The sequence below is a fragment of the Telmatherina bonti genome (genome assembly GCF_933228915.1).
Source record: "Telmatherina bonti genome assembly, chromosome: 1".
NCBI classification, from domain to species: Eukaryota; Metazoa; Chordata; class Actinopteri; order Atheriniformes; family Telmatherinidae; genus Telmatherina; species Telmatherina bonti.
The window spans coordinates 24,606,337-24,678,425 of NC_136619.1; the positions used below are offsets into that span (position 1 = coordinate 24,606,337).

At 38.9% G+C, this 72,089-nt stretch overlaps 4 protein-coding genes across 5 annotated transcripts in view; 3 read left to right on the forward strand and 1 right to left on the reverse strand.

The window, feature by feature from the left end:
• The window catches only part of ap1g1 (adaptor related protein complex 1 subunit gamma 1), a 23,249-nt gene extending 14,659 nt beyond the window's left edge, over positions 1-8,590 (forward strand). The window contains exons 15-24 of the mRNA XM_079243489.1: positions 1-120; positions 272-361; positions 501-625; positions 1,182-1,286; positions 1,400-1,541; positions 2,843-2,969; positions 3,440-3,544; positions 3,693-3,853; positions 4,082-4,180; positions 4,345-8,590. The exon at positions 1-120 is cut by the window's left edge and continues 3 nt beyond it. Of these exons, the coding sequence (XP_079099615.1) occupies positions 1-120; positions 272-361; positions 501-625; positions 1,182-1,286; positions 1,400-1,541; positions 2,843-2,969; positions 3,440-3,544; positions 3,693-3,853; positions 4,082-4,180; positions 4,345-4,446 (1,176 nt within the window). The 3' untranslated portion in view covers positions 4,447-8,590. The remainder of the gene's footprint in view (positions 121-271; positions 362-500; positions 626-1,181; positions 1,287-1,399; positions 1,542-2,842; positions 2,970-3,439; positions 3,545-3,692; positions 3,854-4,081; positions 4,181-4,344) is intronic.
• A 3,244-nt stretch (positions 8,591-11,834) lies between these two features.
• Positions 11,835-50,399, forward strand: phlpp2 (PH domain and leucine rich repeat protein phosphatase 2; the record flags this gene model as incomplete). Its single annotated transcript, XM_079238197.1, has 19 exons — positions 11,835-12,047; positions 16,726-17,006; positions 20,668-20,801; positions 27,773-27,963; positions 30,227-30,352; positions 34,775-34,929; positions 35,654-35,800; positions 36,158-36,388; positions 37,240-37,442; positions 37,601-37,661; positions 39,171-39,266; positions 40,296-40,451; positions 41,574-41,774; positions 41,933-42,095; positions 47,300-47,430; positions 47,839-47,949; positions 48,468-48,662; positions 48,775-49,006; positions 49,119-50,399. The coding sequence occupies 19 exons, from the start codon at positions 11,835-11,837 to the stop codon at positions 50,397-50,399; spliced, it is 4,308 nt and encodes a 1,435-aa protein (XP_079094323.1).
• Positions 50,400-56,987: 6,588 nt separating this feature from the next.
• Positions 56,988-60,040, reverse strand: marveld3 (MARVEL domain containing 3; the record flags this gene model as incomplete). The annotated part of the gene is made up of 3 exons (XM_079263046.1): positions 56,988-57,598; positions 59,565-59,662; positions 59,817-60,040. 3 exons carry the CDS (start codon positions 60,038-60,040, stop codon positions 56,988-56,990), a joined length of 933 nt encoding a protein of 310 aa, XP_079119172.1.
• Positions 60,041-62,564: 2,524 nt separating this feature from the next.
• Positions 62,565-72,089, forward strand: part of usp10 (ubiquitin specific peptidase 10) — a 26,283-nt gene continuing 16,758 nt past the window's right edge. For both annotated transcript variants that reach the window (XM_079241396.1, XM_079241397.1), the window contains exon 1: positions 62,565-62,802. In XM_079241396.1, the coding sequence (XP_079097522.1) occupies positions 62,782-62,802 (21 nt within the window). In that variant the 5' untranslated portion in view covers positions 62,565-62,781. The remainder of the gene's footprint in view (positions 62,803-72,089) is intronic.

Consider the following 72,089-nt stretch of genomic DNA (forward strand, 5'->3'; position numbering starts at 1 on the left):
GGGAGTTACGTGCGAGACGACTCTGTTCCCAACCTCATCCAGCTCATCACCAACAGTGTGGAGATGCATGCCTACACAGTGCAGAGACTCTACAAAGCTTTGCTGGATGATATCTCACAGGTCAGAGCACTTATGGCTTAGCTTCTGATTAAATTGAACACATCTCCCTTTTTGAAGATTAGTCAGACATGATTATCTAATGCATATTTTCCCATTTCAAAGTACTTTTTAAGTACACGAGTGACTGAATCAAATTTTTTTTGTTCTGTAGCAACCTCTTGTGCAGGTAGCATCATGGTGCATAGGAGAGTATGGGGATCTGCTAGTGTCAGGCCAGTGTGAGGAGGAGGAGCCCATTCAGGTATAACTGGAGGTGTAACTGGAAATCATTACACTCACAAATACACATACGCAGAGGACTGAGCACCATGCTTTAAAAGAACGGACTGTGATTAGATTGGGGTTTTTTTTCTTTTTCCTCTCCTTCCTTTTGGCTTAAGGTGACTGAGGATGAAGTTCTAGATGTATTGGAAGGACTACTGGTGTCCAATCTGTCCACACCTGTGACCCGCGGCTATGCCCTTACTGCCATCATGAAGCTGTCTACTCGCTTCAGCAGTGTGAAGTTAGTAATGCCTTTTTACACTCGTCCTCACACATTTCAGTTCACCATTTGTCTGGCATGACCCTTTAAGCATGACAGTTGTCTCAATACATTGTTTAAATGGTGCCAAGACAATTTTTTCAGATGAAATTCCAATTTTGCATTTAACCACATCGCTGTAAAGACAACATACCCAGATTTTTTGCTAACTAATATGGGTATGTAGGTGTATTGGAAGGATTATGTTAGTTTATGTGAGGCAGTCTGTACTGATTTTGAAGAAAAAAGGTGTGACATCCTGTAAATGCTGATTTCACAAAAGGTAAAATATATTCATTCTGTTATTGCTATTGGCAAAGGTCAGAAATTGTCCACCGCATTATGCTTTAAAATAATAGATCATGCAAGTCACTTGTGACTAATTGGATTTGATATTTAAAAAGAAGAAACATTTGCTTAGCAACTGATTGATGGCCAGCATGATAGATACTATACCCCAAAGAAAATGTTGTCGTTTATCTTTGCTAACCCGGATCAATAATCTCATTTTGCTTTAAATGTGTTTCATTTATTTTAGCCGAATCAAAAAGGTGGTTTCGATATACGGCAGCAGCATTGACGTGGAGCTTCAGCAAAGAGCCGTGGAGTACAATGCGCTTTTCAAGAAATATGATCACATGAGGTGAAACTCTTCCTTTTGGCCTGAAAATGATCACACCTCAGTCATTTTGAAGGAGGTGGGGAAAAAAATCTTGGAAAATCATTTAATTTTTCCCTCGTTTGTCTTTACTGTAGGCCAGCGCTTCTTGAGCGAATGCCCATCATGGAGAAAACTGCTACGAATGGCCCAACAGAGATCGTACAGACAAATGGGGAGACAGAACCCTCGGTCGTGGAAGCAAAACATCCACCACCTGTCACTCAACCAGCCAATCAGGTAAAGCCATATTTACCCATGACATATATATTTTTTTAAATGATATGTAGATTTTTATTTTTATTTTTTTCTCTACTGGGGTAACCCATGAACCACATCCATTCTTCAACAGGTAAAATTGTTCTGTTTTGCTTTGAAGGTTTTGTACATGTAACTTAGATGGAGGCATAATAAACAGAGTGTAAATCTCAACCTTAGTATCAGCTGTGCTGAATCGTGTATTCATTAACTCTGCAGCTGTAATAGGGAACCTGTTTGTTACAGATTTACAGTAGGAATACTGTAATTCAAACACATGACAAAATAGCCCATTTTAAACACCATCTTACGGCTAGATTTAACTGTGAAATTGCACCACACTTCCAAATGTATTTCCAAATTGCCATACATAAATAAAAGGTGGTGATTTAAAAGAAAAAACGAATTGGTACAGAAAATAGTTCAGATATTGGATAACACACTAATATTAATAAAACCTACAACGAATATGGGAACCATCTGAGGCCAGACACACATCCAGTGTACGTACTGGTTCAGATGTGTGTGTTCCTGTGATGGACGTGATGTTCTTGGTGTAACACCAGAGAAGAAGAAATACTCTACATGTTTGTCACTGAAGCGCGCCTGTTTCCGTCTTCACCCCCTGCAAGTGTTGGCAAAAACCCCCTGCAAGAAAACGGCAAAAATTTAGTCTGATTTTCAGCTGGCAGTTGTGTTCTCATACACACAAAGTCTGGCAGTGGAAGTATGATCACCCATATGTTTGTGTATGTGTCCACATGTGTGGCATTAAGGCAAAACACTGCAGAGGACAAAGAGAGCAGCTAAAACATGCTGTTATGTAAATCAAATAACATCAAACTCTTCAGTCTTTCAACCAAAACAAAAATATAAACCTGTTTCTAAAGGAAAATAAACCTTTTCATTACTTCATTTGGTTCTTGATGCTGTCTAAAAACAAACAAAACTAAAACAAAATAAATTAACTTGACCTTTTAGGACGGGTGGTGGGGCTCTTTGGTCAGCAATCCCCCCCAGTAAAATGGTACAGGAAACAGTGTATTGATTTTTGTTTGTGCTGCTCCCCCACATCTCAGATTACCTTTTAAAATGTACCATCATACCATTGGGAACTAAACAAGCTTACCAGCAGTTTTGGATTTATTGCATAGAAGCATTTTTTACAACAAATAAATGATTTGGTTGTGAAAATACTTGGCTATATTATAGTTATTTATTTAATAGTATTTGATGCTTAATGTAAATGTTTACAATTTAATTGTGTTTTCCTTTCCCCTTAGGCTAATGATTTGTTAGACTTGCTGGGTGGTAATGATGTGGTACCAATAATCCAGACCACCATTCCCACCAAGCCTGCCTCAGCTGGAGGAGAGCTACTTGATTTGCTGGGGGATCTCTCATTAAGCGGTAGGGTGCACAGATTTTTTCTTCTTCAGAGAATAGAGAAGATCCAGTATTAAGTTGAGACCAGTGCGATTGTGACTTCTTTTTCCCTATATTGAATGTTAGTTTTTGGTGTACGAAAAATAGTTTGGGTTTTTTTTTTTTTCTCTCACTAAGAAATTGCTTTTTGTTTAACACATATATACTTAAACAGTAGGTTCACGAACTGTCTGTTAAGTATTAACACTAAAGTAGCCACTTTTTTTGTTAGGTTAAAGTTAATAATTCTCCACTGTGTGGTTCAAGAGTTTGACTTGTGTAAATGTTGTCTGTACTTGCTGTGAAAATATGGTGATAGTGCTTTATGAAATAATACTTCGTTTATATGACACTGTTTCTGTTTATGACCAGGAATACATTGAAAAGAAGCATGTCTGGCCTTGTTGTGTCAACATCCTCCTAAACCCTTGTGTTTTGCTTTCCCCCTCTCCCAGGAGGTCCAGCCCCAGCTCCTGCTCCCTCAGCGCCCACTTCCCAACCCTCTTTTCTCTTGGATGGCCTCTCCTCACAACCCCTGTTTAATGACATCGCAGCCGCAGGTGAGAGTCTGTTGCTCCTGGTTGCTATGTCCCTAATATAAAGTATTTTATATAATGAATCAATGGGACCTGTTTTTTTTTATTTTTATGGACATGGTCTGTTCATTAATGTGTTCAAGAATTGTGTCTGTCTCTCCCTTCTGAATAGGTATTCCTCCCATGACAGCATACAACAAAAACGGCCTGAAAATAGACTTTACATTTGAGAGAGCCAACCCCAACCCCAACATCGCAGTCATAACCATCCATGCATCCAACTCAACAGATGCAGACATGACCGACTTCGTTTTTCAGGCTGCAGTACCAAAGGTATGCATGTTAAACAAAATTGCCATTTTTTGCATGTATCATCAGTTTCATAGCATTGTTTATTTAATGCAATATTACTAAAAATTAAACTGGATCATATAAATTGAGTATCCACAATTGTGCCAAGTGCCTGATCAATAAGAACATCATAATTTTATACTGCTGAATTGACCCAGTTGGTCAATTAACTTCATTTTCATTAAACACTCTCCTTTATATATTTATTAGACATTCCAGCTGCAGCTTCTCTCCCCAAGCAGTAACGTTGTCCCAGCACTCAACCAGGGAACTGTCACGCAGGTCATAAGAGTTCTCAACCCACAAAAAGTGAGTTTTATGTTTCATGATAATAATAATATTTTTTTTAATTTTATTATTGTTACTGTTGTTATTGTAATTATTAAAATCTCTTTTATGTCCTTTTTTGAAGCATACTTTGTACAAATTTCCTCCTTTTATTTAATAAACACAATCATGCTTATTTATTTCAGCAACAACTACGAATGAGGATCAAGCTGACATACACTCACAAAGGCTCTCCTGTGCAAGACCTGGCTGAGGTTAACAACTTCCCCCCACAGTCATGGCAGTGATGATCGGTTCTTGTTGCTCTGAAAAGCCCCACCAAGGGAACTATGAAAACGATTTTTCCTTTCACCTCCTACCTTTCTTCCAATGGATCCCCCTGTGACATCACTGCAGACTGCTGCCCTTGTGTTGCATGGGAAGCAGCAGAGCTTTGAACACAGGAGAAAAACACAGATGTAATGAAGACCCTGCTGATATTATAAGAATAATTGGGAAAACATATCAATCAATGAACTTTCTCTTTTTTCGATTGGTTTTCATAATTTCTTTACCTATTAAGTTGTACTGTTCAAATATACACCCTCTGGCCCAGCACCATTACCACACAGAAGCACACATGCACGCCATTCACTGTGGTACACTTTACCTCTCAAGTCACTGTGGGGAAAGTGTTGCCCACTACGAGACACTTTGCTCCCTTGATATCTACGATTGGCTTAGAATTCTGTTTGGTTTTTTTTTTTTTTTTTTTTTTAAAACATCAATCATCTGTCCTATGATGGCAGCAGGAAAAGCTTTTAATGGTCATTTTAGTGCAGTTGTGAACTTGTTTGTTGGCTAACTTCTGTTTTGCACCCTCCACATCGCGAGTGATATAACTTCTCAGAGTTGTATTCATTTTGAATTACATTAATTTGCTATGACCACCTCAAGCTAATTTTGCAGAACATTGTCGGATGTCCTCCCATCTCTTTCATCTCATCTGTAGGGAATAAATAGCTTGTAGAAATGTATGATAAATCCACCTGTTAACAGTTTGAAGGATGGATGTAGTCCAGTTCTAAAACTTACCTCCAGACAAGTTAATTGCATTTGTGTTTGAGATCTGGATTTTAAACTTTTCCTGCATCTGTCATCAGTCTAGTTTGCAATATATTTACATTTCATATTTTTTTTAACCTGGTTGAACTTGGTCACAGTGCACATACATGTAAACTTAACTTGTAATGAATGTAGTTACATGCATTGAATGCTCCCCCTCGTCGTTTTGTCTTCTTTGAAGGGGACAGTCATCTTATTGGCACTGTTTTTGTGAAAGTTTGTTTTATTTCTGCAGTAATTTGACTTCATGCCTGATATCAAAGTGATGTGCCTTTCTGAGCTAGATACAACCCCTGATCTGTTGCGTTCTGGATGAGCTTTGTTTGTTAGTCTGCTTGTGTGGTGGTGATGATGATGATGATGATGACAGTGTCTGCACTCTGAGGGAAATGGTTCTGATGGATTTGAACTGGTAGATCACTTAAGTTTATTTTTATCTTCTATGACTTAATATCCCAGTAATACAGATCCACATGGATGTCCACAGAACTGTCTACTTTGTCTTTAATTTGGTAAGAAATTTGAAATTCAGGTACATGCTTGTGGTTATTTCTTTTACAGAGTGGTATTTTACCAGGAAAAAAACAACAACACAAGTTTGATTTATATTTATAACAAGTCCTTAAAACAAAGCAAATTTCAAAAATAATGGCAGCTAATAGATGTAAACTTTCAAAAGCTGACATAAAGTTTTCAAGGGTTTTTCTAAATTATAAATGTTTGAATATCACTCTGCCCCCCCTCCCAATCCATCCATTAACACATTGAATGGTTTTACTCTGGATCACTTGAAGGGGTACTGTAACAGATTGTTCTGTGATGACTGTTTTGATTATTTGAACTTGTTTGATCTCTTTGCCCTCATCTTCTCCTAATCCTAGTTGTGACTGTCGGGGACAGTAACCTTAATACCTCACAATGTTCTTTATTTCTGTTGTTTAGAGGCAGTGGAATGACAGCTTTGGTTAGTCATGAATTGCAATCAAGGGGAGCATCTGCATGAGACAAACTAACAGTAGATGTGCATCTCATTACTTAACCTTATACAGCCTTGTCATGCTGTCGAGATCCTTGGATGTTCAATCAGGCTGTACAGTTCTTTTCACTATGCTTCACTATCTTCTAACTTCTGTGACCAAATCAGAGAGACTATTAGCTTTGGAAATATTTTTGAGCTATGATATGTGTATATGGAGAAAATTATTTCGTTTGAACTTTTTTTTTTTCCTTTTGTTGACAAATGCTATATTGGCTTTTTCTGTACATATTGAGGGCTTTTACAATTTTGTCACTTGTACTATCTTTCATCCTTTTTTTAGATACCATTTTCTAAAAATTCCAATTATTCACAATGTATATTGTCTAAATAGATTTAGTCAGCATCGGTCTATTACAATTTACCTGTATCATCACTCATTCATTGTAAAAGATATATGATCTGCTGCCTGTACATTGTATATAGTTGTAAAACAAACGCTGATCAGATTAAATAAAACCCACAAAAGATTAGCTAGAACATATAATTGTATGCATATATGTACAAAAAGAATCTTAAAAAGGATGCAATTGCGCTGCGTTTGAGTTACTATTTGTAAAATTTCATTATTAGATGCATCACTTGTTTTACAAAGTGGGTGAGTTGGCAGTGTGATGAATTCATTTTGGCTGTTTGAATAAGGGTTAAATCTGTCTTTAACAGATGCTTGAATGACACACTGTACTGCGGAGGAACATAAGCACAGTGCTGCACAGCGGCAGAAGTGGCACCTTGCTTCATTTGCTTCCTTCCCCCTCAAACCGCCTCATGTTGTGTATCTTTGCCCTCTTGAAGAGGAGCAGCTCTCTTGCCAAGATGCATCTCTTCCATCTGGCCTTATGTGCACTCTTGAAATTCTCTTCAACCTACAGATTGTTGTGTGAAGTGATGCCTATTTGGTTTTGGTGTGTGCTCTCTTGGTTGCCTGGTTACTGTTTTGTTTGTCACATTGCACCTTTTGAGTAAGCAAGGACATTGCTAGTGCTGCACTAGGAGGTTTAAACCTCAATTTTTTCCTTTTCCCCATCCAGGTGTGAAGTTTTTTCTTTTTTTCTGTATGCTGTTTTTGGATAAATCTGTCCTTGAGTCTAAACAATAGAGTGCTTTTTTTTTTTTGCTTTTTTTTTTTTTTTTTTTGTTTCCCCCACCGTTTAGTTACTGGTCACTCATGTTGTGTCTACCTGGCACAATTTCCATTTATTGTTTTTTATGATTCATAATGAAAGGAGATGCTGTTAAACCATGTGACATTATGTGACCACCCAAATTTTGAAATACAATTGCACATGGCCATAAATCATAAAAGGATACAGTAGAGAGAGACCGATTTTTCTCTTCTTTTAGGGCCTTTTTTTAAGTTTAGTTTTATCCGCTCCTGCTTTACCAAAACAAATGTAGAAAGCATGTGCTACAAGCTAATGATCACAAGGGGGAGCTCTGCAAAATGGAAGGCTGACTGGATGAAAAAGGAAATTTAACACACCTATTCCTGAATGTTTGTGTGGTTTGTATTGTCTTATTCAACCTGTATGTACCCATGTTAATCGCATCAAGATCATTTATTTCAGTTATATAGTTTAAAATGTACAAATGGAAGTGAGCCCAACATAAATACTTTGGACACTATATGAAGGAAGAAGAGATGTGTATGGGTGTGTGCATCAGAAGATAATCGCACTCGAGTGTGATGTGCAAATTGTCTTATCTACATAGGACATGATTTTTTGCTGCGGTTTCAACTCGGCTTCTGAGCTGCATGTGAAAAATTGTAAATAATGTCATTTCTACACTTTGTTTTTTTTCCTCCTTTTTCAAATTGAAATATTAAAATCTCACGCCTTTCATGGGTCAGTACTAACATGAATGATTAGAAGTTGATCTGAAAGTACTCACAACACTGTTTAAGTTCATAAGAGGGCGATTAAAGTGCACATCTCTCATTAAATGACTTGGACATTTGATTTTTGTTTGTTGGGATGAAGTCATTGTGAAGGGCTTGAAAGAGTGTCTGAACAACCACCAAGTTCAGTTTTCCTGTTCAGTCAAAATAAAAATGCATCTGCTGTATTTTGGAAGCATAATCTGTATCCCCCACCCCATCTCTCTTTTTAAGACCTCTTCTGACTAAAAATAAGAAACAGGGTGATTATTTTGGCGGAAGGGCAAAGGCATGAGGTCCGCTTTTTCCAGTCAGCTTTGACACGTTAAACTGTTTTCCCAGTTCCATGGCTTCAAGGAGTGCGAATGTCAGACTGAAAATGTGAAATGACTAAAGATGAGATGTTGTAAACTATTAAATGGGATATTTTCAATTTATGCTGTGTATTCTTGTCTTTGGGTTGGAGAAAATGATCAAGCAAATTAAAAAGTCAAATAAAAATCAAGTTGAACTATGAAAGTTTGATCTCTTGGTTTGGGATGTTGTGTGTGTCTGAGCTTTCTAAACATGAAAGCTGAGCTTATCATGGCTCCACTTGAACAATAAAAATCTGCTTTATCAGTTTTATTTGACAAAAATCTAAACATGCTTCTATTAAAATAAACAGGAGAATTAAGGAAATGCTTTTGGCAATATCTTACTGCTGGGAAGTCTGTTTATTTCCTTTTTAACTTGTGCCAAATTTGTCAGAGAAATGTACTTTGTGTCACTGGCAAGAATACTGTGCCCACCTAATCCCACAAGTCTTCAATGGGGGTGACATCAGGATTGCAGTAAGGCCATTCCTTCCTATCTAGTGGATGAAAAACCCAGCTGTGTGGGATGGGTGTTGTCATCTTGGAGGACAGAGTTCAATCCCATACTGTGGAGGTGTGGGATTTCCTGATGTAGCAGGATTCCATCTAAATATCTGCACTGAGATTGCCTCCAATGATGCCACGTCTTGTTTTTTCAGTGAGGAAGATGCTGCCCCGCACCATCGCACTGTCTCTGCTAAAAGCTGTTACTTTTTCATAGCAGCATAGTGTTGGCAGAGAAGATTGGACCGCTTGGGCGTGGCGTGAATGGACTGAGTCATGGCAAATGCTGGTGACAGAATGGGATACCATCATGAGGAGGAGGAGGTGCCAGGCTCTTGTGGCTGTGTATGGTTCTTCCACATGCCACTGAGGCCCCTGTTTTGTTAAATGAATAAACTGTGTCATTACTTTTCTGTGTCTTGTTTCTCCAGATGCCAGTGACCCAATCCACAAAACAAAGCAACAAGTACATTATGCTGTTTGGCAGAAATTTGGAAAGTTTTTCACAGGCACAACCCACATACTCTTCTTTGCCGCTTATCCTACAAAAGCTATAAAAAAAAAAAAAAAAGTTGCACCATTTAAAAAGGAATAAACAGGCAAACAGGCTCAGTATAAGATGTATTGCTGGGAAGCATTGTTAAAACAGAGAAATGGTTGATCTGACACTTCTGTCATGATGTGTTTCGTGTTGTCCTTCCTGGTTTCTTGCTTTATTGAGTAGTTTTTCCTGTTTAGTTCCCTCATGTCTGGTTTTTGTTTTGCTTTCCTGTTCGTTAGATTCACCTGGTCTCCTTTAGTTCATTCACTTCACCTGTGTCTTGTTTTATTCATGTTTATTTATACACCTTGGTTTCTGTTCCAAGTGCTGGTCCATTGCTCGTGCTTTTGTTGGCTTCATGAGTTTGTGTTTGAATATTTTGGACATTAAAATTCAGCTTCATTCTGCATTCCTGGCTCCCGTCCTGCATTTGAGTCCACACCACCACCTCAGCATGATACTTACTTCCCTACTTCTCTTTTTTTTTTTTTTTTTTAAATTTTATATACCAGGAATCTCCCTATCAGTTCTCAAGGGCTGGTAATCTGAAGGTATTGAATGTGTCCCCACAGTAACACACCTACTTCAAACAAATTGATCATTACCAGACTTGTGCAGAACTTGACAACAAGCTGTGGAGATCAATTTGACTAGAATCAGTGGTGTTGGAGTAGGGAAACATCCAAAACCTGCAGGACACTGGCCCTCAAGGACTGAATTTGAAGATCCCTGCCATAGACTGTATATGTAAAGATGGACGGAACCTCTGTGTCTTGACCTGTAGGTTTCTGAAGAGCTAAAGTCAAGCTCCATAGGAAGTTCCCACCATCGCCATCTTGACTGTGCCACGCGTGCTGTTGCGCCCAGAAGAAAAGAAAAAAAAATGGGCAAAGAGGTGGATCTTGAGAAGGGAGCTGTGAGGGTGGGGATGGATGATTGACATCTGTCAAACTCTGAGTTGCCTTTGAACTAACCAAGCTAACGGGAGCTAACTGGGAGATAGGCGGGCTAAAGCTAAGTAACCTCTGCCTTTTTGTCATCTATTAATCTAAAATGTTTTTCGTACAGACTGTCAACATATTTCTGCTTTAACAAGCCTTCTGTTTTAACATGGATTGACTCTTTTTTTTTTTTTCATATACACAGTCTATGAATGACTCCATTTTTGGAACCGGCCCCTAGTGGATGAAGGGTGAAATGCAATTTTTGGTGCTGCGCTTTAGCTTGACTTTTAAAAGGCTGGAGGTTGTTGCTTGAGTGGCACCTATCAAACAAACTGGTATTACGTTTTAAAGCACAAAGAGTTATCGCTTGTTTGTCCATTCAGAGATGTCATAGTAAAAATGTTGGGTACTCTTGACTTATGTGGGTGTGGACCCAGGACAAGTAGAAATGAATGGCGAGAATATGAGAATAAAATATGAGAATAAAAACGCAACAGTCGTTTTAGTAAAATGATTTGCCATAAAAACATAATTTTAAAGAAATACTAACATTCCCAGTCAGGGCCGGATTAAAAGTGCACAGGCCCCTGGGCCCAGAGTGTTCCAGGAGCCCCCTTCTCCACATTGAGAAAATTGGGAATGATACACTGTGAAACATCGTCTAACATCTCTCAGCCAATGGTACCAATGGCAATACACTAGACACTGTGGTGTAACTATCTGGCTTTTATATACATTTTGCTTCATGTCCAAACTGCTGGTGTTTGCCCTAGGTGGGCCCCATATGGCCCCCACATGGGCCCCAAGTATGCGTGGGCCCCTGGGCCTGTGCCCATAATGCCCATTGGATAATCCTGCCTCGTTCCCGGTCACTATCACTTTTGATTTTGTTATAATCAATGGTCACTGAACCTTTAAACTTAAATCTGTTCACCTCATCAAGCACGTTAACCGGAGTCATCAGTGTGTAGAAAATGTCTGAAAATGGAAGATCTGCAAATGCAGTTCAAGCTCAAATGTGATCGCTTGTCATGTCGTGAACCACATGAAGAAGCCCAACTTGCCTCATAATTATTTATGTGAAGCCTCTCCCCTCAGACTGAACCAGTGGCTGCTGAAGAATACTCTGAACCCGCCCATTTAGTGTTTATTGATCAGTCCTCCGGCAGGCCTGTGTGACAGCAAGCAGATTAGAGTCGGGATATGGCGTCGCTGCACCGACACAGGATGAATTTTTACCTCTCCGTGGGAATTTGCAAGTCGCGTACCGGGACGACACTTGGCTTTCGCGTCTGTTAACAGGGATCATAGATGGCGATGGAGGACGAGGATAATAACGCAGCAGTTGTTGCGACTAACACCCAAGCGGACATCAAGAAAGGAGGTGATGTCGGAGATAACGGGGCTTGCATAGACAGGCAGCCGGACATGGTGGTCCACCAGGCGGGGCTGAAGCAGACTGCAGGTCGCGGCAGCCGCAGTGGTCCTGGAGCTCATTCTGCAACCGGGATCCGCGTGTTAAAGGCAGGTCATGGCGAGGGTTTATGTTCATACGATGCAGTGATTCAAACAGTAGCTACTAAGTGCTTGTCATACAGAAAGATTTCCCTATTTACAGTAACTGAAACAGGGCAAAGTGCATGAATACAAACGCATACTTGCAGTAGGCTATTATGTAACGCCTGTCATATTAAGTGCCATTTAGCGATGAGTGTACCAGAGCCAATTAACATCAACACACACACTTTATAGGCCTACTGATTAAACACTTTGCGAATTTAATACACTTTATGAGTAATGGACAGTTTTACTGTAGGTGTCGGCATTACTTAGTTGTATTATCTCAAGGTGTAGGCGCTTAAAGATATGCAAAAGATCCAGTTGAGTAATACCAAGAGTGAAACACATTTTTAACCCTTAAATTTTATTACATGTTATTAAAGCCATCAATATTGTTGCTGACAGATATTGTGAGACTACTCTGGAAGCTCAAAGATGAATTCTTTACCAGTTTCCTGGGTTTTGATATAAACATAAAAAATGAAACAGATTTAGAGAATTGATGTCAGCAAGCAGTGTGGGAGTTTATTAAATGATGAGTGTGCTCAGATGGCAGCTGATGAATTTGTCTGTTTTTTTTCCTAAATGGACTTAGACAAATATAGTGTAGGGTATTTATGTACTTCCTTCTCAGTCATAACAGTGAATTCAGTGATTTCTTGTGTCACAATCATAGTGACACATGTCTACACCTGGGAGGTGCTCCTGTACATCTGCAGTGATCCTGAATCAGCAAACAGCAGCAGTAGACTCATTTCTCTCCTTGAGAGTTTTTTTTTCCCCAACAGGTGTAAGGATTAAACTCAGCTTTCTCTATGATCACATTTTCTCCACTGTCACCTCTGAGCCACTGCTGCTTTCATAAAGACTGGGTGGATAGATTAATATTCAGTGTTACCTTATAAATAGAAGCATAATAAAATATTGTTGAAAGTACCTGATAAGACTTGAATAATAAAACTGTTATCAAGTAATTATTCAATTGATGAACTCATATTGTCCCCCAGAGGTAATTTACATATCAAATTTCACAGTATGTGAAAATAAGACAAATACAACTATTGCTGATATTTATCTGTATTTATTTATTTGTTACAGTTGATTGGGCTACTAAAAGTTGTGAAAATTTGTCAATGTGATGATTATTTGCAACCCGTTATAACTTTTTGAGGCAGGTGTAACAACATGAGAAGACCATGTCAATGACTAACCCCAGTTAATGGATGTGTGGTTAAGACGAATCTTTGATAAAGAGAAGAGATGTGTTTTAGTGTGTTTTAGAGCCTACATAATGAATGTCCAGGATTAGTTGAGGTCTTAATGTTTATGTGCTCCAACACATCTAATTAAAATAAAATGGATCTTAAAAGCTTGTTGTCAAGTTCCACCCAAGCCTCTTAATGACCCATTATTATTTGTCATGTGTATTGACGCAGGAAACATAAAAAACCGAGGACCAGACATGAATATCCCTGGCCTGTAAGAAGCATCTGAGTATTCTTACTTCTTGGAAAAATGATGCAATTTGTATTTCATGATCAGCTGGGGTTGCTGATATGTCATGAATTTAACATATTACTTTTAAGTAACCCATCCATCCATCTTCTGCCGCTTATCCGGGGTCGGGTCGCGGGGGCAGCAGCCTAAGCAGGGAAGCCCAGACTTCCCTCTCCCCAACCACATTTGCCAACTCTGCGGGGGGGATCCCGAGGCGTTCCCAGGCCAGCCGAGAGATGTAATCCCTCCAGCGTGTCCTGGGTCTTCCCCGGGGTCTCCTCCCCGGTTTTAAGTAACCCATTTTTGCATAATTTTCCAGATTATATTAGGTTTCTGCAAGTGTCAATCTGTAAGGAGGTATTGTGTGTTTCTGTTTGTAATGCAGTCTCTGTGTTAGCATACACTAAGATTTAAACATGTTTTATGCAGGAAATGCAGTTTAGTGGAGAAAATTGTACAAATGAAGGTAACTGAAGAGTAGGACTGCTTCACAGTAGGGCTTTCCCCAACTTCAGGTGAACCAGTTGTAAGGTATGGTCGTGGCACAGTTATAAGTTCAAACTTTACTGCTTCAGAAACTGAAGGGAACAGATGATCATTACCATGTAACTCAAAGTCAGTCACACTTCTAGGATATCAGTTGTAAGAAAGTAACACTGATTGTCAATCAGTATCACCTGCTGTTATACAAACAGAACAGACAACAGGTGAGAAGCAATTACCAAGGCAACCCATATAAAGAAATGGTCCACTCATCATTTCCCCATCTTTAACGTTTCTGTCTGATGTTTAGTCATGTTTAAATTTTGCCAGTGACCTCACCATGACATGAGGCGGTGTCTGCAACCCATCCAGGATGGCACATTAATGTGCACTGAGGCAAGGTTTGTTGGGTCTCCCAGCACAATGTTGAGAGCATGGAGGAAAAACAAAGAGACAGGCCAATATGTCAGGAGATATGGAGGAGTATAGGAAGACAACAACCCAGCAGCAGGAAGACTGTCTGCTCCTTTATGCAGGGTGGAACACGAGAGACAGGAGGGACTTCAGTATGCCACTAATGTGCATGTTTCTGCTCAAACTGTCAGAAACAGACTTCATGCAACTAGTATGAGGGCCTGATGTCCAAAAGTGGGGCCTGTGCTTATATCCCAATACCATGCAGCCTGATTGGCATTTGCCAGCGAACAGTAGGACCGACAGATTTGGCATTGGTGCCCTGTCCTCTTCTAGGACGAAAGCAGGTTCACATTCGCACATGTTACAGACACAAAAGCGTCTGGAAATGCTGTGGAGCATGTTTTGTTGCATGCAACATTCTCCAGTATAACCGGTCTGGCAGTGGGTCACTGATTGGGTGGGAAGGTACATCTTTGGAGGGCAGCACAGACCTCCATGTGCTAGCCAGAGATCCCTGGCTTCGTTTAGGTACCAAGATGAGATCATATGCTGCTGGAGTAGGACCTGGGTTCCTTCTGATACACAACAATGATTAGCCTCCTAAGGCAGAAGTGAGTCAGCAGTTTTTGCATGATGAAGGCCTTTATGCTATGGACTTGTCTGCTCAATCGATCACCTTTATGACTAGATGTGTTGTTCCATCCATCGCCGCCATGTTGCACCACAGGCTGTCCAGGGGTTGACTGGTGCACTGATCCATGTCTGGGTAGGGATCCTGAAGGAGAAACTCTGTCTTCTCATCAGGAGCATATCCTGACAGTGTAGGGAGTGTATACAGGCATGTAGAACCTCACACTGAACCTCATTTTGAAGTGTCTTGACGATTTCCACTGAAGTTGTGTCAGCCTGTAATCGGATCCATCCACTTTTTATTTTGAGTGACTCTGAATCCAGACCTCCATTGGTTCATGATTTTAATTCCCGTTGATCATTCTTATGTTATTATGTTCCCAACAAATTCCACTATGAAGGCAAAGCAAGTTTATTTGTATAGCACATTTCATGTACAAGACAATTAAAGTGCTTTACATAAAAACATTTAGGTATTACAGAATCATATAACCTTAGAAAATAAGAAGCATAATTTAAAATTAAAACAAGAAAGCAAGGAAAATGAAATAACATGAAATAAAGACTATTAAAATCATGATCAATTAGAGCTTTAAAGAAGCATGCAGATTTGGATTTAATGACTAAATATTTCTAAGTGGAAAATTTCATGAATCAAGATCCAGGATATGCTGTTTAAATGTCCCGTTGATGGTTTTGAGCAGTGTATATAAGTGTATATAACTAAAATGCAAATGGTTTACCATAGGATCAAAGCATTAAAAACCATCAAAAAATAAATAAAATTGTAAACAATGTTGCAATCTCAGCTGGACAAAGAATTTTCCTTAATGGCAGCCTTTAAAACTCCAAACTAAACGAACCCATAAACCCCAGTCAACCCAATGAACTGTTGGGTTGTAACATTCTGTACAACACAGTGTCACATTGATTTTATGATTTAAATCTATCCTCATGCTCAAGTTAATAATTGTCTCCAAACACATGCACCTTTGGAAATCCCTGATCACAAGCAGTCAGCTCTAAATACAGGTGTCCAGAGGCAGAGTTAGCTGCATGGCCGTTTGCTAGCAGATATTTCTACTTTTGCTATAAATAGAAAGAATCAGATATTTCTTTGGCCCAACTGAATGATTTCCTTCTCACCTGCCATACCTCAAACTTTCTCTTATGATTTAAAAATTTTTTTTTTTTATTTTCCACCTCTTCCTGTATGTTTGGAACAAAGAAGGATTCTGGATAAACATGTTGGATAATGTTTCAACAGAAAACTCTGTGTATCTTGTGTTTTAATTGTAAGATAACAAGATATCATAGCAGGGACCTGGACTATGAGAGAGGATGGATGAAGTGCTGCAGATTCACATACCTAATGAACAAATTTACGAACACACACATTATATTTAAACATTCAATTCAGCCCTATGACACTGCTAACCAGATTAAAAAAAGGTTTTTATAACCACATTTACAGTGAATAAGTCAACAGTTGGGATTATCCAGTTGGTTTGTAGTAGTAGATTATATACTTTGAACCACCTTAAAACTCAACACACACCCCCGTGCTGTTGTCTGATGACAGTCTGTGTTAAAGAGAGATCTTCTGTGTCTGCAGCGCAACATGAAGCGGAATGGGAGTCGAAGCTGCATGACAAGAAAGACCAGGTTTGGGTCCAGAGAGCGAGACTGGCTGAAGGGAGACACCCAACGTGGCTGTGTGTGTCTTTATGGTGGCATGGTGGACCCACAGCCACCAGCTACTGGCCCACAGACTTCCTCCATCCCTCAGACAGACCTTCAGCTGGTGCTCTGCTCCACCAGTACCACAGTGGAGGAGCTATGTGCTCAGAGGGACGGACCTGGACTCTATATTCAGCTACATGGAGACCTTGTCAGGTGGGTGAACCATAAAAGATTAAAAAGAGTTGGGAATAAATATCACCTGTAGTTTTAGATGGTGGTGCCTTGCCTCAGAGCTCAAAGTGCTTTTCCACCTTTCAGAGCAAAAGAGGGATGAAGGTAAAACTTCCATCAGTTTACTTTGACATACAACAGCATCCAACAACAGTTGCAGTAAACCTGTTCAGCAGAGGAATATGTTGCACTCTGAAACATTTCACAGTCTGCAGCTTGATGTAAAATCATACATGAGAAAACTAAAAGATCAAATTAGTTGGAGCATAAAAAGATGCTTTGGATTTCAGCTGCTTAGCTATACTGCAAGTGAAACATGAGCTGCTACTCAGCTGTTTTCGACTTCTGCCATAATCCCAGTGGAAGTGCATTACTTCCATCAGAAACACAGCTGAGGAGAGAAAAGGATGCACATTATTATAGACAGAAGCAGTACAAGAGAATTTCGCTTTTAAAAGCAAATTTGTCATCATTTAACTCATTTAAAACATGATCACAGATTGAACAATTCAACACAAAGAACACGGTTCTGAAGGAGCTACCGGATCATCCCACATTCCTTCAGCACTCACTCAGGCTCCCTTTGATGAACATGCACACACTCCTCAGCAAAAGACCCTTTGATTGTTTGGGTCACTGATCTGTGACCATGAAAGAATCTTTGTTTTGCTCTGTAAACAAATGTGGAGATAAATAAAATTAAATCCCAATGACTTATTCAGCTCAACAACTACAGTCTGTTCTGTTGACTTTAAATCATGTGAGCTATTATAAGTAAAATATCAACATTTTATAAGTCACAAGGTACCAGTCATTGAACCATTAGATGGATTTATTGCATAGACTTATTGTGAAACATGGTGAATATTTGCATTTGTAATTAATCATTTTTATAAACTAATACCTCAGACATGCTGCAGGTGTTCTGCTGGAAACATGGCGGCAGACTGGTAATCGCTTTATAGGCTGGTAGCCAGCAACAGCACACGGAACAGCTTCGTATGTATTTGCAGACTACAGACTGAAAGCAATGCAGTGGTAATAAATGAAAGGCTTCTGGTAAGCCGATGGACAGGCTGTGTTGGTCGGGTTTATATTCCAGCTGTATTCTGTTCTGAAAGTCGCGTCTGCCTTGTGAGCACAACCAGGTGGATTTAAATTTAATATTCAAGTCTTCGACATCTGGAAGCAGGCCAATACCATCTTAAGAGAACTGTGATTTCATTTAATGCAGAGGAAAGCAGCGTGTACCGTAGAGACAAGCCAAGGTTGCATTTAAATGCATTTGATTAAAAAAGAGTGGATTTTTTACTTTAGACATACGAGCCCTATTCGGACCTACATTGCCTCTTTTTTTTTTAGACTCCTCTTAGATCATTTCACACTTTGTATTCAATCTTATTACTGTGAGCATCAAAATGAAAAAAAAGAAAAAGCTGCTGACAGCAGCGAGCTGTAGAGAGATGAGGGATTTAGAAGTATAGACATGATGGAAGGGGTAGGAGCTTGTTTTTCTTTTTATAGCCTGTAGTAATACACCGCTTTCAAAAAACCAGTCTTGGTTCCTTTCTGCTTATATTTTGATTAGGACAAACCCCAATTTTAGGGTAAATTCAGCAATACGGTTGAGATGAAGGAGCATATCCATTCTTCCCATTCATCCAATTTTGAACCACTTATCCTGGTGCTGGTTGGTATCCAATGCCAACAGGGTAAGCAAAGCAGTCCAGCACTCTTTTTTTTCCCAGCATCAGGCTCTTCCTCAGGGATCCATTAAGTGCTCTGAGGACAGATGGGACATTTAATTCCTCCTACTTGTTCTGGGCATGCCCGGAGTTTCCACCCAGATTGTCATTCCTTAGGCACTTCCAAAGGGAGGCTCATAGACATGTCAAATAGCTTCTCTCAGGAGGAGTAAGCAACTTTGTAGCTCAGTCAGGTACAGCCTAAATAAGTGGTGCAGGTCATTATGGTGTGAGCTGGCCACTTAGACAGTGATTATAATTACATAATTATTGTAAATGTAATAATTCTTTGGTGTTGGTAAAGTAAAAACAGCTGTGTGAATGTGATGCTGTTGTCTCAGTGGTTCATAAACTGAAGAAGTTCGTGAAGTATGTGGACACGAAGCCAGATCTCATGTTCATAGTTTGCCACATAAGTGGCTGCAGCTTAAAGTGGATCCAGCTTCTTGGTGATTTGGTCATGGTTGGAAAATTTGTGAATCAAAGAGGCATATCTGCCTCAAGCGTAAATGGTCAACCGGGACTTCTGCTTCTCCACTTGCAAGCTGACAGAGGGAGAGTGATATATACCTACAGTACACTTTCACATTTTTTGTAAATATTCCTCTTAAAGTTTAGAATGTTAACACTGTCATCATGTTGACGGATATTGTTAGTGTTTGTAAATAGCCAGTATCAGCTGGCAGATTCATCCACCCAGTTTTTACTACCATCTGCGCTTTGTCTTCACGGCTCATTAGGTACAACTGAAAACTGAAAATGCTTTTCAAGTCAGAAAAACGCATGACTCGGACAGTCACTGCTAACAGATTTTATGAGTTTTGGTTTGATATTGAGTCTGATTTAGCATGTTCACTTTAGCGTTCAAGGCTTTCTTTATACAATAAAAGCTTCAGGTCATTTTTATGTGCAGTTTTTTTTTCCTTTTTAGCTGAAGCTGATTTATGAAAGACGTCGCCTGGTTGTGCTACAGTTTTAAGGCAGTTGTGTTTTCAGCTTGCCCTGCTTGCACTTGTAGTGTTAATGAGTTGGAAAAGACCTCAAAGATCTCTTGTTTCTTGCTGCATTTTGTTGAATCTGGTGGTCAGATTCTCTATGATTGATTAGACCAGCGGTTCCCAAACTGGGGGCCCATTGGGAGCCCAGAGTTATGACAGGGGAGGCACAGCAAGGTAAAAAAAAAAAAAAAAATTTATAGTTTTTGCACTGAACAAAGTTGTGAAAGTACCAATGTGAAACTGATAAATCAAAAAATAAGACTTCAAGTAATATAAAAAGAGAAGAAAATATGATGGTGCATATCTGCCGCCGAGTTTGACCAGGGAATAGTCAAGTACTCGTAATCATCAGTGGTGGGTAGTGAAGAGAGACCACAGTGTGTTGTATGTATCAAAATATTATCATCTGATGTTATAAAGTATGAAGCCAAACAAGTTACAACGCCACTTGGGGACTTTACATCCTGAACACAAAGAAAAGCCTGTTGGTTATTTTAGAAATAAACTACCCAACTATCACATATAGCAGAGTTGTTTTACTAAAGCAGCATCTGTCTCATTGAAAACTGATTAAAAAAAAATTTAAAAAAAAAAACTTGGCTCACCTGAAGTAGTTTGCAGAGATTTCTGGTTTAAAACGTTTAAGATCACAGCAGAAGTATGGATAATAATACTGACAAGAACTATATTTAAGTCCACTGCAGTCGATAACCTAATGATGCGTTTCTTAGTATATGTCTTAGGTTGATGTGATGGGGATGGGGGGGGGGTCCTTGATATTATTGTCATCGATGTAAAGGGGGCCCAGTGGTTTGGGAACCACTGGATTAGACAACAGACTGGTGACGAACATTGTCAAGCACACATGCACACCACTTCTCTTTGTGCTTGGTCCTGCAGGAGGTTGGACCCCTCTGAGCGTCCACTCCAGATGGTGTATGACTACCTGACATCTATGGGCTATGCAGACCCAGTGCGAGTCCAGCACGAAGCTGCCAACTCAGACCTTAGCTGTTTGATCCGTTTCTACAGCGGTGAGTACTCAACTACCTGACTGAATTTTCTCCACTATCCACTGTGGGATCTGGTGAATGTTTTGATCTGAAAACACACCTGAGGGTCCAAAAACATACAAAATGTTTTCACCACATCCTCTGGCAAGGATGTAGCTCAGAATGAAGTGGAGGCTGCTGTTGTTTTAGACTGTGAGTGTGACGTACTTCTGACAACAGCACTCCGTCCAACTCGGGATGCTGTAAACACACACCGATCATAACCTCATAATGGGTGACTGATCATCAGTCATCTAGTGCTGTTGCTTGCCTCACTGACCCCAGGACAGGAGTGACTAATGACTCAGAGTTGGGGTGATCAATGCAGCAGCAAAATGGTTGTGACTGGTTGTGTACTTGACTACGTGTCATTCAAGTTCACATAAACTTGCAGATATTCGTTACCTGTGTTGGTCCAGTTTGCATTCTGTTTTTCATTTAATAAACCATCTGAGGTTCCCGCTGAGTCTGTGCAACTCCTTATGTCTGGGATTAGGACAAAAGAGCACAAGATCTTCATGTGTCATTCTCCTGATAAGCATAAAAATATTCATCTTTATGTTTGTTTTTTTGGCTTGTTTTTTTTTTGCGAAAATCCATTGACATGCTATTGTATTTATAATATGTGAACATAATGGAATCTATATAATTACCTGCACAAGCAGCCTTTAAAATCTACTGCCCGCCTAAAATCTTCCTGTCTCATTTAGTCATTTCATTGAAAAGGAGGACCAGGACTGACTGCTAAACAGACTCTGTGAGCCTAGATAAGGCTAAGGCTGGTAAAGCAATGGGTGACCTGTAATAGGCTTCAAAGGTTATTGTGATTATTTTTTTGTTAAATCATGTAATTGTCACACTCATATTGGGAAGTCATGTATTCTCTTCAATGACTTTGCGTCGGTTGCACGTCTCTCTTCTGATGAAGTTCAGTGTCAGTATGAACACAATATTTTTAGTCATACACTGGATGTTAAATGAAACAGTTATCAGGAGCTCTCTAGTCATACAGAACAGTCATGTTTTGAGACATTTCTCCCTCATGTAGTATCATGTAGTAAACTACATGATACAGTTGACAGCTCTTGATAATTTAGGCTTTAAAAGAGCATCGAAAGTTGACAGTACAACATGATGTCTTGTTGCATTGTGTCTATAATTTAGTCAGTCTTTAGAAGAAAAACTCTGATAGTTTTAACAGCTTTTTGTTACCAAGTAAGATTTTTTCTGTCTTGCAAAAGCTGCTCATTCTGTTTTTGCAAATGTGGCTTGTCTGTAGTTTTTCTGATGAACTAAGCTTATTTAGATGTTTATTTTCAAATCTCTTATGCTGAATTTTTATGGTGAGGACAAAGGAGAGTTTTTTTTTTTTAACTGACTCTCCTGTGAAGGTCGTATTTATGCAGATGTGGCTGCTCAGTAGGACAGTGCACCAATTGTTTTTGATTTGCCTTTCCGGCACTCTTCCTAAACAAAGGGATCCCTCTGCAGGTTTTCTTGCTCTTCCAGACCTCGGCGTGTTCCTTTTTAAGTGCCATTTTAGAAGACAAAAGTCTGCATAAAGATATTAAGATCTCCTTTTGAAACCCCATGCTGCACTTTTGTTTTGTCCCAAAGTGCAGGCAGCAACTGTACTTCAGTTTTTTGTGATCTGAAACACAGTGTACAGCATGTCCAGTGTACCTGCACAGATTTTTACCCTTTGTACACTTTCGCATGTGAGTCTCATTTCCAACCACATTGTTTTACAACCTTATTTTCTTTCAGGACTGTGTTTCAAAGTTCAGCGCAGCAGATGATTTAGTGTACGTCACTATCATCGTGTATTTATACAGGAAGATTATCTGACACACAGACAACCACACACGCCCTTCTCTTGTGGTGCACAGAAGAAAATGAAAACAAACACAAACATGGGCGTAAACAGCTCCAACTAATGACTTAATAAAGATGCTCTGAAAGAAAACAACCTCAGAGCTCTGAGTTGTTCTGTGTGTCATAGCCCATGCAGCTGTGCCTGCACGTCCTAGCGCTGGCCCTGTGGGCTGTGTCCCACCCCTGCCTGGGTCATCTCTTACATCTTTGAGCCCGGTGACCTGAAGCTGCTATTTGTGGTTCATGTAAGGTCCACTGTCAGGGTCGGAGCGGAGGGAAATGAATCATCTCAAAGCAGTGTGAACTCACCTAATAAGTTATTGATCTCAGTGGTGCTGACTTATGAAAGGAATATAAGCCCAAATTAAGTTTGTTGACATCCTAAGCTGTGAAGATATGAACGGTGAGCTCATGTCTGAGATGCTGTGTTCCATTGGTTCATCTCTGACTCCAGATAATCATGTCTTCCTCATGATGTATTTGTTTACATTTGTTTGAAGTTTCAGAAAAGAAAGCTGCATTTCACCTGTAAAAACAGAAGCAGCGGTCTCACCAGAACTTATGGGAAAAAATGTAATTATATTCACATCTGAGCTTGCACAGAAATTGCCCCAAGCCGTTGAGCTCTGCAGAGAGCGAGCTGTACACGGTTGCCTGCCAGCTCCTCATAATGCACTGTTTCTGATGGAGCTCTGTTTCCCTAAAGGATTTCCTTTTCCCCGTTTTAACCTGCAGAGAGTTTCCATCCTAAACACACAGGCGCTTTTCAAATGAATAGATCTACTGCTGCTGAAACATAGCTACCTTTGAAATAGTCCTTTTGCAAGTCATCTGCATTCAAAAGCAGTTAGCCGCTGTGTGATTTCCATTATTGTTCTGCACAATGCAGGGTTGCCACATTTGATGCCCAAAACTCAAGTTCTTGCGAAAGCTTAAAAAAGATGTTTGTTTTTTTTCAAAGCCTATTGGTGACGACAGACAACTAAAAGGAGGTATTTGGGTGGTGGGTTGAATCTGAATTTGCTGCCAAAAAGAGCTTGCTGTTCTAAGTCAAATCAGACCGTGTTTCCGCCCCCACTGACCCCCTACTGCATGCTAATACAATCTATGCAATCTCGTGAGACAAAAAAAACCCCTGAAATACAGAAACTATTGTATTTGTCTGAGTGCTCGACAGAAGCTTCAATGTAATCCATTATATGGATAAAAACAGATTTTGGAGAATATAAAAACACCCTCCTTGCTTAGAACAGAAAATACAGACTGAAACTACAACATAAAGAGCTGTCACTGTACTTGTTTGATATTCATGTATTTCAGTTTACTGTGATTAATCATCATAAATGAGGCCGTTGTTCAGTTGTAATTAAATGTCAATTATCTTTGCTTTAAAGTATCTAAAATTTGATATGCATTGTCCCAAAAGTTTCCAACATTAAAACCAGAAAGTCTGTGATTTCATTCTGTGTGAACATATATGTTATATTTTCTTGTTGTTGATGGCATCATGCCCTGCGATGGACTGGTGAGCTGTCCAGGGTGTACCCTGCCTGTCACCCAAAGCCAGCTGGGATAGGCTCCAGCTTCCCCGCGACCCTGAATTGGAATAAGCGGTTCAGAAAATGAATGAATGAATGAATGAATGAATGAATGAATGATGGCATCATCGGTCTTATTGCTCCAATAGTTACAGAATTATACTTTCATTTTGTGGCATTTAGAACATAGTAATGCTTCAGAATATTAGTTTGGTGATGTGATATTGCAATACTAGTTGTTATTCCAACAAATCTTATGCAAATGGTACCATTTTAATATTGTAACACAAAAAATGCACATTACCTACTCTTCTTCAATACTTGCTGGGCACACAGACATGAACAATGCTGTTGAACTGTTAAATTGTGCTGACAGATACTCTTTAGTGGTTTTGTTAACGGCACCAAAGGAAAAGAAATAGCACCCATTATTTTATGTACTTTCATATTTGAAATGGATCCATCAAATATCTGAATTTGAGCATTGAGTTTATTTACAAATTTAGCGTGTGTTTCCTTTAAAAAGCTCAAGAAAGTTTTAAACTGAACCAAAATCTTAATTAAATATTCATGAGAGGTAAATACATACTAGTATTGCCGCTTAGATAAAATATCAGCTCATACTAGAGCTGGACAGTTAGTGAATCAAAACAGACCTTCAGAGCCAATAATTAATGAAATTACTCATGTCAATTATTGAATTTGTTTGAAAATTTTTATTTCTCAAACTAAATTAAAAATTAATTAAATGACCATATATACTTAAACTGTGTGTTTCCTTTCACATATGATCAATATCTGCTCTTTTATTATGAAAATATTTGTGAGAAAAAAAAATTCAGTTAGCTATGAGGACTAAAAATACAATTATACTCAAATAACTGCCAATTAATGGTAATCAAGGTAACCAGTTTAGTTAATCGTGAGAATGATTCCAGGTCATATCTCCTGATTCTAGCTCATACATGTACTTGAGACATGTGAATACACGCAGTTACTCCATTATTATTATTGTTGGGGCTATATCGTTAGTTTTCACAAATTTCTCCAAACATATGACCTTATGATGGTTTCCCACAAAGTCAATGAAAACATCTAAAAAAAAAAACATTTCTGACTATTCAGATCAAATCCTGACCAGCTCTCCACACTTTTCTGGTTCCACAGTTACACCTTTCATATCCCTCTCACTTCTTTGTGTCTACCTTTCTCTCTCTCTCTCTCTGTGCACATTTTTTCTTTGTCCATTTTCATTATTCATTGATAAGGTAGTAGAATTTGACCTCCAGCTGCCCTGTCCTTCATCTAACCTGCCATACGAAGTGAGACGTCAACAAGTTTGCTGGTCGAAGGCCACAGTTTCCCTTGACATGACCAGGTGACAGATAAGACGTTGCATGTTAAACTCTCAGATCTGCCAGTTGTCTCTCAGTGATGTTTGACACCGGTTGAGTAGACAAAGCACAGGCAGTCTGTGGCACTGCTCCTTTAGACAGCAGTGTTGCACAATGTCACAGCTACATCACCAAATCCCTCTGGAACCACTAGGAGTGGTCAACATTATTTGACTTAGGTGGGATGGAATTGTTTTGGCTGGCTTTCAGAAGAGCAATGAGGGATTATTGGAGACAGGATGGAGATTAACTTACTCAGGTTGGACTATGATTTTGTGAACATGTTGCCCTAGCAACTAGTAGCTTTGCAAACCGTTGGGATAGCATGCATGTTTGCTTTACAAGTTGGCTGCTAAAGCCTGGAACTTTTGAAGTTGCATAAACAGGTCAGTGTTTTTCAGATGGGTGATTGTAATGATATGGAAAGAAAAAAATGCACATGTGCATTTTTCTTTGCATCTGATATGCTTATATTTCCATAACAGATTAGGTGCTCTGGCGTTTAAGTTAGCCAATGTAAGATAATTGGTGCCAGTTACTGCAATGTGATTTTTTTTCTTTAAAAAGAAGAAAATATATCATGCTTTTAGAATGTTTCTCTTACTGTGTGTATCGTGAAGCTTTTTGTGCATATAAAGGATCAGTCCCAAAGTTCACATCACAGCTGAATTTGATCCTGAACTGTCTGAAACACGTCAGTTGCAGTCCGGGCTTGTTTTCCTTTAATCATCGACATCACTGTGAAATGCATTTGCATTATGCGTGCCAAGTGACTGGTGTGGTACACCTCAAACAAAGAATGAGCAACAATCTCACTCTATGCCAGTTTTTGTTTAGTCAGTGCAGACTTTGCCTTTGAAAGAAGGGGACCTTAAAGAGACAGGAGCTAAATTAAATGTTTCTGAATGATGGTGCCAAAAGGTGAGTGTTGTTGTGCAGAGTTTCAATTTTCCTTTTTTTGTTATACATTAAAGGATGCTAATCCACATTAGTTTGTTTTAGTGGACAGCTGTAATTATGATCCTTTAAAGCAGAATATGGGCTCTTCAGAGAGGGACATAGACCTATTAAAATGCATCACCTCAATGATATAAAGATATAGAGAGAAGTCACAGAGATCATCCTGTCCAGGTTTGTCAGTTCATAGTGCTTCGCTTAATTGCTGGTTTTAATGGAACGCCATGCAGTAAATAAATGCTTCATCACAGTCTCATGCAACAGAAGCTTCTTTTATGTTTGCACCAAAAAACACAATGAACTGCAGTGCAGTCGTTTCTCCCTCTGGTTATTTCAGTTCTACCTTGCACTGACACAGTGAGGTGCCTCTAATTTTCTCTCTCAGCGAGGCGATACTCAAAGATCAGGAGCTGCTATTGATCCATCAGTCAGCTCGTTTGTCGCCAGAAACCCTTGGCTTGGTCATCATCAGGAGTTGCTGTGGTGAAGAAAAACACGAGGAAGCTTTCATTTCATTTCAATGTCCTTGTGAAGAGAGAAGGGAGGTGGAGAGAAAGAATGAGTAAGAAAGAGGGAGCAGATTGCCAGTAAGAGCTTCCGAGTGGGAGGAAGCAGGAGTCGGTTCGAGGGAAATTAAAAACAGAGGACAGGAGGCTGAGGCAGCGTCTCCTCTGAGCTTATTTGACCTGCCATTTACCTGAGTGTACTTGAAGCCTGGCAGACAGAACAGCACTGCTGTCTGATGTGTCCTTCAGCAGTGTCCAGCTAAGGCTTGCCGTGCAAGTTGTAATTAAATTGAGCAGAGTGAAGTTAAATGTGGCAAAATCTGAGTCATCCATCAATATGTCTGATGCTTCGGGGTTATTACAGAAGAAATGGGCTTTCTCTTTCTTTTCAGTAATGGCATTTAAAAGATCATTTCTTTCCTTTTTCATGCAGTATCATATTTACTATCTACAGATATGGATGTACAGTATATGTGAGATAACAGTGCGGTGCCTATCCTAAAGACTGATGCATCACTTTCTGTGTGACTTCATTTTCTGGAAACTTTCCTCTCATCTCTGTTGTTGCAGAACATTTGCTATATATTAGTAGTGTTTTCTTATCAGAGCATGGGTGGGGCTGTTTGTGGAATAGGGTGCCTGTAGATTTGTACTAATGTCTGTGTATGGCCTTTTTCTTGCAGAGCGTCCAGTGAATGCCGACCAGCAAGAGCGGACCTTATTGAAGGGTGTGTTCAGTGTCAGGAAGGGGAAGACACAGCTGCATAAGTGGGCAGAGCGGCAGGTTATTCTCTGCGGCACCTGCTTAATAGTGGCCTCTGTGAAAGATAGCCTGACTGGGAAGATGCACATCCTGCCCCTAGTGGGTGGAAAGGTGAGAGTTCATCAAGCTTGGACAGTCTGAAACGGGGTTCACGTGTCACTCCCCAGGGTGGGGCACATGTAGATACACTACAACAACATGGTAGGAGTAAAAAGCTGGAGGAAGTTGTGGAGAATGTCAACCACTTTATACGTGTCATCAAATGTAATGTGTCTCAGTCATGTGATCTGAAGGCGAAATAGTTGACACAGTGTCACTTTTTAGCTTGAGGCAGCGGATTCATGAGATTACAATGACAAAAGACCAAATGAATGAGTAGTTCACACCATTCAGCGCTGAGACTAAATTAGATTTCCAGAGTAGATCTTTAGTTAAAGTAATAAAGTACTTTTCTCTGATTTTTCTTTGATATTACTGTAATTTTTACTGAGAATATGACTTGCTATTTAGCTTAAGTAACAGTGCTTCATCGATATAATTAAATTTCCTTTGTGGTAGGTGCTGATAGACAAATGGCTCAACTAATCAGAAAGCTTGCCCACTTCAACACTTTCCATCGACAAGGTCCCATATGACTGTGTGGCGCAACATGTAGAACATGTAGAAGTTATCAGAACACAGTTGGATCTCAGAACTTTAAGTTCAAAAGAATTGTATTGTAAAATATTTCCTCACTTCATGTCACTTGAGTCAGTGCTGGATTAGTCTGAGCAAGTAAAACTTGGGGAGTGAGGATGGATGATATGAGTGCAGGAAGGGAAACTGGGCTCAGATTCAGTGACAAAAAAGAAATCAGTGTTGATAATGGACACAATTTTGACTTTAGTATCTTTGCTGGCAGTGTGACCCCAAGCTATTTCTTGTCTCATCACATTTATAAATAAGTAATTTCTTGCATTTTCAGCTTGCAGCATATTCCAAAACAGTTGAGACAGAGGAAGTTTAGTGATAAAGTCTGAAAAACAAACAAAAGCAAAGGAAGTATTGATTTTTATTCTAATAAAAAATTGTCATCATGATTTGGTGCAAGATCAGTAAAAGCCGGAGTCTCTGAGGATTAAAGATGAGCAGAGTATCTCCCAGTTTTTGACAAATGTGTGGGAAAATAATTGAAATATTTTTAAAAAAAATTTTTTCAAGAGTGACTGTCAGGGATTTGGATATTTCTCTTCAGTGGATGATGTCATCAAGCAATTTGAGCGGCTGGAAGAAATTCAGGGTGTGAGAGGGAAGGCCAATCTAAGCAGGACACCTGGAATCTGATTCCTCAGAGGTCATTGCATTAAAAACCATTCTCCATCAACAACTGATATTATCAATTAAATGATTACTGCGGGAAAATTTTTGTTAAGCAAAGATTAGTTTCATTCACAAATATCAGTTAAAATGGCAACAAAGAAGGCTTTTGTTAACTTTGTCCTTTTCTGGCCTCAGAAGAACTTCAACTAGACCAGCACAAAGCAGAAACTTGGATTAACTGGAAGAGATTTTTTTGTTTTGTTTGGGGGGGGGTCTTTATGTGCATCAATGCACCGATAATTAAAAGCACAGCCAGGCTCTGTGATGGTGGAAGGTTGCATTAGAGCTCAAAGCTCATTTCCAGCTCTTATCTGATGGCAGCATTAATGTAGAAATGTTTATTGACATTTTAGAGCAATAATTTCTGCCTTCAGTACATCTTTTCCTGGGACATCCATTTATTTATTAAAAAAAACAAACAAACAAAAAAAACCCCTGCAAAACCACATTCTGCACACATTCCAAAGTGTGCAAATATCAGGCTGACCTGCCTACTGTCCTGACCTGTTTCCACTGGAGAATGTGTGGAAAATGTTTTTAATGAAAAAAAGGATTTAGGGTTGAAAAAAATTATGACAAGCCTAATTTGATGCATGCTCCGTGGCCCTGCTTGAGGAATCAGCTGTTAATACACCCTAATCTGTGGTGAAATTCTTTGTTGACTGAGTTGCACCGTGAAAAATGAAAACAATATGTGTTTTTTATACAAGATAGAAGTTTGTGGAATAAAGAGAAACCTTTTCTTTTAGCACCACGGCATCCAGTCTAATCTACTTATTCAGTAGGTCATCATGAGTACCATCAGATGTGGATGGTGGTGAGGGAGAGGAAGCGATCAGCGAGGGAGACAGGCACAATAACAGCTGATACTGCAAATAGACTTAATAAAACAACAGTATCTGATATATACCACCATCAGCATGGTTTATTGTTTTACTAACATGATGAAAATTATTGACAATGTGTTGTTTTCTCCTAATATTCATCCCTGATGTGTCTCTGTAACTGCATTGAGGTTGAGGAGGTGAAACGGAGGCAACACTGCCTGATGTTCAGCTCAGCCGGCTCACAGGCTCAGACTTACTTTGTCAACTTCGACACACTCGCAGACTACCAGCGATGGCATCGGCAAGCATCAAAAGTAAGCAAAGAGTGTGTATCATGGTCCCCCGTGTCTTCTTTCAGCAGCAGCTTGAGTCCTGCTGGGTATGTACGTGCATCTGTAGCTGTTGAGTCGTGCAGTCAGACACTACCTACCTAAGTGTATCTGATTGGCCCAACAGTACTCTTAGTGTGTGTATTATTTTTCTCTTCTTTTTTTGACATGACTGCTCTCAGCGCTAGAGCTTTGTGTCATATAAGCCGCTGTGGATTAGAAAATGCTATTTCAGTATCAGTGTATTTTTATATGTGTTTTGTACATTGTCTGTATTTCCCTCCTGTTTCTCACAGCCATTTGTTTTCTATCTTAAATTGTTATTTCTGCCTTGCTCTGTTTGCTTTGAGTCTAATATCATCATTAATGATGTGTCACAACTCCTTCCTAAACAGCTGAAGTGAGAGCCTTCACTGAGGCAGAGCCAGCAGACAATTAACCATGGAAGACGAAAGCTAACAGAAAAAAAAGAAAGAAAAAAAAATCCAATTAGTTTCAGATTCATGCTAAGTCCAGGATCTTTCTCTTCCCCGGTGGTATGGATTACTGGGTTAGAGTAGCCTGTTAGCGTGCTGTATTTAGGCTGAGATGTAGACTAAAGGTTTCTATTGAGACAGCGGATCATGACTGATGAAGGTTTTTTGTGCCAGTGTTTATGCTACACTGCATAAATCGTAAGTCTGTGTGTATGTGCATGAGGGAGTCAGCGAGTACATTTGTGCCAGTAAAATGAGCATGCAGGATGAGGCGGAATACTGAAAAGTAAAGGAGTGCATACAGAGCAGGAAATAAGGTTTACCAAACACTGAACAGATAGGAAATTAAACACATAAGTACTAAAGTACTGATCCACTTTGGTGGTTCATTCCCTGAAGCAGCTGGACTTTTACTCCCCATTCATCATTTCTACGTTTTATGTCACTCTCAGAAATATGTGTCACTCTCGGAAATGGGATAAATGGCCTGTATCACACTTTGAAAACATCATAATGCCTCAGCGTTTTTTCAGTTGAGGAAGATTGATGCAGTTTATTTAAAATAAAAATAAATGCCCATTAGTTAAAGAAAAGTAACGTTTGCAAGCCCACAGTCACCGTAAAAGTAAAGATGTAGTTTATGTCTCATGTAGTTATGCATAACGACAGCTTTTCTTGGAATATAGTATTAATCCACAACAGCCTCATGTTCTCTTTTGAGATATAGTTTACAGAAATATATTTCATGTCAATTATCTTCTGCCAGTAAGATTTGATTGATTTATTCTGATTTAATATTTTATAGCACAAATGGCTTTTTTTTTTTTTTTTTTTTTAGCAGAGTAGCTCTGTCTGCATGAGATCTAATTCAGTCAATGAATTTCATCATGTAACCCTCACTCTAGACCAGAGCTTCTCAAACTTTTTGAATGACAACCTGGGAAATGTTTGTGTTCACCCCCACATGACAACTGAGTGATTAATGGTGTGATATATGTAGCCATCCTCTAAATGTGAAGCTGGAAAACTATTAGAGGCTTTGTGAATAAGGAGGATAAGTTTCTGGTGGATTCGGTTCATCGCTGTGACAAGGCATGCACATGCCCAAAATCTGCTTGTTGAGCAAAATCAGACACTTGTCTTCAGTGCTGTAGTAAATATCAGGAAGCAGAGGATTACAGGATAATAATTTTGACATCACATGGTTATAAATTATAAAAAAGAAAAAAAAGCGTTAACTTTTTGTTACATTTTGTTAGATAGCCAAATAAAGACCAAATATTCAAGAAATTGGACGTTTTTATTGGTAAATGTAGGCCATATATTTTTTTTACTATTATTTGACTAAATTATTTTGCGACCCCCATGGGGGTCCTGACCCAGAGTTTGAGAACCACTGCTCTGGAGTAAGGACACCATTTCTCATTCGGCTGTTTGGAAGCCAATAAAATACAAAAGCCCATGTCTTATTTGCACAGACAGGCTGCAGCTGGCCTACCTCCTGTTCAAATCGATGTCTAAACTACCTTTCCCAGACCGGGCTTGTGACATTCTTTTATCCCATGCGCGGTGGGCTTTGTTTGTAGAGTGGCAGTGCTGTTGTTTTTTAATGTTTTTTTTTTGTCTTGATTTGTTGTAGATTTTGTTTGTTTATTTCCAGCCATATTCTGGTCTTTGTTCAGTACATCTCATGAAAATGAAAATAAACCGATAAATTCAGGATTAATTTACATTTTTACATCTGCCTCATGATGCCAAGCTGCTCACAGGCTTTAGAGACAGACTACAGAATCCTGAGATTTTACGTGAAGCAGTAAAATGGGAGTGAGGATTTCAGTGGAGGAATGCCTGACAGATCTACACATTTGTGAAGGAATGGTATAAGTGGTCATATTAGTTTTCTGCCTCTGGTTTTAAAGTCCTTTTAGGAGTTCTTTATCAAATAGTAAATTGTGTACAATTTACAACAGTCTTACCCGGTCAGGCTTAGTAAGTATAAAAAACACCAAGACCTCAGCTGCTACATCCTCATAATTTTTCAGTCACAATGCTTAATTACAATGTAAAAAATGTGAAAATATGTCATATTTCTCTGTTACCCTTTATACACAGAAACTATTTTTTTAAATGGATTGCAGATGAGTTGATTTGTTAGAGATGAGCAATTTTGTCTTTCTGTTAGACCAGTGACGTGATGTCATGCTCTGCTGAGCAGTCGTCCCATTTTCTGCGTTGCTGCACAGTGTGCAGTCTTTTCCTTAATGGTGGAGACTTTCCTCAGACAAGACTGGATGAGCACTGCTAGGTAGCTTGTACTCATGGCTGGACTGCAAACATTGGTGGGGAGACAGAGCAACAATGGTCTTACATTCTTGGCAAGAATTGAATGAGAAACAATTCCCCAGTTCCAACGGAGACTTTAACCACGTTAAAAGTAAAACCAAAGCGTAATCGAAGTAATTCTTACTCATTATGCATTTCCTACTTACAGTGTATTGATAAAGTGCAATGCTGCATTCATGTCTTGAAAGCTTTAACTTGAGACAATGTTAAATATAAAAAATGTTCACTTTGTATCAAAATATCTTTAAATAAAAAGTTGAATATATTAAACTTTAACTAAGACTTATTGCAGAGTTTATAGCAGCTCAAAATAACGTAGCTGCTTTCACCTCATTGTGCTCATTACTTTAAGGCAGCCTGCAGGTATTAGTGTTTCCATTTGTACAACTCACAACATTCAAATGAAAAAGTTCCCCAACATCTTGTGACATTTTCTGCACCTGTCTGTCAATGAGCGCTCGACTGGGGACAGGTGTGTCACATCAGGGAAACACTAAAACCTGCAGGATGGTAGCTCATGAGGACCAGAGTTGGAGACTCCTGCTTTAAGGAAAAGACTGTAATAATAGTGGAGCTTGCATGCAAGTGTGTTTTGAATTGGTCACAAGAAATGACTTTGGTAGAATATGGTAAATTCGCTTCCAGTAATATTTTCCAAGCTGCGCTCTGCAAGGAAGTTGCCACTCCTGTTCAGACGTTATAACCAGACTGTAACTTTAAAGTCTGAGTCAGTAGTTAAAGGAAACTGTGGATGAAGGGGTTTAACTCAAACTGTCTAAAGTCTGTGGGTATTGTATAGATAATGTGGAGCAATGCCTCTTACCTTGTAAACTTGGGTTATGATTACCATTTATAAGAAAGGAGGCTGGAGGTTACTGACCTACAGCAGTCCTTTGCCTTCAGTATAAATGCAGTCCCAAATTAAAAGGAGGTTAAAAATTATGTTCAAGTTATCATCCATGACGTATCACAGTGGGTGAAATTACCAGTGGAAGTTAACTGAGCGTTTGGGAGTTTGGGTTTGAAGAGGGGTTGGAAGCAGCTTTACTGAGAAACTCTGTTGTCGTTGCGTTAAAGTCGTCGATAGGTCCATCCATGCATATTTATATTCATAACTCTGTGTACTTGATATTAACTCAGTTTGGACTACAGACTGTGTCAGTGCTTGTTCTTCCCTTCAGTCTTGTTTTGATTATCAGACAGAATTTGAAGGCATAGCCATGGTCGCTACAAACAAGCACAAATAGATAGATGGATAAATCTTACTTTGGGATAATTTGCCATGCAGATTGATTTAAAGAATGGGCTGCTATGTCTTTGATGGCACATCTTCAGAAATGGTTTAGATCGGAACTGACACTCCCGCTACCAGCTTTTGTATCTTTTTATTGCCATTTGCCATTTTGTGCATTGAAGCAACGTACAGCTTAGTAATGTGGCTCTGACAGAAAAAAGTCTGTTTCTGGTGTGCTGTGAGCTTCAGGTTGTCATTTGGAAAATATGAGATTGGTTAATTGGGCACAGTATTATTTATCAGTCTTATCACTTAAAGTGTCTTTTCTCTCTCATTGTGTCTGTGTGACAATAGGTGGTGTCTCAGACAGTAAGCCTGGTGGACCTGTCCTGCTATAGTCTGGAAACAGTGCCTGAGTATCTATTTTATTGTCAGGATATCACCCATCTCAACCTGCGACACAACTTCATGAGCCTGCAGGGACCTGGAGGTTTGCTCAACCTCCCCAGGTAACCTTCCTGAATTTTATACATTTTCTGAGGACAGGATGCTGGGGTGGGGGTGGGGTGCAATTGCTCTTAACTTGGAAAAACACAGGATTGTGTCCTTATACTTCCAAATAACCAAGATGCCTAATTTTAGTTTAATTTAGCACGTGAAACAAACCTTATGCTTTCTGTGCTTTGTCCGATGACATACTTTATCCTCTCACAGAATTTTACTAAACTAAAATGTATTTTAGACACTCGGGTTTGTATGACAAAGTATTATTGTCATCAAGCAAATTACTGGCAGTCATTTTTGGTTAGGTTTGTAAAAACTCTTATTGTTCAAGTCAAAATAAGTAAAAAAAAACAAAAAAACGTCATCTCTTTAGATGTCTTTTATCTCTGGAATCATTAGTTTTGTATTTTCTGCTATTAAGTTCTTTCTCTGCATCATGTTGTAGTTGTAGCTTAAACAAGTCTTCCATGATCATTCAGTACCCAGCTTTCTACACGGTTAGCTGCTTTTCACATGCTCCAAGCTGTTTATTTATTTTTTTACATATAGCTGTGCAACATCATTGTCAAGCATTGAATAGACACATAAGATGGACACATACGTTGATATGCATTTCTTTGATTTGCTTTAAAAAAAAAAAAAAAAGAGTTCTGTAAATGACCATTCAACTTGGATATGCTTAGCAAAGCAACAAAACAGATGGTTTAAAGATGTTTATTCTCTCTTTAGGTTTTCCCAACTGAAAAGCCTGAACTTATCTCACAACCGTCTGGGTGTTTTTCCGGAGTGTGTGTGTGAGATCCTCTCCCTAACTGAACTCAACCTCTCCTGCAACAGTCTGCACACCATCCCAATGCAGATCGGCAGCCTTCAGAGGTGTGACATGCATACAAAAACGCAATGCTTGCAGAACGAATATACACAGCATATTATATGCACCAATAGTATTACGGACAAAATTCTACATGGTGTTACAACTGTAGAGAAATCTCTGAGACTCTGTCACACTACAAGGTGATCCTGCACAAACAGCCAGAAAACAACAATGTACTCTTAGTTCACCACAGAAACATGGTCAAATAGTTAAACTTACATATATCTCTTTGACATCTTATTGATGCAAAATTTTGCAAACCAAACAATGCATATGACTACAGATGGATGCAAGCCGATATTTTGGTCAGTTTTTTAAGAAAGCAAATCATGCGTGGTTTATGTTTTGTCTCCCTGTAGCCTGCAGACGCTGTCTTTGGATGGGAACCACCTCAACTCCCTGCCTGAGGAGTTGGGTGGCCTGTTTCAGCTCAACAGCCTCGGGCTCTCCTTCAATAACTTCTCTCATATCCCTGCTGTACTGGAGAGGTTAAGTGCAATGGACAAGCTTGCTATGGCCGGGAACAGAGTTGAGGTTTTGGAGCTGTGCACCTTGGTCAGAATGAACCACTTGAGGAATGTTGACCTTCGGTATGTAGATTCCTTGCTGTCTCACTTGTCTAGCTGTTCCTTCTTTCTTATGCTCTTCTCTTATTCAGCCAAGCTCTTTGTGTGATTCAATCACAGCCAGTTGTACAGAAACCAGCTGACAGGTGAAGAACTATTCTGCACTGCCCTCTGCAGTGTTTCTCCTTTTTATTTCTTTTCCCCGACTAACAGAAAGATGAATGCACACACACAATCTCTAGTTCAGTAGCGCAGCTATTCATGGATTTCTCCCTACTCCTCTAAGCTGTCTGTTATTTAACACTTATTTATAGATGCCAGATGTGCTAAGAACAAATGCCTTTTTCAGCATTGTCCTATTTCACACCTACATTTACACCTGGGAGCTGCCCAGCTACAGTCATGTATATTGTATTTTCTGCTATTAGCTGCTCCACGGGAGCAGCTGAGTACTGAATACCTGGCTCAGGGGCACCTCTGCGGCAGATAATAAGGGAATGGAAAGCTCTTCTCTCTGATGTTTTCCTACCGCAACTATTACTTCAACCACAGCCAGATAACAACTCAACCTTGGGAATTGAGTTGTGCTTTGGCAATAGTCGTCTGTATTTGAGGACAAGGGGCATCTGTGATAGTTTAGAGAGTCTGCACTTCCCATAAAACATAAGTTGTTGTTTATTAACATTGCTTATGGCATCACTGTATATCTTTTGTCTTTGCTTAGAAATATGAGTACAAAATGAATGCATTTTATTCAGTTTCCATGCTTTGTGATATTATAAAAATTAACTAAATTTAGCTGCTATTTGATTTTTTTTCTAATGGTTTAGTGTCTTTTTTTTTTTTTAATCCTCTGATCTTTCTCTTAAATGAAGACTGAACGGGCTTCGCTTGGTTAAAAGTGAGAGCCTAGAGGCTGTGAGCCAGGTGACCCAGCTGGACTTACGGGATAACTGCTTGGACTCACTAGACCTAAGCCCTGTCTGCAACCTGGAGACTCTGCACTGCCAACGGAACCAGCTGGGGACACTCACACTCAGTGGTTTCACACTGCGCATGCTTCATGCCAGCAGCAACCGTGAGTCAAATAGAGCGTCAACTAGCTGCTATAATTGGCTCACTGGCCATTTGTCTGCATGTTCAGGCCTTTCTCTGCTACAATAAATTAATCTTTAAAGCACATGTGGAAACAGCCCAGATGTCTTGCTGACAGGTTTTGTCTTTATCTTCCCACAGGCCTTACGACAGTCAACATCTATCCAGTCCCAAATCAACTTACGCACATGGACCTCTCACAGTGAGTTCTTGCTGCGAGTAAGAAGTGCTTCTGGCCTCTGTGGGGTCATAGATGTGTTAAATGGAGGCTCTGATGTCTTGATCTAGTGGTGCACAATGTTAAATGAGTTAAAATTTTGTTTTATGTTAAAACTATCAAATGATCTTAAAGCAAATAGTTTGCAGACTTCATCCATCCAGTGCTGAAGTTGGAAAAGACCTTTTGGTACTTTAGCATAATTCTCAAGGATGAACTACCATGTGCAGCAGTATTTTGCTGTGGATATCTACTTTAGTTATGTTTTCTAAATAGTTTTGTTAGGAAGAAAATGTAAGCATCATCTTTAACTTTAAAAAAAATATAGGCAATCTTTTTCCTTAGGTTAATATAAAAATCTGGTTCTGGAAGGATAATCTGCAGCATGTGACGCCTTGTCCAGGTTTCTGAACGTTCCAGATTAGCCAAAAATTAGCCAGCTTATTCATCGAATAGACTTAGGTTCATAAATAGTCACATAAGACATGTGGTTCAAACCGAGTGTCTTAGATGATGAGAAATTTGAAACAACTGAAATCACGCATGATCAAAAATTGAAATACAATAATTACAAACTGCTAAATTTTTTCGTGCTCCACAGAAATATCATAGTTTTATGATCAAAACCAAGATCAGACTCAAAGTAGTTTATTACCAATCAGCCAACCTGCAACCCAGTTTTATTAGACGGATATAATCATCATTCAGCAAAAACACAGTGATTCCACAAAGGAAAGGAATTGTACTGTAAGCAGTAAACTGCTATGTGTGGTGGACCCAACTTTACTTTAGAAAACTTAGAAAAATGAATCTTTGACTTACACTGTGGGTTTTGTTTCACATGTTAAAGTAAGTTGAAACCTGCACTCAAGTCAAGAAATCAACATGTAAAAATGTGAAGTTTCTGTAAAAAAAAAAAAAAAGTTAATTAAATTAAACTAGTAAAATATTAGTATCCTCCAGCTATTGTCTTTGGGACTGCCACACAGCTGCCTAGACCTGCTTCAGATAAATGGACCATTACCAAACCAGTGAAGAACTTGATGACAAGCAGCCTAAAATATCACTGAATCAGGTGTGTTATAGCAGAAAAACATTGTTCCCAAAGGACCACAGTTAAAGAACACAATTCTGCACTTGACTACATTAAAGCAAAACATCCTAAATGAAGACAACGGCAACGTTTCCTTTTTTTTAAAACAGACATTTTAGTGTCGCTTTACTTCACAGTCTGTAGAGCAGTAGTTAACATGACAGTGGGCGAATGACCTTAAAGAAAAACTGTCAGAAATTACAAAAGTGTTACAAATTATTTTGTAACATTTATTATTTATTTCCTTAAATAAATAAAAATGATTTATTTTCCTTAAATAACCCTCCAGGATATCTGTTTTTTTTTTGTTTTTTTTTTTTTAAATCAACAAAGTACCAGCTCTGCTCTTTTTGAGTGTTGTGTGTCTTTTCTTGTTTGTGTGACTGTGTGTGTTGAGACAGGAACCTCTTGGAGTACCTTCCGGACTGGGTGTGTGACTGCAGAAAAATTGAGATGCTGGATGTCATGCATAACGTCCTGTCAGAGCTTCCTTCCAGGTTAGAAAGCTTCCTTGTCACCATTCCAGAAGAATTGCATGTTTAACGTTAGATATGTCCAATTAATTCATCCTTTTAGCTTAATGCAAGACAAAGTTTACAGTCTACAGAAGTAGAAGATCAGATGTCACATTTCACATGGTCATGCCTTTTAAATGCTCACTCAAACGTCTAACTGCTTTTAAAGTTTTGTTTTTGTAGTGAAGCAAGAGAAAAAGCAAAGCACACATAAAAATTGCGACCAGTTTCTTTGTTGAGGACTACAATGGCGCCGCTGCTCCCACTCCTAACCTCGGCGATGGTATTAGAGGGAGAATAACAAGCCATTGTACTTGAGTTTATAGGCAGCTGAAAAGGTCATTGACCTGCAAACAGTCAGTCTACATTTGCAGATTTTCTGCTGATGAAAACAATTTAAAAATCAGATTTTAAATGAGATTAAATGAAAAATGTTCCAGTGTTAACCAGTTATCCCAGCACAGAACCAGCCTTCTCGATCAGTTTGTTCAGTCTCGTGTTCTGATGTTGCTGCGAAGCTGACTGCACTTTCCACAACAGACTTATAGAAGATATGCAGCGTCTTGATCCAGACATGATCTCAGCTTCCTTAAGAAGTATAAGAGTCTCTGTCCTTTCTTATAGATGCTTCTGTGTTGCATTTTCAGTCTAGTTGGCTGCCTAGCTGAACTTCAAGGTACTTGTATTCCTCCACCCTCTCCATGTTTTCTCCAAGGATACAAACAGTGTTTTGTCAACAATAATCTCTTTAGGTTGTGTTCGAGATGAGATGATTGTTTCCACTCTATCTCACAAATTCACTGACTACTTCTCTGTGCTCGTCTTCTTGTCCATCGCTGACAGGACTCAGTTATAAGGAAGTCTGAGGTGTACAGTGTCATTATATTATATTATTATTAATTATATTATACATGTATAATTTTATATTTTAATAATACAATATTATAATTTGATAATGTTATATTATTAAATAATGAATAATTTATAACATCTTCTATGGCCTCCCAACAGACTGCTCAACAGCTTGAGTTTGCGGAAGCTGCTGGCAGGGAACAATCGCTTGCAGAGAGTGCCTGACCTACTTGACCACGTTCCTCTGGAAGTCCTCGACCTCCAGCACAACAAGCTATCTGAGCTTCCTGACAGTCTCTTTTACAAGGCCTTAAAGTGAGTCCCTAAGCCTCTCCTTTCCTACAGCTTCTTCTATCATTGAGACTTTTTATTCTGTTCTTTGAGTCATTCATCTGCTGACTCCTTTGCGTTAAAACCTTTACCGGCACTGTGCTCCCTGTTAAGACACAGTGGACAGTTACTGTAATTTTGCTAATTGTTTTGAGAAGGAATTATACATTGTACAAAGGGATTGTGCTCAAGATCAATGGGCATTCTAGACTGGAGCATCATTTCCCTGCTTATTTCCTGCGTGGTATAAATCACTTAACACCCATTAGCCATTTAAAGACTGTTGCACTTTACTGTCTCTAATGCAGAGACTGAATGGCTGTGGCTGTTTTGTGCAAAATAGATTTCCTGACATGCTGTATGAGAGCTGCACAACATATAAGGGGCAGTTGTGTGCAGGACTAATAGAAAAAAATTTGGTGCTTTATTCTTATACGACATGGTTAAAAGCCATAAAATGCTAAGATGTCAACATTTATAAAAAGGTTCACACTTCACTGGGTCAGGGACAGGTTTTACTACTCAATAATTACTCAAACACACCAATTACATAAGAATCACTTGCTTTAAAAATCCATGTCCCTGTCTGTGCTGCTTAAGCAATATGTAAATCATTACAACACCTCCACTACTTTATGCTGACAATAATCACATGATCTTAGTATATTTACATCTGTTCTGAAAGGCGCATGAAGGAACCAAAGTAGTTTTTCTTTGGAGAATGACATCCCCAAAATAAGAGAAAAGCTTGATGTAACTAGCTGATAGAAACATATTCTAAGAGATTTGCAACTTTAATTGCTGCAGAAGGTTGCTCTACATATTGTTGACATTTGCACAATTTTGACCAACAAAACTAGAAATAAATCCAGTAAGTTTTAGGGTGCATGCAATGCAATACAACCAGGAAACACCATATAACTAGTAGTGACTAGTTTTGGTTTATGTTGACCTGCTGGCAGGATGGTTGGAGGCAAAAAGCTAAATATTACCTGATGCTGATGTTTGACTAAAATATCTGTGTATCCCTAATTTGAACTATTTTGTGATAAACATGATGGATGTGTCTCAGGTCTTTGTTTCTCTTTAATGTGTTTTCCCTAACAGCCTAAAATACTTAAATGTATCAGCCAACACACTGGAAAGTATTCCTTCCAGCAGCCAAGCAGAGGAGAGCCTCAGCACGCTCCAGGAGCTCTACCTGACAGGAAACAACCTGGATGAGAACTGCGGCGCTGTGTTGGTGGGACATCAGAATCTGCGGATCCTTCACATTGCCTACAACCAGTTACTCTCATTTCCTGCCAGGTATGTCATTTAACCATTAGTCATAATAAAATAAATAAATGGTTTTTATCATGTAAAAGTGTGTTTTTTGTGTCTAATTGCTTGATGGACTGTTTTTTTCAGTTTGTCATTTACAGCTTCTTGAAATTCCCATTTGTTTTTGACTGTTTTGTCTCCAGTAAGCTGAGCAAGCTGGAACTACTGGAGGAGCTAAATTTAAGTGGCAACAAGCTAAAGACCATCCCCTCCACTGTGTCGAGCTGCAAGAGGCTGCACACCCTCATAGCACACACAAATCACATATCCGTCTTCCCAGAGATCCTCAACCTGCCTGAGATCAAGGTCAGTCTATTAAACATTTGGCTTTTGGCTTTCTGTGGAATGTTTTGCTTGCCTCGTTTCTCTAACCTGTGTAGATCAACTAACCTGTGTAGAACCTGGCCTATGGATTACAGCATGCACGTTCCACTCATCTTGCCACACCTGCACCAACTAACCCGTCCCCCACCGATTGATGTCCCCCAGGTCCCTGTTCCTATGTTTTTAGTTCCACCTCTGGCACATATAATACTGGACTTGGATCTTCTGTTCTTATTCTTAATCATCCAATCCCTGTAATCATTACTCAAAGATATAAAACCAGATTCCATCATAGTTCCTCTGCTAACCTCAATAATCTCAGAACTCCTCCAAAGTATCAACAATTCAACCCTACAGTCCATAAGTCATCTGTCACTGTGAACATGGCAGTTTTAAATGTACGTTCCCTTTTTAACAAGTCTTTTATTATCAATGACCTGATTTTAGATAATAAGGTTGATAGCTTATTTTTAACTGAAACATGGCTGGGTACAGATGCACCAGTTATTCTCACTGAGGCCTCACCACCAAATTTTAATTTTTTATTCTCCTTTAGAAGTAACAAGAAAGGTGGTGGTACTGCATCAATAACAAATAGTCTCCTAAATAATAGACAAATACTTTTAGATCAGTACACCACCTTTGAGCATCATGCTTTTGTTTTTAACAGTCCCCCAATCCTCTGCATAACTGTTTACAGACCACCCAAACATGATGCTGCTTTTATCAGTGAATTTTCCAAACTTTTATCAGCAATACATGCCGCCCACAATCTTATCATCATATCTGGTGATTTTAACATACACATGGACAATCCCTCTGATTCAATGACAAAAGGGTTTTTAAGTCTATTAGATTGTTTTAACTTTACACAACATACTAAACAGCCGACTCACAACCGAGGACATAGATTAGATTTAATTATTAGTTATGGCTTGTCAGTTAGTATGTCCTCTATCGTGGATTTAGCCATATCAGACCACTACTGTGTGTTTTTTAACGTCACCAGTTTTAACCAGCAGGGGGCCCCAGTGAGAACCGTTAGGAAACGATGTATTACTTCTGAAGTGGCTGAGAATTTTATTGAAATTTTATACCAAACACCTTCTGAGATCTTACCTGCTTCTTGCGATTCAGTTGTTAATCAGTTTAATAATAGATTAAAATCAGTAATTGATACAGCAGCTCCACTTGTATTAAAAACTGTTAAAACCAAACTGAAGCCACCGTGGAGAACTGAAGAAATAAAAAAGCTGAAACAAAACTGCAGGAGAGCAGAAAGACGATGGAGAAAAACTAAACTTGTAGTGCACTATGAAATCCTGCGTGATCACCTAAGAATCTATAATAACACAATAAAACAGGCAAGAACTGATCACTTCTCAAAACTCATAACTGTCAACAAAAGTAATCCAAAGTTCCTTTTTAAAACCATCGATATTTTAATAAACACTGGTTTTAATAAGTCCTCCATGCAACCATCACAAACAGCATGTGAGGACTTCGCAGACCACTTCAGAAGTAAGATCAATGCTATCAGATCCGGTCTTTTATCTAAATGCAGTGTTGATTTTAACAGATCTGAAGCATTGTTTTTACCCGAGGAGAAGCTGGAGAGTTTTGTCCTGGTTGATACAAAGATGCTTGGTCGAGTTTTCTCCCAGCTGAACCCAACAACCTGCCTTTTAGACCCTATTCCCACATCACTGTTCAAGAAATTTTATGGCTTCTTTGAGTCTGAGTTTTTACTTATAATAAAATACTCTCTTCAGACGGGTGTCTTCCCCACCGCCTTTAAATCAGCGGTGGTGAAGCCCCTTCTGAAGAAGAGTAATCTGGATCCCAACATTCTTGATAACTACAGACCTGTATCCAACTTGCCCTTTGTTAGTAAAATGATAGAAAAAGTTGTTTTTATTCAGCTAAATGAGTTTTTAAACAGGAATAATATCTTAGAAAAATGTCAGTCTGGTTTTAGGACAAACCACAGTACTGAGACGGCCCTTTTAAAGATTGTGAATGATCTAAGAGGCAATCTGGATGCACAAAAACTTTCTGTCCTGGTGCTGCTGGATCTCAGTGCCGCTTTCGATACAGTAGACCACCAGATTTTATTAAACAGACTCAGATGTCTGGTGGGCCTCTCAGGTACTGTTTTAAAATGGTTTTACTCCTATCTCACAGATCGACAGTTTTTCATAAGTATGGATACATGCTTCTCAAAGACCCATAAAATAAAATGTGGGGTTCCCACAAAGGATCAATTTTAGGCCCATTACTTTTTAACCTGTATATGTTGCCACTTGTGGACGTCATCAGGAGACACGGCATTGATTTTCACAGCTATGCTGATGATACACAGCTTTACATCGCCGTGTCTCCTGATGACCTGGAGCCAGTTAACACCCTTTTAAACTGTATTTTATATATAAAGTCATGCATGGCAGAGAACTTCTTACAGCTCAACCAGGACAAGACTGAAGTTTTAATCATCGGTCCTGAAGACAAGAGAGAGATCATTTCATGCAAACTGCAGAGTTTTAAATCCTCCCAGTGTGTACGAAATCTGGGTGTTATTTTTGACTCTGAGCTGAATTTTATTCCACATATCAGAAATGTTACAAAGACAGGATTTTATCATCTTAAAAACATCGCCAGAGTCCGCCCATTTCTCTCTCTTGCCAGCACGGAGCTACTAATGCATGCTTTTATTTCTAGTAGACTAGACTACTGTAATGCCCTGCTCTCTGGTCTTCCCAAAAAGAGTATTTCTAGTTTACAACTACTGCAGAACTCGGCGGCACGAGTTCTGACAAGGACCAGGGGGCGGGAACACATTACACCAGTTTTAAAGTCGCTGCATTGGCTCCCCGTGCATTTCAGGATTGATTTTAAGGTTCTTTTAGTGGTTTATAAATGTCTTAATGGTCTTGGGCCTTCTTATTTATCTGATCTGTTTTTAAGGTATGAGCCCTCGCGGACCCTGAGGTCCTCAGGTACCGGCCTTTTAGTTCTTCCTAAAGTTTGTACCAAAACATATGGCGAGGCCACATTTCAGTATTACGGGCCTCGCCTATGGAACAGCCTGCCTGAGGGCCTCAGGGCTGCAGAGACTGTTGATGTTTTTAAAAAAACGCTCAAGACCTACCTTTTTAGTTTATCTTATAACTAAGTTTTAACATTCTTATATTAACCCATATTTATTCTTCTTTTTAGTTAATTTTATTTATTTATATATTTTATATATTGATTTACATCTTTTTAGTTAATTTTATTTATCTATATATTTATTTACATATTAGTATTGATTTTATTTTATTTATATATTTTTATATATATATATATATATATATATATATATATATATATATATATATATATATATATATATATATTTTTTTTTTTTTTTTTTTTTTTTTTTTTTTTTTTTAAATGGATTTTATTTTTATTTTCACTCCAGCTCTCTCCTCATTGGGGTCCTCTTCACCAAGGGCTGCCCCTGCTCTGACTGCATGGGTGTTGCAGTGGGGGCTGTCCCTGTCTGGTGGGTTGGGATCCAGCGCTGCAGCCTTACGGTTGTGGCGTGGGCCTGGGTGGTCTTGGTTGGGGGTAGCCCTTTGTGTAGAGGCTCCCTAAGAATATCGTTTCCTTATCTGGTGCACATCTGGGCAAATGCACCTGGCCATTCAACTTCTTTTAACTGTTACAGGGCAAATAGGGCATGGGTGAGGGTGGTTGTGGGTGGGTGAAAGGGGATGTGTATGTGTGTTAGTGTTTTATCTATTTTTATCTATTTTGATGTAAATTGTTTTATAATGTAAAGCACTTTGTATTGTTTTTAAGCACGAAAAGTGCTATACAAATAAAGTTTGATTTGATTTGATTTTGATTTGATCATTGCTAAATCCCAGTTTTCATGCACAGGTTCTTGACGATTTCAGTAAGTTGACTTTACTGAAACCTGCAGCTGCAAACATGGCTGCAAATGGGGCCATTGCCTGCAGGTATCGCAGGATTTGTAGTTTAATCCCTATGTACAAACCTGTAGCTATCTGATTGTGCGTTCCAGTTCTCTGAATCCCACAGCATTTTTGCCAGAACTGACAAAGAATTAGGAGGGGAAACTTGTAATTCACAAGATTTCAAATTTAAAGATTGCTGCAACTAGTTGCACTTGTCCATTGTTGACGTTATTAAAATTCTTTTTAATATATTTTGCGCCCATTAGGTTTCCAGTGTAAACAGCAGTGAGTTATTTCTATTGATAGTTACATAGTTACAGTAGGCTTGTTTGTAAAAAAAAATAAAAAATTGCGCCAATATGTTTAATTTATTAACCATAATCACCTAAACAGGCTGGTGTTCACATGGTGCACATTATTACAATGGGTTTATAAATTTTCTCTTTCATGCAGCTGTAGATGCTTACAAATTGGCTGTTTAGGAGGTGGACGTTGTTTCCCAGTTGGCGCAACTGGAATGGCAACTACCTAGGAAAGACGTCACCTACTTTCGACCGCCCGGAATTCTGGAAAAACTGGAAAAACTGGAAAACAACATGATCAGCTCTGATTGATAGACAATGCAATAAACTTGTGATTTCATGTGGGAATTTACAAAAACATTTTTTATGAAAACCGCTGGAGAGTTTTACACTTATGTAGGACCCTGTTCTGAAACTCTGAAAACATAGCAGATTTAAATAAGTTATAAAAATAAGTTAAATTTAAGATCTTGGATGAAAATTTAGGTGTTTTTAAGACTTTTTAAGCCCCTACATTTAAAGTTCAACATATTAGATATTTTTAGACTTTTTAAGACTCCACAAGAACCAGGCATGCTGCACAAAGAAAAAGGATTGTTCTGCAACTGGAAAACATGAAATGCTGAATTGCTTTACTAAAGGAATGAATACATTGGATTGGACAAAATCTTAAGCAAGATCATTGCACTTTTAAAAATTTGCATGTTATTCAGAGAGCAAATAAATTTGTTCAGATACAGGTTTATCAAATAGGTTTTTTTTCCAGGTAAATTTATAAAAAAAAAAAAAAAAAAAGCAGGAATAAGCAGGAAAAACATAAACTCCTAGGCAGAACTGATTATTGAAAATGAGAAGAATGCATAGACACAGTCTTTGAAGGACATTCTATGAGTTTATGTGCATTGTGTGTTTTTGCATGCAGCTTGTGGACCTAAGCGGCAATGAGCTGACTGAGATCCAGCTGCCTGATTCCTTGCCTGCAACGCTACAGGAGCTGGACTTGATGGGAAATAGCAGCCTCATGTTGGAACACAAAACCCTCAACCTCTTCAGGTTAGTCTCATGGCCCCAAAATTTGCCAAATGTTACTTAAAATCAATAAAACCTTGACTTTAGGCACAATGACCCTGCAGTATAAAACAATGAGACAAGAATAAAAAAAAAACCTTTGAAAGTAAAAAAGTACAGTGAATTCCTGCATTAGGGAAATTAATGTAACAGACAATTTCATAAAAAGGGGAAACGTCTTGAAAATAAATAACAGCATTTCAGAGAGTATCATAATTACAGCAGAAAATAAAACCAAGTAACAATATATTTTTCATATTGTTCAGTCTCTTATTGTTTTTCACCTTTGTTTCATAATGTGTCGTGCATCTTTAGACTCACACCACTTAAATATGCATGCAGTATACATTTTGTTCTGTGCTGCCTTTACCCACATGTCTTTTCTGTTGTTAGTCATATCACCACCTTGAAATTAGACCAGAAATCCACCTCGACAACAGACTCACTGAGTTCCTCAACCCCCTGGAATCACGGTTACTCTGAAATGTGTGGCCAAAGAAACAAGTACGTACTGACTTTGTGTTTCTGTGACTGGTTTTCTTTCAAACTAAATGCTTAAATGCAAATTGTTTTTCCAACTGACTGAGTAAATTAATTAACTGCAGAGTCTGAGATAATATATGATAATATTTACACAATGTCAATTCTTACCCTGTTAATGTAAGATGTCCAACTCTATCTCATGTCCTCTGCTGTCAAACAAATACATTCCTTAAAGCTCTTTTAGGACATCATCGTAGGGGCAACAGATTATTCCGTATCTCCCTCAAGTGCTGCTTGGTGAATATTTAAAAAAAAAAAAAACCCCAACATTTTCAGTGTTTTGCGCAGTCCTGTTTAAGCGCTCAGCTTGCCAGACTGCCTCTGAAGGGTAAAGGTCTCCAGGGACCAGCACAGCAGTGTCTGCTGTCGTCTGTCGTCCCTTACCGTTGAACCTGTTGATCCACATGCACAACATGTATAGAGATTTCTGCCAGGCTCCCAGTCTTTTCTTTGGTAATGAGAATCTGTTGTTTTGGCAGGTTGTGCGTGTCTGTGCTGGCTGTAGACCATCTCAGAGACAGCGTGGAAGCATGCTATGGTATCTTTGATGGAGACCGCAACGAGGAGGTGCCTCGGCTGTTGCAGTGCACCATGGGAGATGTGCTGTGCGAGGAGCTGCAGCACTCCAGTATTGACAGCGTGTACATGTGCAATACTTTTCTCACCTCTCACAGGTAACGCAGATTTACTGATCACTTGCATACAAATATTTTTAACGCTGATGTCTTTGAGCTAAACAGCTTGTGGCTGTAAGGGTTTGTAAGCATCTTCACTTTTATGGGGCAGAAAACTCGGCATGGCTGGCCAGAAACTGGGTGCCTCTGCTTTGCTGTGTTACATCCACCGAGAGACTTCAGATCCAGGAGGTTGCTTTAGCCTTACTGTGGCTAACGTGGGTAACTGCCAGGCTGTGCTGTGCCGGGATGGGCAACCTGTACCTCTCTCAAAAATATACAGCTTGGAGAACTGTACTGAGGAGATGGAGAGGGTTAAACTCAGTAAAGCCATAATAACAGAGGTAATACACACATAAAACACAATATATTTGTCTTTTTTATTAAACGACTAAACGTCATGCAGCTTTATGGCTATATATTTACATATTTATAATGGATTTTTGTTTTCAATAGGATAACAAAGTGAGTGGAGTGACATGCTGCTCCCGCCTCTTGGGCTGCTCTTATCTGTCTCCCTGGGTGCTTCCAAAGCCACGGGTGCACACCGAGCCTCTCTACTCCCAGGATGAGTTCTTGATCCTGGGGAATCGGGCCTTGTTTGAGCGGGTGTCCTACCAGGAGGCTGTGAATACTGTGAAGGCTGTGCGGGATCCGCGCGCTGCTGCTAAAAAGCTGTCCTCTCTTGCCCAGAGCTATGGTTGCAAGGACAACATTGGAGCTGTGGTAGTGTCCCTTCACATCGGGGAGGACAGCTGTACTTGTGAGCCACCGGTCTCCACCTCCGAACCACGGGGTCCACCTCCTGCCACTGTGCCCATGGCTGTCACCACAGGTCCCAGCGATCCATCCAACCTGTCGTCCAGCAGTGGTGTCGTCACCGAGTTCAGCAGTGAGACATCAGCCTCTGAGGTGGGGAGTGAGGCAGGGTCCACTGCTTCAGACGAACACACTTCCTCTGGCTCTGCATCCCGCCCTGAGAGGCGCTGTAGCCTGCACCCCACTACTACGCTGTGTGGGATCATGGTGCCAGGCCCCGCGGGTTCAGGAACTCACCCTGGCCTTTTCCAGAGGCAGCCCTCCTGTGCTGCATTCTCCAGTAACCACTCGGACAACGGACTGGACAGTGATGACGAAGCTCCATTAGAGGGTGTTATTTCTAATGGTAGCAAGTTAGAAGTAGAAGTAGATATTCACTGCTGTGCTTTCCAACTCCGATCAGGGGCCCCCGAGAGCCCCAAAGATTTGGACCTCGAAAAAAGGAGCTCTGACTATCGCAATGGTAAAATGCGTAGGCAAAACAGCGTGGTTGTTTCTGCTACAAATGGCTGCCTGTTGGCTGTGTGTGGAAGGGAGATTACAGACCTTAAGAAGTCTCCTTCCACCTCCAGTCTGTTTGGAAAGAAACTGCCCAATGGCTCTGTGGTAGCCCCAGAGGACAGTCATAATCTTATAGAGGTTGCACTGGAGGCACCTAAGAAAAAGTCTGGTTACTTCACTGCCCCAGCTCAACAGGACCCAGAGGATCAGCTGATTGTTCCTCCCAGTCTGGAGCAGGAAGTCAGGGAGCAGCTAAGAGGCCAAAGTCCTCTAGTTACAGGGATCTCAGCACCAACCACACCAACATCCTTAAAAGATCCTGTGTGGGATCATCCACACCCCCCTGCATTTGCCTCAAACTTGGTCCCCGGCCCAGTTCCCATCCTGCAGCAGGAAGTCTATGATACTGCACTCTAAGGTAAGGTGCAGGAGTCACAGCACAGTGCTATGTGGCTGCAGACGCCAGTCTAGTGAAATCTGAGGATTTTTCTTATCCGTGTGGCATATTTCAGTTGAAGTTGCCATGCAGAGGATGAGACAAACCTGTTGGACTTTGATGATCCCTTTGCGATATTGTGTCATTAATTTGAGGGGAAAACAAAAAATGTGCATATCCAAGATAAAATGGGCAAACAAGAACTCCAGTTTGTAAAACAAAACTGGGGAAGGACAGCTGGTTCTCACTGACCCAAACAAGCCTGACCTGAAATGGGATATCTTGTGTGTTTGAACATGTAAGTAGCATTTCCCTTTACCTGGAGAGTTAAGCATTTTGGCAGGTACATGTAGAGACCACGTCAGTTCTCCTCTCCAGGGGCTTTGTGGTCTCTCAGGTCCTGGAGAGAAGCACTATGACTAAAACTTGAAAAAGTGCCTACAACAGATGACGCAGCCAAGTGCTCCCCACATCAAGGTTATTTTTTTTGGGAGCGTTTTGTGCTGGTTAGTTGTATTTGAATGAGGGACAGTGTCTCTCTCTTTGCCTCTACCTGTGGCTTATAAAGGAAGTGAGTTGTACAAGTGCATCATGGGACAAAAAGATGTGAAGACAAAATAACTGCATAAACAAACATTTTTTAGTTGAGTTTTAATTTAAATGAACATTTACATGTAATGCATAGCGTTAAAAGTCACCTCTTTACTTTGTAGTACAATCTCAATTCCAATGATTTTGGGATGTTGTATAAAAGTAAATGAAAACACAATACAATGATTTACCAATCCTTTTTAAACCTGTTCATTTTAATACACAACAAAGACGTGATATTTTGTATTCAAACATGAAATATTTCTTGCTTTTATTCATTTTTGCATTTGATGCCTGCAACATGTTCCAAAAAACGTTGAGAAATATTCCCAAATCACTTGTTTGAAACATTTCACAGGTTATTTGGAAACAGGTGAGTGCCATGATTGGGTATAAAAGAAGCATCCTTGAAAAGCTCAGTCGTTTACAAGCAAGGATTAGGTGAGGTTCAACACGTTGTAAACAACTTCATGAGCAACTAGTCCAACAGCTTAACAACAACGTTTTAACTGGCAAGGCCGAAAAACCAACATTGCCTGCCTGTAAACTTTGATCCCTCGGGTAGCAATGCATTGTGTAAAGGATGCTTCAGATACACTTCAGAAAACCATTGACAGTTAAGTTTGTCCCTGCAGCTACAAGTGCAAGTTAAAACTCTACCATGTAAAACCATATACCAACAACACCCAGAAAAACTGGCGGCTTGTCTGGGCCAGAGTTCATCTGAGATGGACTGATACAAAGTGAAAAAGTTCAGTGTGGTCTGATGAGTACGTACAGGTTTTGGAACAACATATGCCACATCCAAGCAACATCTTTTGTAGCAACGTCCTTGTTTATTTCAGCAATACAATGCCAAGCCACATTCTGCACGTGTTACAACAGCGTAGCTTCGTAGTTAAAGAGTCGGGTACCAGACTGGCCTGCCCGCAGTCCAGAGCTGTCTGCCACTGAAAATGTGTGAAGCGCAAAATACAACGGAGATCCCAAATTGTTGAGCAACTGATGTTGTACATCAAGCAAGAATGGGAAACAATTCCACCAACAAAGCTTCAACATTTAGTTTCCTCAGTTCCCAAAAGCTTGAGAGTTCTTAAAGGAAAGGTGAGCTGTAAATATCTTGTCTTAAAGGTTGAAAAGGATTTGCAAATCATGTATTGTGTTTTTATATAGTTTTAACATCCCAACTTCATTGGAATCGGGCATATACATGCTTACATCTACTTGAGCTGCTTACATTAAGATTAAGTAGATTACTGATGTTAAACAGTGCAATAACAGTCATTCAGCTTTATAGAGCTGGGTTTCTGTAGAAATAAAAAACACACTTAAAGGAGGAATTAGTGATGCCTTATGATCAAACTTTCTTAAAATCTTCTTTATTTATCAAGTTATGTGGTCATGGGTTGGTGTAATGGATTGTTCATGGTGTTTGGAAATAATCCAGTTACGACTAGAAAAGCAATCGGAGTGCACAGACTTTCTTCAAGCGGCTCATTTCCACCTATATTTCGAAGGATCTTTTTGACCCCCCCTCACACACCACACCCTTACATCAACCTCTGCACAAGTCTGCTAACTATCCATTGGTTTGAGTCAGCTGTGTTGCAGCAGGAATACTCCCAACATCTGCAGGACTGCTAAGGATCGGAGTTGCCATTCCTGCTTTAGAGGCTGCTGCCCTTCTACATTTGTGGTCTTCAGTTATTATTAGTGTTACCTTGAGTTTTTGAGTGCAAGCATTTCCCTTACAGAAATTCACAAATGTTTACTCCCTGCATAGTTGTGTGTTTTGTAATCCCACATGTTTCATGAGATATACGACACGGAAGCTGCTATACCCATCAACTGTGGTCAGGTGGGCGCTGCTAGGCACATCAGTGTGTGCTGTAAATTTGATTGGCTAGATATGGAACGTATGTGGGTGCAATGAACAAACAAATGAGAGTTTAATAAGGAAAATTATGCTTCAATGAGGGTCCTGTGAACTATCCAACAAATGAGAGCAATGACTTGATGCAAACTGGATGTGAACAATTTGCTAAAAGAATCAAAATTGGTCCCAAATTTGGGACGATGTCCCAAAAAAGATTTGAAAACTTCTTTATCATCACTTGTCTCTGTGTGCAGATAAAGTTATTGACATTATTACATCTCAGAAAATCTTAGCTTCCATGTGCTCATTGGGAGTGCATGACAGCAGAAATATGTGTGATAAACTTATGAATGATTAATCTGTGTTGCTATCTGTTGCAAACAGAAATTTGAGGCATTGAAACAAATCAAGGCTTTTCTATCATTTGAATTTGGTCTCTTTTCATGCTTTCTTGCTCACTTATGTGCTTTTCTGATCTTTGAGCAATGCTTCTTTAAAGCACAGCACACACAGCGAGTGCAGCAACAGTATGAGGTCTTAAAAATGAGCATACCAGCTCAGTCCCTTAAGAGAAGTCATTCTTTTCTTTTCACATTGAGTGCAAACATAACTTTTTTTTAAACATATGTACATGACCATATTTATCTTATTCCTGGTATTTGAATGATCAGGTAATGACAGTGTCATGCAACCCCAGAAACCTCAGTTCATCCAGCCCTGAACATCCCCACTTTGTGCCATAAGAGGAAACAGCTCTGCTGGGCTGCGGTGGTTTTAATTAGGCCAAAGCATAGGTAATCGCTGCAGTCAGTGATTACTACATTAGATGTTTATTTTTAGATGCCACCTCAGTTTTGGGATTCCATAGTTAATGAATAGCCGAATCTTTGCCTTAAAAGTACCACAAAGTATTTTTGAAAGGAGGAGCACTTTGAGTCATCTATGTCCTGTTTGTGAGTGAAATCTTGAACTCTGTGGGTGTTGGTTATCTTTTGCTCCATAATGAATGAATGAATGATAAACCTTTTCTGTTTTAGCTAAGTTTTGGCACTTGAAAGGGAAAAAAAACAACATTGTTAAAAGCACTTTTTGGATACAGATCATGTATATTTGAGTTGCTTGGACAATTTTGGCTTCCCTGCACTTTATTTCTATTCAAAGAATACACTATTAATCAAAATGAAGATAAAATGATATGACGGCAATCAGTTTTCTAGTCATTGTCTTTTTTAAAACAATACAGAGGTTTGTTATTTAAATTAGCAGGTGTTTGTTTTGTTCTCAGTAAACTGGAGTTTTTTTTCATAGTGTCTTAAGTAAAATTGAAATATCCAACATCAGTACCATAAATGGCATCATATGTGCTCTTGACAAAGTATTTAATCCTTATCTGCCAACATTACTCTTACTCTATAGATAAATTACTTGGGTGAAAAAAGTGACAATACAGTTTTTTGTGCATGTGTGACTAAAACAGTGTGCAGATTTATCCCCAACTGTCTGATAGTTCTCTGTATGATAATATCATCAAAACAGTATCCCCAAAAATACCATTAGTACATACTGGTATTGCCACTATGATTTTTTTTCAGCAATATCAAATGGGAATTCATGTATCATTAGCTAACAACAATTATGATATTACTAACGTAGTTCAGGGCACTTTATCAGTCAATGTCTGAGAGGCAAAACACACAGGACTATGAGAACCCCCAGTGTCAGACTTCTGGACTGAATTCAGCAAACATTGATGGACACTGCAGACATTCCTGCCCGAGAGCAAGCTGAGACTTTATTATGACTGTAAATCAATTTGGCCCATTTTAGCAGGCTTGCAGGGAGGAGATTGAACGTCACTGAAGGTTTAATGCAACACAGTTGTGTCTGCAGCAGATCTAGGCAATTTCCTTGTAAAATATGCAAAGTGTCAACTGTAAATATAAGTGTAAATCAGAGTAATTTTTTCTCCTGAAACTACAAAAATCCTCACTGTCTGAAAATAAATATTGACTGGTATGTGTGTGTATGATGTGTGTAGTTGGGGTTGTGTTTATGAGTTGTGTTGTACTTATGTTATTTGGTTTGTATGTCCTCAGTCAGATGTACATGTGGCGCTGCACTGCAGCATTTCTTCCCAATTTCTTCTGTCTGTCTCCCAGTTGATGCCATACATTCCTCCACAGTCCTTTGCAATATACATGTCCAACTTGAAATGCATTTGAATAGTTTATGTGGAGGTCATGTAGACTGCACAGAACAGGAAGATAAGACCCAGGGTAGTGTGCAATGACTTAAAATCTCCCTTTAATTGTACAATGAAAGTAATATTGTGGTACAATACTCCTGAATCCCTTCTTGCACCAGAGTAGAGGGAAAGAAAAACAGTTATTTTAATGATCCATTTAACCACTTTAAGGGATAATTTTCACTTTGCACAAGTTAACAAGCTCCCTGTACTTCTATTGGAAAATGTCAGTGTTTGTGTGTAGTTCCAAGTTTTAGTGTGCACACATACAGTAGGTGTATGCATGCATGCGTGGACAATGGATTGACTGTAATTCTGTGTGAATAGTGAATGAAACTGATCAGAGATGCTCCAGTGTTTAACTTGTGACCAAAGTAGCCATTGTTTAATCACATGGTTCCTTTCTGTCTATTATTTTCAAGAAATGCTTGAAATATTTTTTCCTCAATGCCAAGAAACTGATGTTTATTTTTGTACTTCATTGTATCATGCTAATTTCTATTTCCCTCTTCACTACCGAATTCAAAGTGACTGGGATTCTACAGAAAACTGTAACTCTTCATGGTACTGCAGATGGTACTACCTGTAATTGTATTTAATATCGAAAGCATGTTCTAAATAGCAGTCAACATAAAAGCAAATGTGATTTGTTTGCATAAAATAGACCATATCCAATATTTTTAGGTTTTTATTCTCGCATGCAGATCACTGCTGAATTTCTGTTTCATCGTTAAAATGAAGAATTATTTAGGAATTTAACTAATTAAGAGCACTTTTGCTGTTAATTGTGTTCCCTTGAATCTTCCTGAATGGGGAAATTGTTTTATTTTATTTTAAATGCTGCTATTATTAGTTTTCAGCAAAGGAATTTTTTTTTTTTTTTTTTAGCAACTTTAAGCCAAGTAGCAATAAAACTTTTTACTGTGAATCATATTGTGTCTTTTACTTTAGATTATTTCACACCAATAAACACAATCAATATCACCACTTTTAATCAGTACACATTTCTGCTATTTACCTAATCAGAAATATGAAATTATTCAAGATGATTTCCAGTTATTTTCCTCTTATTCTGTTTAGTTTTTGAGATTATTTGAGAAGAAAAAGACGTTCTCTTTGTCAGTCCTTAAGGTGAGACTATAAATAGCAAAGTTACTGCAACTTAATCAAGCAGCTATTATACAAGGTTTTCTCAACAATGCCGTGAGAAATTTGTATTTAATCCCAAGCTTTAAGTGTATGTATTATTTAAAAATAAACTTTGAAGTTACTGCATAAAATAAAACAGCAAAAATGTGACACAGGATTTAAACAAAAAGAAGAAAAAAAGGACCTATTACATATCATCTACCTGTTTTAATAACTGAACTACAAGGATAAAATGTCAACATGCTCAGTCCGATGTAATTTCTATTTCCTTTTTTTTTTTTTTTAAAAAAGCACATAAAATATTTTCATTTTAGGTTCTGAACTTGTCGACTCTACCTGTGTAACATTAGATAATCTCATTCCTCATTCCTTCTTTTTTTTCTTGCAAACTCTCCATTTCACTACATTTTTTTTGTCACAAAATTTATGCCTGCCTTTTAATTTCCAAATAAAAACAAACTGACACTCAGTTGCAGAAGTTTTTATGTGGAACTAATTATTAATAAAAAAAAAAAAAACATGATAAAAAATTTATGTAATACAAAGAAATAAGGAGAATACTTATGTCTAATAAAAAACTAAGTATAAAAAAATGACTAAAAGCTTATACAGAGGTAACAATAAAACTAGTCAAAGAAAAAAAATCCTTCTCATCAGGGACTGAAGCTCATCCCCTCTTTTAATTAAAGGTATTAAATAAAATCTAGTTTAAAAATGAATATCATGGTTTGTATTTTGCTGCTTTAGCTCTCGCATTGATCTGAAAGCTCTGACAGCTAATATTGCACCAAAAATGAAAACAAACACCCCCACCACCCCAAAAAGTCCTCCTGTGATATCTGCACCATTGAACTGACACTCAAAGCCCTTGTGCCCTTTGCTCTTGTACATTTGTTCTCTCTCCTTACAGATGGGATCATTGTATGTTCCCTGAACTTTAATAAAGTAGAATGCAAGTGCAGGGATGTAAGCCAAGCCAATCAGAAGATTCAGCAGCGCCTCCAACAGCAGCATGGGGGGCCAGCGGTAAGGCACTCTGAAAATTCCCAGAGCCAACATTGCACTAGAGTAGATCATTAAAATCCCGCCAAAGACCATTGTGGAGATATATGGCGGGCGTTTGAGCTGATGGAACAGTTGGTCCAGCTCTTTCACTCTGTCCGCATCGGCCCCAGTGAAGGCACCGGCACCTCCAAAGTGATAGTAGTAGACTCCACCAAGACTGGCCAGGTCACGGTAACCCCCATTGTTGCTGTATGGTACTCCGGCACAGATTATTATCAGCAGATTCACAAAGAGCTCCATGAGCCGGCAGAGACCTGAGAGTTACATGATAAACATGGCAACGCAGAGCAGAGAGATCAGAGATAAAACAATAAGTCAGGTCTAAGTTACAGTTATCAAATAAAAAAAATATTCAATTTAATGAAAAAGGTTTCACTGGGAAATTTATTACATCTTTCTGACATGTAATAACTAAGTATAATAATATCTCAAATTAGAACCACCATTTCTAAAAGTTGGGAAACTATGTAAAAAAGAAACAGAAAGCAATGATTTGCAAATCTTGTAAACCAATATTTTATTCCCAATAGGGCATCTTGGGAAATCTTTTCTGCCATCACACTCGTCAATGACTCACCTGTGACAGAAATGGCTCAGTGTAGACAGACAATGAGCTTTACCCACTGCCTTGAAATTAGCCTTTAACAGCTGCTAATGTTTGTTATGCTATTGATGATGGTATGGATTTTACAGTTTGTTTGTTTTTTTTGTTTTTTTTTTTTACAGATTTGTCTTATTTTTATTTATTTTTTTTTACATTTCTTTGATTTTGCTCTTCCACCAACACTACACTAAAACATTTACAATTTATGGGCACTTTTTATCTTATTTTATTATACTTACTTCTACTTTTTAAAATCTTTTTTCTTTATGTTACTTATGCATATGAAAGTCCATATCTTGTTGATTTGTGTCATCTGCATGCTTCTTTGCTGGCCTTAACACCTTTTTGCTACAACCTCTAATTTCACAGTTTGTGATCAATAAAGTACATCCATCCCTTTGGAGCAATTTTAAAAAATTTAAAAAACATAAAGTTGCAAAGACTTTGAAGATCTCAGAATATAATATTACCAGACAATTCAAAGACTCAGGATGAGTCTCTGTGCACTTGGGACGAGGAGACGCTACAGAATGGCAAACGTTACACTATTACAAAACAAGCAAATATATTCCATAAAATGCTCAAATATTGGCTGCATGATGTAACAGTGGTTAGCACTGTGGCCTCACAGCAAGAAGGTCACTGGTTCGATCCTTGGTTGGGGAGGGGTTTGGTCAGTGGCGTGGAGTTTGGTCAGTGTGTGGAGTTTGCATGTTCTCCCCGTGTATGCGTGGGTTCTCTCCGGGTACTCTGGCTTCCTCCCACCATCCAAAGTTAGGTTAATTGATTACTCTAAAATTGCCCCTAGGAATGAGTGTGTGGCCCTGCGATGGACTGGCAAGCTGTCCAGGGTGTACCCTGCCTGTCGCCCAAAGCCAGCCGTGACCCTGAATTGGATTAAGCGGTTTAATGAATGAATGAAAATGCTCAAATATATCAGTGTCATCATAAGCTCTGCTGTTTATGCTCTATTTGGGATATAGTCTGGGTTTATGAAATTTGCTAATTATTTTAATTTCCATTTTAGTTTTCCAGTGTTTCTGGAAGTGGGGTTGTAATCAATGAGTCATCTTAATTTCATGATAACAAAAAAATATATAAAATTTTGAATATTAATGAGAGTAAATGAAAGTGAAATTAAATGATAAAAAAAACAGCAAATAAATAACAGTTACTGTTAACTAAAACCTGGGTTAACAGAGTAATTGCCTAACCCAGGGGTGGAAAACTTTGGTCCAATCCCTGCTGCAAGCACAACTGACACAAATCAATGGTAATTAGTAAACTTGTGCAAAGTTTGATGTCAAGATCTGCACAAGTCTGCTAATTAACCACTGATTTGTGTCAAGTTTGTTGCAGCAGGGAAACTTTCAACATTTGTAGGATTGCGCAACACCACCCTGAAAACACTTGAGTATATTTTCACTTTCAGCAGAACTATTTAGTAGCCTGATCACAAACTACACTTTACAATCAATATGTCCTTTTAATTTAGTCTTTTAGCATGTTACATTTTCATGTGACAGATTTTGGGACCATAATGAGCGAATAGGAAATAGTGACAAAGACTAATTACATATAGTCTATCAAAAAGGAAAATAAATAAATATACTTGCCTCGAGTGGTTAAGATGTATCTGAGATTGTACAGGGTCTCTCTGTGTTGTTGCTCATCATACTCATTTTCAGAGTGATACTCTGACGCCCTTCTGTACCTAAAAACAAAACAGTTTAACGGTGAACTGAAATTTATCATTTACACACAATAAATGTGTAGAAATGGCAATAAATGTGTTGTATAACAGTGCAAATGGTATTTTTCAGTGTGTAAGAGAAGTATAAGTAAGCTGTGTACAAGTAATCCCTTACTGTTTTGATGGGGCTTCATTGTTATGACCTCTGTAAGCATGTGGCTCTTTTTGAAGGGCACTTGTCATTTCTCTGTGTCTGTTTTCTTTGGCCCTCCTCTCACCAGCAGAAGTCATATCCTCCATGCGTCTTGGCTTTTGGTTGCAGTCTCCTCTACTGTGAGAATAATCCCTGCTTTTGTACTCTGCATCACTCCTTTGATGGTGTCTTCCCCTCTCAGGCATCTTCTTTTGCCTACGGGAGATTATGGACATGAATCCTATTACAGCCTCTAACAAACAAACTGAATAGTTGGCTTGTGTCCATGTAGCCCTCAAGACATTGTGAACAGTAAGGCACAACTGGGGATTATTTAATGACGTTTAATAATATTACTGGATGATTTTCATTCATGAAATGGTTGATAGATCCCAAGGTAGAGCAAAACAAGAGGGCTCAGAGCATGATATAAATTGGGAAATTTTACTTTATTTTTCAAATAAAATTAGCAGATCGTGCATTTTTTATGTTGACAGATTTTCCAAGGCGCCTGTCATTCAATCTGAGTTTTAATACATACATATAAATTTATTAAAACAGACTCAAGTCCATAAAAGAACACACAGATGACAAAGAAGACATATACATATAAACTCATAAAAAAACACATCAACAAAACCTCACATATATACATTTCAACCGGTGATTTATCAGCCTGGATAAGTACTTGGAGCAGAAGGACTTGAGAGAGCTATCCAATCCAATCCAATCCAGTTTATTTATAAAGCACAGTTAAAAACAACAAAGTTGACCAAAGTACTGTACAGAGGAAACAATAAAACATACATATTTACATCATAATGGGGCATCAGCACATTGTTAATAGTAAAACAACCCTTTAAATTAGTCAAACGCTAAAGAGAAAAAATGAGTCTTCAGACAAGACTCAACAGAAAAAGCTCGGTCACCTCTCAGTTTACGCTTCGTCTTAGGAACCACAAGCAGAAGTTGATCTGTGGACCTCAGAGAGCGTGTAGGGGAATACCTCACCAGCAGGTCTGACAGGTAGCTATAATTATGCTGTTTGTAGAGTCGTCCAGAAGTTGTATAAATTTAAACATCAAATTTCTTAAAAGTGCTTTGAGAGTACTCACTCCTGCAGTGACAAATATCTGACTTTCACTGCCACCTTAAGATTATTCTCATAGCATCAACATATGCAGCTTGTAACTTTTGCATGGCTGATTTTTTTTTTTTTTAATAATAAGACCACAAGTGAGCTGTATAAAATAGAGTGCAATAAGCTTTAAACAAGCAAATGAAGGATTGCATTTAATGTTTTCGTCAAAAGCAGACTGAGAACACTAAAAGCTGTTTCCTACCTTTGAATTCAGTACTTGGTTCGCCTTGTTTCGTCCACAAAAACAGCCCACCTGTCCCAACTTCCTGTTCGAGATTTCCTCCTTTCCTCACCTGAGCTGTGCCACGCCCACTGCTCGTGACCGCTGTACTCTCAAGTTGTGTGACAGTTATTACGCCAATATCTCCAATGAATAATAACATATTTCGTTTTTTATTATTATTATTACGATCACTTATTATTATCACTTATTGTTTATAAGTGTGGTGTTTGGAAGAAAATCGTCTAGTTTGTTCAATCGTGCTTGTGAGATAACCTAAGTAAAATTTCTCATTTTGCAGAAAAATAATGTCGAACCTTCTACTTCATCATTTTACAGTGTGAGAAATTAAAGTTAATGACTGCGGTTTCATCAACTTCCAAACAACAAAATTTGCAATTCATCCCACAACCCGGACGAGATAAGCCGGAGCGCACGCGGTCTGGCTTCAAGCTCGTGGCAACGGTTCACGACATGACTGTAAGCATTTCCGCCGAGGCATTTCATATTCTCAGTAAACATATACATGTTATTTGTGATTATTTCTGGTTTCATTATCAACTCTACATGGGATTATTCTGACTTTTCCCCCCTCTTTTACTGAATATTTATGCAAATTGTAACCATAAAAAGAAGGGTTATAACTGCTGAGATGATCTTCCACCCCTCAAATCACTGAGGATTTGTTCAAAACACTGTAAATAATCAGTGATAAAAACAAACATACAAACAAAAAAAAGTCAGGGGGACATTTGCACATGCAAATGAAATATTTTTCAAAAGTGGGTTTAGTTTCGAGCTCATTGACTGAAGATCATAAGTAAATTTGGACTTCTATAGAAAAGTAAAATAAAATTTAGAGGAAAAAACACACAACAACAACACTATTAAATTAATTAAACCACTGACGGACATTTTTATTGTTCGTTAGTGTTTTGGTAAGGTTGATCCTGTATACTGCATGCCATTCATCTCTATTGCATACATGTCTACATAAATACGTGCCTTGAGCCAAAGACAGGGCCAGTCTCAGTGTTGCAAATAAAGTATATGCACTTGCAATACAGTATAGTCTACAGTTTTAAGAGCTACTTACGCCTCATTTTGTTGTAATTTCCATCCTATACTAATAAATAAATAATGATAATAATCTCCAACAGTTATGTTTTAGGTAGAGGGAAAATCCAGCAGGTGCACAGAACTATAACAGGCAACGTTACATTTATTATATCAGAATAAAAACTTGCACGAGAGAAACATTCTTATTGTGAAGTCTCGCAGCGAATCATCACCGGAAGTATTTATCCTTACTTTTGGAGTTCACGCTGCTACTACAAGCGAGCGCGCGCTGGGTCGGCTAACAGGCGAGGAAGATGCTAGACGGAAATGGCGGTGACGGCAAGGCGAGCAGCATGAACTGCTGAGGCATTTCATGGATGACAACTTTCGTCTGCCACTACATCGTTGGATAATTGACAATGACGTCGAAGTAGAGCACTTTTTGTCGTTATCATTACAAGCCTATACTACCTTTCCGGGGGGAGTTTTCATCTTGTCAGCGGAGGAGTGAAAATCTCACCGGGAGCATGGCTTCTTACAGCAACCAGGTAGCTAAGCTAGTAGGCTAACATTAGCCAGCACAGCAACTCCGTTTCAACGTGGTATAACGGTTATTTATCGCTTTACGACCGCTCCTCGATATGCAACGTCCTAATTACACGTATTGGCATACTACATTTGTGTTTTAGTTAGTTAAACGTTGTTATTTGTCAGCCCAGGCAAGTCGTGTCATTGAAATTGTTGGTGCTGAAAAGTGCTTGCTAATGCCCCCCTTAAGTATCATTGAATCAACCAGCATGGCAACGTTAGCTTACAGGCCCCACGTCTCTCCATTCATATCAGCCATCCTTACTTTTAGACACTGCTTTAATCTATCTGATTGGTTTCTTTAGCGTCATGACTCATAAGCATGCCTGCTCTGACACCAGCTATACTTTGGACAGAGATCCTAGAAGTGTCATGTGTTAATTTACTTGGAAAACTGACAGAAAACTGCTGCGTGTACGCATGGCCCACCTGCTTGGTGGCTCCACGGCCTACTCATATGGCTTATTTAAAAAAAAAAAAAAAAATAGTTTATACCTCCAAATTGGCTTTGCCTTTGGTAGTTTGGAAGTTAAAACATTTTCGTGGAACACTTTAGTTAGAATTTAGATTTTTCTAAGCTGTTGTAAGATAAGTTGCAACATTTGTGTGTTCATTTAGCTTTTAGCAAGCTAACAGCTTTACAGGTGGTGTGCTTACACTTTTCTGTCAGTACGTTAGCTGGGTAGCTACATACACTCAGACAGTGCGGGCCTTCGTTGATAACCATTATTTATTTGATTTGAAGATAAGTAGAAACAGAATGCAACATTTGCGTGTGCTACCGTGTAACCAGCTTGTGCTTTACGCTTTATGCTTTAGTTTTCATCAAACTACTTTACATAGTAGTTTGATCGTGTTTTTGTGAAAGTTAACTGTCATGTGGGAAGGCCCATTTAAGGTGTGCAAGCAGCAGCATGCCAAGTCTAAAGTTTTTCAATGTGTTACTGGTTGAAATGTTACATTTGAAACAAAAGTCCACGGTAATAATAATAATTTTTTTTTAAAAAAGTACCTAAAACAGGGACGTCTATATTATATTTCTGATGGGGTGGAGGGGTGGGGTGAACGTAGTTAACGATTAAAGATTAGGAAATCTAGCTTGCTTTTACATCTCTTCCTGTCCTTTAAAAAAAAAAAAAAAAAAAAATCAATTGAGCGTTTCTATGGGTCAGATGTATAGAAAAGTCAACACTAAAATAACGTGCATATATAACCGTATAAACATTTGATATAAACTCAGTCATTCTGATTTACTTTGTTGTGATGGTGGCGGGTGTTATTAGATGTGAATGGTGTAAGGTGTGCAGCTTGACATGTATGTCTTGAAATCAGAAGATTTGGACTTTAATCAATGTAAAAAAAAAGTTTTTTTCTTATGTAGGATGAATGAGGGGCAGAAAAATATGGTTGTGACAAATATTTACTAAGAGAAGTAACACATTTTTAGGTTGATGAAGTAAGTATTATAAAAGCAACAACAAGCAATCTAAAACCTAAAGTCAAGGCTGTTTTGTGTCAGCATCGGCTGATTTAATTCAGCTTGAAGTTATTTATCCTGTTAATGTGTTATCTTGCAAATGACACACCCAAAAGTAGCTTGATAAAATTGATTTCATTTTAGCCAATTGAAGCGAAGACCTGAGATATCCCTATAAAGTATTTGTGATTTATTAACTATTCCATTTATGCAGTGCTTTGTTCAATCTAGTAGCTAATAATTTAATGCACTCTCCATATCGTGTTACTAGCAGTATCGAGTTATTACAATGCTAGGGTTAGTGTTCAAAATATTACTTTGCTACACTGAACTGGATTGTAAATATCTGATTTAATTATCACATTTTTTATTGTCAATTAAACTATTGGCCTATAAGCTGGGGTCAACTACTATTGAGGCAAAACTGGAAGTTAGTTTTTTCTAAAGTTGTGTCCTCCAGGAAGAGCTTAACATCCCATTAACTTTAAAGCTTATGGGTTTAGCTTAGGGATCTAGAGAGCACAGTATATGTTGCATGGGCAGCTACAAACTGCAGCTCATGTCTCATTGCCTTGTAAATTTGTTCTTCTAAAATAAGATAAAAGTCTGAGAAGGTCTTGTGTTGAATGACAAACCCCCCCCCCCCCCCCCCCCCCCCCCCCCCCCCCCCCCCCCCCCCCAAACTAACCACACACTTTTTCTTTTTCTATTTTTGTAACTTTTTTTTTTCCTTCCTAATCTCATGTCACTAATTCTGTGAAATAGCACATCAACCTTCATTTAGTCATTTTAATCCCATTTCATGTTGTCTTATAAGTTTGAGTCTTATTCATATACCTTGCCTGACTTTAAAAAAAAAAAAAAGAAAAGAAAAAAAGTCACACCCTTCTTTTTTGAGCTGCCTTTGATTGTGGCACGTGTTCACTGTGACATTGTTTTAATAAGCCTCTGATATGTCCTGATGATTTTAGCATGTTAAGGCTCAAACTATTGGCCTTAATATTTGCCTTGACAAATGTCTTTTCCATTACCACAGGATCTGTGTTAGGAAATGGTTGCGTAAGAAATTAAAAAGTATTAAAATGCACCAATCTTCTTTTTTGGGTTCCGATTCCAATGCCTAAAATTGGGATACTGGACAATGATCTGTGTTGACAGCGAATCCATTTTAACAGTAATGTTGATAGGTTGTCAATGTCGTGAATCCCTGGGACCCACAGGGAGCGATTTGAGTGGGTCTCTAAAACTTTAAAAGAATATATATTTTGTACTTTAAGTTATTGTAGGTAAACTCCTTTGAGTTTACCAATGGGATCTCTTGGAAAGGCATGTGAAGATGCTATCTGAGTATAACAGAATGAGTATTTTCAAAGTGTTTTTCATCACTACCACTGCCAATGACTGGCTGTTCTAGTGGCTGGTAAACTAGTATTTTGCGATACTGTGTGTCAAGGGATCATCTATGCACAGATCTTTTAGAGGTGTGGATGGTTAATACAGTACTTGTCTGATGACAAAGTTTGTGTCACTAGTTACTATAATCCACTTTTATGGAAAAAAATTGAGTTTGTTTTTTCAGATTATAATGCATATTAGGGCTGTGACGATATGCTTTTGTCCCAATTTGATTCCGATTTTTTTGGGTGCCGATTCGATTTAAATAGCGATTCTCACGATTCTTCGATATTGCTGATTTTTGTAGATTAAAAACGAAAAAAAAAAATGTACAAAACGTATTTTGCTCGTCATTTTTCTTGATGTCAATTAGGAAAAAACCAAAACAGCAGCCAGACCATCATTCTGCTGCAATGATGTCCAATGAGACAAGTAAAAACAATAAAAATGACTCATATTTTATAATGGATTATTTTTGTAAATTTGGGGGAAAAAAATAGATTTTTTAAACAAAAAAAATATATTTTTTAAATTGTGAAGCAAAAAATCCAGATACTCAATTTTTTATTATTTTTTTTTAGATTTTCCCACCCCTGGTGCATATCTAGCAATGTCACTGTTTAAATTAACGTTGTTCATCATGGCCATTGCCATTTGTAAGGTTTCATTTGCCTGTAGTAAACTACACATCACATCTTGGTGAGAAAGTAACTGATGAATAAAATAACTCCAATTTAAATTCTTCAAAAATATATGTAAATAAGACGGGCACAATAAATTGTTTGACAGCTTTGTAGCCAGATCATGATCTGCAGTATCGGCTCAGAGGGCTCGTTTCTGCTGAAGAGGACTTCTTAGAAGTTCAATCTGACAGGCTTGTCTTGATGGAGACGATTTTCAGCAACTTTTAGTTCCTTTTACAAATCTTTCAAACGGGACTGTGCTAGTTGTGAACTTTTAAATTGCTCCACAGGTTCATGTGCATTAGAGAAAACATGGCTAACATTGCTCTGTGAAATAGGCCTGTTAGCTCAACAAGCAGGAGTGTATAAACAAAACAAGCCAAACTGGAGATTCCCACATCTTCCTTCACTTTCTTAATGTGAGTCACACAGCAATTGCAGGATTGCAGCATATTAGTTAGCTAACTTTTCCAGGTTGATCCTTGACAGATACAGGCTGATTGACCAGAATGATGAACTAGACCAACTTTTCTGTGGGCTAATCTGTTCTTTTAGCTGAACAATGTTTTACCCTTGAAGCTTGGGCTGGGCCATATGACTGTATATATCCTTTGGACAATAGAAAATGTCTATCGTTTACGCCTCGATTAGGTACTTTACTGCAGTATTATACGTCAAGATGAGATTTATGGCATGCATGCTGTAAGAAATAAACAAACATGGAGGAAGACTGCAGCTACATGTTTCAGAGCAGGGTAATTCACTAAAAGATAACCAGCCAACCAAAACCGATGATCTTGTTCCAAAAAGGGGACATTTCTGTCGCATGGGTGCAGTTTGGATATAAAAAGACCGATGTGGAATCAACAACAGACTAGCTCACTGTCCCAACAACTGACTCCTACATAACTAATTTTATCACCTGTGCAAGAATCAGGACAAAAAATACAGAGTCAACGTGCAAAAGCAGCGCCAAGTGGTAGCAAAAGCGCTCATAATAGACTCCAGACGCAAAATCCAGATGTAACAGGCAATTATCTGTGAAATGTTATACGGCCATAGTTCGCAGATGGAAGGAGGGCACTGCTGTCATTGCCAAGCACATCTGACACAAAATTACAGACAATTTTATATCATCATGGAGATAATAATAAAAAAAAAAAAAGAGCTATATCGGGATAAAAGATTTTGGTCATATCGCCCAGCCCCACTTGAAGCCTTGACTGTAAATACATTTTAAGTTGCTTTCTTGCTCTACTTATATTTGGAAATACAAAACCACAAAAGCTCTCGCAGTGTATCAGGGAATTCAGCCCGATATCAGATACATGAATCGTGTCAATAGGTTTAGGTTTTAGGATTAGGTAAACTTCATTCATCCCCGAGGGGAAATTCAGGTTCAAGAACAACTCGTCCAAGATTTAACAGACAAACTTTTAACATACATGGGTCACAGGCCCGAGTAGCCTAGGCCTCACAGCTGGAAATCCAGCACCGCCTTACAACCGATAAGAACAGAGGTACATTAGGATCTAGGGTGGAGGGCAAAAAAAAGTACCACAGGCGCAGTGTGAGAGACAAAAAACCCCCACCTCATATACACATAAGCACAAATTCAGACAATAGACAACACACAATCCAGGAAGACGGTGAGTCAGAGGGTTCTCCAGTATTGGAGCCTGATACCAATTAAATCCAGGTGCTGACCTCTTTTTGTCCACACCTACATGCTTGTACAAGCAACCTTCATTAGCCAAGTTTATGTTAAATGGCCCTAGTAGTTTACAAAATCAAGCATAGAGTAATGCTGAAAATCTGCAGTGTTAAGTGTTTTTGGGGCTTTAAAAGCAAAATTTCACAATACTTTTAAGAGTATGCTTTATGGCATTTCAAACTTGAGTGCGTAAAGTGTAGCAGTGAGGAACAAACACAAGTTTGTTCATCTGACACAGACTTGCTGAATGAGGCGCTGTGCCAATTTTTAAACGTTTTGGCAAGAATGGTAATAAATGATGCGACCGGAGTACTAAGCTTGCAAGTTTTAGGTGTTTTGTGCCAAAGTCTAAGTGTCAAAGTTCTTGTTCATTTTAAGTGGTTTACAAGTATAGATATTGTCAGTTGCATATGAAAAATCTCAGGAGCAGAAGTAATCAACAATCATCTGGTTATTTCATTGTACCTTAAACCTGTAAAGCACATTGTCAGTCAGTGAATGATTTAAAAAAAAAAAAGTTTATTTTAATGCATGCCCAACCTTTATTTACACTCTTCCTGTAAAAATATGAAATGTATGTATGCGTGTAAACACATGTCGTCATGAAGCTGTGCTGAAATTATACAGATGGCTAATTTGTTGTAATCCACAGTCCAAACGGACAGCAGTGCAAGCTTAGTGTGGTACGTATGGCATGCTTGCAGAAAGAAGCAAAAGGGGATTCTTTCTGTTGTGGTTATTTGAGCCATCCTGAGGCCGTTGGATTATAGCTGGGCGTTTGTCGCTTGTAGTGCCATTTCAGCAATGTAAGCCCTCCCGTGGGGCCTAGTTTGCAAAGAGTTACATATGCTTGAGCTGCACTTTCTATTCTCTTTGCCTTCCCTTTCATGTTTCACTGTTTATTGCACTGAAAGGATTAACGTTATGGTTAGTGAGTTCATTTAGCCTTTTTTCAGTTGCTTTGTTTTCTATGTGCATGTGGACACTTGGTGGCGTATATGGTGTTTCTCCTGGTGCTGTAAGGATAATCTGCCAAATAACACAATGATCAGTAATGATGAACTGTTAATAACAAAATGGCAATTGAGTAATAACAGAAAAACAAGATGGCGATCATGCTGAGTCATTGACAACAATACAGATGAATTGCATTGTGGTATCTGTGATTTATTAAAATTATAGTAAATCTGATTGTGTGGAGGCAGTGTTTCCCCAACCACTATAAGAACAAGTTTGTTTTTTTTTTTAAATATGTATATAAAAAATACAGTGTGATACAGTTTGATTTACATGACCGTTCTGTGTCCAAGGCAGAGTTCTGCCATGATGTTACACACCTAGACACATGCGTGGTCACACAGGTGATCCCACTTGGGTCAGCAGACAGCATTCACGTTTGAAAATACCTTGACCGGCTAAAAATCTGACAAATGTGAGCACTTTTAAAAGTTTCCCAGGGAGGTAAACATAGAAAACTCTGGCTCCAGTGAGGAGTATTTTTCTACTTAGGTGTTAAGCTGGAAATGTCATGCCTGTTGCGACAATAAACCCATCTGAACAAGCTGAATCTACAGTCATTGCAGTATTCTCTGTTGTATCATATCTTAAAATAGGTTGAATATTTTTTGAAAATTTTTATTAAAATTAGCATGTTAACTGAGATGTGAACTTTGAGAATTTTTAGTGACTCCACTGAATAAAACTGCCCTTTTGTTTTTACTTCATGCAGAAGTTTGGTTTTTTTTGTCCTTGGTGTTTTATGTCAATGATTCAGTTGAGTTTTAAAAAATTGAATGTGATTTCACAGCTGATGGTAGCTGTTACATAATGTTTAAATCATTTAAACATTGTCATGTATGATAGTCACACTGCAATGGGTAAGCTAGTTTTTACAACTACAGGTCCTCAATACACGGTTTACAGTGCCAATTTAAAGGTTGCTGAGATTTACATCCCTTGTTTATAAAGAGGAAATGAAAATACAGATGAAAGTTAAAGTGAGTCCAAAACTAATGGTTTTTAATACAATATTTATTATATATATATATATATATATATATATATCTCACTACTTAGGGCTGGGCAATATGACCAAAATCTCATATCTCCAAATAGCTCATTTTATATCCCCATAACGATATACATAACAATATAAAATTGTGTAATTTTATGTCAGTCATTTGTCAGATGTGCTTAACAATGACAGCAGTCATCTTCAATCTTGGGGAACTATGGCCGTGTGACGTTTCACGGGTATATGCCTGTTGCAGCGTTTGCATCTAGGGTTATTATGAGCGCTTTCACCACCACTTGATGCTGCTTTTGCTCGTTGACTCTATTCTTTATTCTGAATTCTTTATCCTGATTCTTGTGAAAGTGATAAAATTAGTTTGTTGTGAAGAAGTCCGTTGTTGGGACTTTGAGTTAGTCTTTTGTCTGTTCCTCGTCGGACTTTTTATATCCGTACCACATCCATGTGACAGAAATTTCCCTTCTTTTATGAATAAGCTCATCAGTTTTGGTTGGCTGGTCATCTTTAAGTGAGTTATCCTGCTCTGAAACGCGTCTGCTACTGTCTTTCTCCATGTTTGTTTATTTCTTGCAGCATGCATGCCGTAAATCGCATCTTGATGTAAAATACTGCAGTAAAGCACCTAATCGTTGCGCAAACGATAGAGCCTCATATAAAATGATAGACAATTTCTATTGTCCAAACTGCACTGCTCAAAAATAAAGGGAACACTCAAACATCACAATGTCAACCGCACTTCTGTGAAATTGAACTGTCTACTTAGGAAGCAACACTGATTGTCAATCAATTTATCATGCTGTTGCGTAAATGGAATAAACAGGTAGAAATTATAGGCAATTGGCAAGACACACCCAATAAAGGAGTGGTTCTGCAGGTGGTGACCTCCAGACCACTTTTCAGTTCCGATGCTTTCTGGCTGATGGTTTGGTCACTTTTGAATGCTGGCGATGCTTTCGCTCTAGTGGTAGCATGAGACAAAAGTCTACAGCCCACACAAGTGACTCAGGTAGTGCAGCTCATCCAGGATGGCACATCAATACAAGCTGTGACAAGAAGGTTTGCTGTGTCTGTCAGTGTAGTGTCCAGAGCATGGAGGTGCTACCAGGAGACAGGCCAGTACATCAGGAGATGTGGAGGTGGCCGTGGGAGGGCAACAACCCAGCAGTAAGACTGCTACCTCCTTCTTTGTGCAAGGAGGAACAGGAGGAGCACTGCCAGAGCCCTGCAAAATGAGCTCCAGCAGGCTACAAATGTGCATGTGTCTGCTAAAACAGTCAGAAACAGACTCCGTGAGGGTGGTATGAGGGCCTGACATCCACAGGTGGTGATTGTGCTTACAGTCCAACACTGTGCAGGATGTTTGGCATTTGCCAGAGAACACCAAGATTGGCAAATTCACCACTGACGCCCTGTGCTCTTCACTGATGAAAGCAGGTTCACACTGGGCACATGTGACAGTCTGGAGACGCCGTGGAGAACGTTCTACTGCCTGCAATGTCCTACAGCATGACAGTTTGGCAATGGGTCAGTAATGGTGGGGAGTGGCATTTCTTGTGAGGGCCTCATAGCCCTCCATGTGTTTGCCAGAGGTACCCTGACTGCCATTAGGTACCGAGAAGAGATCCTCAGACCCTTGTGGGACCATATACTGGTGCTTTTGGCCCTTTATTCCTCTTAATGCAAGACAATGCTAGACCTCATGTAGCTGGAGTGTGTCAGCAGTTCCTGTAACACGAAGGCGTTGATGGACTGGCCCGCCCGTTCCCCAGACCTGAATCCAGTTGAGTACATCTAGGACATCATGTTTGCTCCATCCACCAATGCCAATTTGCACCACAGACTGTCCAGGAGCTGGCGGATGCTCTAGTCCAGAACTGGGAGGATATCCCTCAGGAGAACATCCACCGCCTCATCAGGAGTATGCCCAAGCATTGTAGGGAAGTCAT